The 68,823-nt window shown below is 67.5% G+C and overlaps 2 protein-coding genes across 2 annotated transcripts; one reads left to right on the plus strand and one right to left on the minus strand.

Annotated features, from left to right (window-relative positions):
* Positions 1-1,081: 1,081 nt before the first annotated feature.
* Positions 1,082-10,932, plus strand: ZNHIT1 (zinc finger HIT-type containing 1). Its single transcript, XM_062600880.1, has 5 exons — positions 1,082-1,156; positions 2,939-3,109; positions 4,212-4,291; positions 7,278-7,447; positions 9,849-10,932. The coding sequence occupies exons 1-5, from the start codon at positions 1,135-1,137 to the stop codon at positions 9,868-9,870; spliced, it is 465 nt and encodes a 154-aa protein (XP_062456864.1). The 5' UTR covers positions 1,082-1,134; the 3' UTR covers positions 9,871-10,932.
* Positions 10,843-59,625, minus strand: PFAS (phosphoribosylformylglycinamidine synthase). Its single transcript, XM_062600881.1, has 28 exons — positions 59,406-59,625; positions 58,508-58,658; positions 56,466-56,571; positions 55,318-55,504; positions 54,276-54,381; positions 53,998-54,138; positions 53,120-53,244; positions 50,665-50,793; positions 47,689-47,820; positions 45,282-45,410; positions 43,025-43,098; positions 41,624-41,780; positions 40,035-40,096; positions 39,240-39,401; positions 37,133-37,246; positions 36,295-36,426; positions 34,509-34,739; positions 30,364-30,544; positions 28,691-28,774; positions 28,294-28,449; positions 26,679-26,804; positions 23,987-24,132; positions 22,409-22,646; positions 21,189-21,280; positions 19,532-19,646; positions 16,855-17,007; positions 15,561-15,713; positions 10,843-13,737 (listed from the first exon to the last, which is right to left on the minus strand). The coding sequence occupies exons 1-28, from the start codon at positions 59,623-59,625 to the stop codon at positions 13,397-13,399; spliced, it is 4,143 nt and encodes a 1,380-aa protein (XP_062456865.1). The 3' UTR covers positions 10,843-13,396.
* Positions 59,626-68,823: the final 9,198 nt, after the last annotated feature.

Genomic DNA, 68,823 nt, shown 5'->3' on the forward strand with positions numbered 1-68,823 from the left:
CCGGACCCTCCTCCATGACCCCTGACCCCTCTCTGTGACCCCCGACCTTCCCACTCTGTGACCTCCGACCCCCCCTCCCGGTGACCCCCAACCCCTCCGTGACCCCTGATCTCTCTCTGTGACCCCTGAACCCCCTCCGTGACCCCCGACCCCCCCGTGATCTCCGACCCTCCTCCATGACCCCGGCCCCTCTCTGTGCCCCTTCACCCCCCCTCCATGACCCCTAATGCCCTCTCCGTGCCCCTTGACCTCCCCCCCTGCTCCTTGACCCCTCCCCCCGTGACCCCAGCCCCCCTCTCCGCAACCCCCGACCCTCCCGTGACCTCCGACCCTCGTCCATGACCCCCGACCCCCCCGTGACCTCCGACCCTCGTCCATGACCCCTGGCCCCTCTCCGTGCCCCTTGACCCCCCCTCCATGACCCCTGGCCCCCTCTCTGTGCCCCTTGACCTTCCCCCCCGTGGCCCTTGACCTCCTCCCGTGGCCCTTGACCCCCCTCCATGACCCCTGACCCCCTCTCCATGCTCCTTGACCCCCTCTCCAGTGCCCCTTGACCTCCCCCCGTGCCCCTTGACCCCCCCATGACCGCTGACCCCCTCTCCGTGCCCCTTGACCCTCCCCCCCGTGCCCCTTGACCCCCCCTTGACCCCCGCCCCCTCCCCGCCCTTCGGAGCTCACCAGGGCTGAGCGAGGCGGCGGCGGCGGCGGGCGGCGGCGGCGGGAGGAGGCCGAGGAGGAGCAGGAGGGCGGCGGGCAGCGCCGCGGCCATGGCGGCACCGGGCACCGGCGGCGGCGGCGGCGGCGGCCACCGCCCCGCGTCCAATCAGCGCTCTGCCCCGCCTCCCGCCCGCCGGCGGGCAGCCAATCCGCGCCGGCGGGGCGGGGCTTCGCGCGCGCCGCTGCCACGTTGCCAGGGCCGCGGGGATGGGGGGGGAAGGGGGCGTGGCCGGAGGGAAGGGGCGGGGCGGCGAGGGCCGGAAGGGCGGAAGTGACGCGCGACATGGCGGCAGCGGCGGCAGCAGGTGAGGGGCGGAAGCGGCGGCGGGTGAAGGGCGGAAGCGGCGGCGGGTGAAGGGCGGAAGCGGCGGCGGGTGAGGGCGGAAGTAGCGTCGTCCCTGAGCGCGGCGGGGCAACATGGTGGAGAAGAAGGTGTCAGGTAGCGGGGGGCCCCGGGGCGGGGGCGGCTGTTTTGGGGGGGGGGGGGTCCCCGCTTAACGCCCTGCTTTGGGGGGCCCCTTTGGGTCTGGGGGGTGCCCGGTTTGGGGGAATCTCCTGGGTTTGGGGGTCTCGTTTTGGGAGGCCCTAGTTTGGGGGCTGGTTTGGGGCCTGGTTTGGGGGTGCCCGTTTCGGGGTGCAGCTTGGGAGGGTCCCTGTTTCGGGGTGCCCATTTCGGGGTGCAGTTTAGGGGTGCCCATATCTGGGTGCAGTTTGGGCTCCCCATTTTGGGGTGCCCGTTTTGGGGTGCAGTTTGGGCTCCCCATTTCGGGGTGCCCATTTCTGGGTGCATCTTGTGAGGGTCCCTATTTTGGGGGGCCCATTTTGGGGTGCAGTTTAGAGGTGCCCATTTCTGGGTGCAATTTGGGCTCTCCATTTTGGGGTGCCCATTTTGAGGTGCAGTTTGGGCTCCCCATTTCGGGGTGCCCATGTCACGATGCATCTTGTGAGGGTCCCTATTTTGGGGGGCCCATTTTGGGGTGCAGTTTAGTGGTGCCCATTTCTGGGTGCAATTTGGGCTCTCCATTTCGGGGTGCCCGTTTCGGGGTGCATCTTGGGAGGGTCCCTATTTCAGGGTGCCCATTTCTGGGTGCAATTTGGACTCCCCATTTCGGGGTGCCGGTGTCACAGTGCATCTTGTGAGGGGTCCCTATTTCAGGGTGCCCATTTTGGGGTGCAGTTTAGGGGTGCCCATTTCTGGGTGCAATTTGGACTCCCCATTTTGGGGTGCCCATTTCGGGGTGCAGTTTAAGGGGTGCCCATATCTGGGTGCAGTTTGGGCTCCCCATTTCGGAGTGCCTGTGTCACGGTGCATCTTGGGAGGGTCCCTATTTCGGGGTGCCCATTTTGGGGTGCAGTTTAGGGGTGCCCATATCTGGGTGCAGTTTGGGTTCCCCATTTCAGGGTGCCGGAGTCAGGGTGCATCTTGGGAGGGTCCCTATTTTGGGGTGCCTGTGTCAGGGTGCAGTTTAGGGGTGCCCATATCTGGGTGCAGTTTGGGAGGGTCCCTATTTCCGGGTGCCCATTTCGGGGTGCAGTTTAGGGGGTGCCCATATCTGGGTGCAGTTTGGGTTCCCCATTTCAGGGTGCCGGAGTCAGGGTGCATCTTGGGAGGGTCCCTATTTTGGGGTGCCTGTGTCAGGGTGCAGTTTAGGGGTGCCCATATCTGGGTGCAGTTTGGGCTCCCCATTTCGAGGTGCCCATTTCGGGGTGCAATCTAGGGAGGGTCCCTATTTCAGGGTGCCCATTTCTGGATGCAATTTGGACTCCCCATTTCGAGATGCCCATTTTGGGGTGCAGTTTGGGCTCCCCATTTTGAGGTGCCCATTTTGGGCTGCATCTTGGGAGGGTCCCTATATCAGGGGTGCCCATTTTGGGGTGCAGTTTAGGGGGTGTCCATATCTGGATGCATCTTTTGAGGGTCCCCATTTCAGGGTGCCCATTTTGGGGTGCATCTTGGGAGGGTCCCTATTTTGGGGTGCCCATTTCAGGGTGCAGTTTAGGGGTGCCCATATCTGGGTGCAGTTTGGGCTCCCCATTTCAGGATGCCCATTTTGGGGTGCATCTTGGGAGGGTCCCTATTTCAGGGGTGCCCCTATTTCGGGATGCAGTTTGCCCCTCCCCGTTTCCGGCGGGGGGGCGGCGGTGGGGGGGAGCGGAGTAGGGGGCAGTTCGGGGCGCCCCGTTTCAGGCTCCCCGTTTCGGGGTGCCGCCGCTGCCGCAGGCCGGTGCCCGGAGGCGGCGCAGCGCCGGGTGCTCGACCGGGCGACGCGGCAGCGACGCCTCAACCGGCAGCTCGAAGCCCTGGAGAACGACAACTTCGGCGACGACCCCCAGGCCGGGCTGCCGCGACCCGGCAAGCGGCTGCCCCACTTCGCCGACACCGCCGAGACAGGTCCCGGACGCCTGGGCCCCTGCTGAGGAAGGGGAGGGTTTGGGGGGAGGGTCCCCGGATGCCTGGATCCCCGGTTTGGGGGAGTTTGGGGGTCCCCGGACGCCTGGATCCCCGGTTTGAGGTAGTTTGGGGGTCCATGGACATCTGGATCTCCGGTTTGGGGGAGTTTGGGGGTCCCCGGATGCCTGGATCCCCAGTTTGGGGGTCCCCAGATGCCTGGATCCCTGGTTTGGGGGAGTTTGGGGGTCCCTGGACATCTGGGTCCCTGGTTTGAGGTAGTTTGGGGGTCCCCGGATGTCTGGGTCCCCGGTTTGGGGGAGTTTGGGGGTCCCCGGACACCTGGATCCCCATTTTGGGGGGGTTGGGGGGATCCCTGGACACCTGGATCCCCAGTTAGGGGGAGTTTGGGGGTCCCCGGACGTCTGGGTCCCCGGTTTGGGGGAGTTTGGGGGTCCCCAGATGCCTGGATCCCCGGTTTGGGGGAGTTTGGGGGTCCCTGGACACCTGGATCCCTAGTTAGGGGGAGTTTGGAGGTCCCCAGACGTCTGGGTCCCCGGTTAGGGGGAGTTTGGGGGTCCCCGGACACCTGGGTACCCATTTTGGGGGGGTTGGGGGGGTCCCTGGACACCTGGTTCCCTGGTATGGGGGAGTTTGAGGGTCCCCGGTTTGGGGGAGTTTGGGGGTCCCCAGATGCCTGGATCCACAGTTTGGGGGAGTTTGGGGGTCCCCAGACGTCTGGGTCCCCGGTTAGGGGGAGTTTGGGGGTCCCCGGACGTCTGGGTCTCCAGTTAGGGGGGGTTGGGGGGTCCCTGGACACCTGGATCCCTGGTTTGGGGGAGTTTGGGGGTCCCCGGATGTCTGGATCCCCAGTTTGGGGGTCCCCGGATGCCTGGGTCCCCAGTTAGGGGGAGTTTGGGGCTCCCCGGACACCTGGGTCCCCGGTTTGAGGTAGTTTGGGGGTCCCCGGACGCCTGGGCCCCAGCTGAGGGTGGAGGTTTAGGGGTCCCCGGATGCCTGGGCCCTAGGGGGAGCGCGGAGGTTGGGGGGCAGGCTGGCCCCCCGGACGCCTGGGCCCGATCGGGGTCTCTTGCGGTGTCACCAGGGAAGAAGAAGAAGAAGACGCGGGGCGACCACTTCAAGCTGCGCTTCCGCAAGAACTTCCAGGCGCTGCTGGAGGAGCAGGTGGGGCCGGGGGGGGGCGCCGAGGGGACACTGGGGTCCCCGTGGGGACGTTGGGGGGGACCCTGAGGTCCCCGTGGGGCCGGTGGGAGGACTCTGGGGGCTGTGAACTTCCAGGAGCTGTTGGAGGAGCAGGTGGGGCCAAGGGGACAGTGGGGTCCCCATGGGGACGTTGGGGACATTGGGGGGGACCCTGAGGTCCCCGTGGGGCCGGTGGGAGGACTTTGGGGGTGTGAACTTCCAGGAGCTGTTGGAGGAGCAGGTGGGACCAAGGGGACAGTGGGGTCCCCATGGGGACGTTGGGGACATTGAGGGGGACTCTGAGGTCCCCGTGGGGCCGGTGGGAGGACTTTGGGGGTGTGAACTTCCAGGAGCTGTTGGAGGAGCAGGTGGGACCAAGGGGACAGTGGGGTCCCCATGGGGACGTTGGGGACATTGAGGGGGACCCTGAGGTCCCCGTGGGGCAGGTGGGAGGACTTTGGGTGCTGTGAACTTCCAGGAGCTGTTGGAGGAGCAGGTGGGGCCAAGGGGACAGTGGGGTCCCCATGGGGACGTTGGGGACGTTGGGGGGGACCCTGAGGTCCCCATGGGGCAGGTGGGAGGACTTTGGGGGTGTGAACTTCCAGGAGCTGTTGGAGGAGCAGGTGGGACCAAGGGGACAGTGGGGTCCCCATGGGGACGTTGGGGACATTGAGGGGGACTCTGAGGTCCCCGTGGGGCCGGTGGGAGGACTTTGGGTGCTGTGAACTTCCAGGAGCTGTTGGAGGAGCAGGTGGGGCCAAGGGGACAGTGGGGTCCCCATGGGGACGTTGGGGACATTGAGGGGGACCCTGAGGTCCCCGTGGGGCAGGTGGGAGGACTTTGGGGGTGTGAACTTCCAGGAGCTGTTGGAGGAGCAGGTGGGGCCAAGGGGACAGTGGGGTCCCCATGGGGACGTTGGGGACATTGGGGGGGACCCTAAGGTCCCCATGGGGCAGGTGGGAGGACTTTGGGGGTGTGAACTTCCAGGAGCTGTTGGAGGAGCAGGTGGGGCCAAGGGGACAGTGGGGTCCCCATGGGGACGTTGGGGACATTGAGGGGGACCCTGAGGTCCCCGTGGGGCAGGTGGGAGGACTTTGGGGGTGTGAACTTCCAGGAGCTGTTGGAGGAGCAGGTGGGGCCAAGGGGACAGTGGGGTCCCCATGGGGATGTTGGGGACATTGGGGGGGACCCTAAGGTCCCCGTGGGGCAGGTGGGAGGACTTTGGGGGTGTGAACTTCCAGGAGCTGTTGGAGGAGCAGGTGGGGCCAAGGGGACAGTGGGGTCCCCATGGGGACGTTGGGGACATTGAGGGGGACCCTGAGGTCCCCGTGGGGCCGGTGGGAGGACTTTGGGTGCTGTGAACTTCCAGGAGCTGTTGGAGGAGCAGGTGGGGCCAAGGGGACAGTGGGGTCCCCATGGGGACGTTGGGGACATTGAGGGGGACCCTGAGGTCCCCGTGGGGCCGGTGGGAGGACTTTGGGTGCTGTGAACTTCCAGGAGCTGTTGGAGGAGCAGGTGGGGCCAAGGGGACAGTGGGGTCCCCATGGGGACGTTGGGGACATTGGGGGGGACCCTGAGGTCCCCGTGGGGCAGGTGGGAGGACTTTGGGTGCTGTGAACGTCCAGGAGCTGTTGGAGGAGCAGGTGGGGCCAAGGGGACAGTGGGGTCCCCATGGGGACGTTGGGGACATTGAGGGGGACCCTGAGGTCCCCGTGGGGCCGGTGGGAGGACTTTGGGTGCTGTGAACTTCCAGGAGCTGTTGGAGGAGCAGGTGGGGCCAAGGGGACAGTGGGGTCCCCATGGGGACGTTGGGGACATTGAAGGGGACCCTGAGGTCCCCATGGGGCAGGTGGGAGGACTTTGGGTGCTGTGAACTTCCAGGAGCTGTTGGAGGAGCAGGTGGGACCAAGGGGACAGTGGGGTCCCCATGGGGACGTTGGGGACATTGGGGGGGACCCTGAGGTCCCCATGGGGCCGGTGGGAGGACTTTGGGTGCTGTGAACTTCCAGGAGCTGTTGGAGGAGCAGGTGGGGCCAAGGGGACAGTGGGGTCCCCATGGGGACGTTGCAGTCCAAGTGGACATCGAGGAGGACGTTCTGGGGTGGGTTTTTGTGTCGCCAGTGGCAGTTTTGGGGCGTCACAGTGCGGTTTTGGGGTGTCCTGGGGGGGATTTTGGGTGCTCTGGGCGCAGTTTTGGAGCTCCTGGTGCAGTTTTGGGCACTCGGGTGCAGTTTTGGGGTATCTCGAGGTGGGTTTTGGTGTCTCCCGGTGGAGTTTTTGGAGCTCCTGGTGCAATCTATGGGAATCATGATGCACTTTGGGGTATTGAGCGGTTTTGGGGTGTCCTGGGGGGGATTTGGGGTTCTTTGAGTGCAGTTTTGGAGATGCTGATACAGATTTTGGGCACCTTGCTGCAGTTTTTAGGTGTCCTGAGGTGGGTTTTGGTGTCTCGTGGTGGAGTTTTTGTGGTTCCTGGTGCAGTTTTGGGGTATCGTGGTGCAGTTTTGGGGTGTCCTGGAGGAATTTTGGGTGCTCTGGCTGCAGTTTTGAGGTCACGATTCAGATTTTGGGCACCCTGGTGCAGGTTTTGGTATCTTGAGGAGGACTTTGGTGTCTCGTGGTGGAGTTTTTGGGGCATCGTGGTGCAGTTTTGGGGCATCGTGGTGCAGTTTTGGGGTGTCCTGGAGGAATTTTGGGTGCTCTAGCTGCAGTTTTGAGGTCACGATTCAGATTTTGGGCACCCTGGTGCAGGTTTCGGTATCTTGAGGAGAATTTTGGTGTCTCCTGGTGGAGTTTTTGTGGTTCCTGGTGCAGTTTTGGGGCATCGCGCTGCAAGTTTTGGTTACCCTGAGGGAATTTTGGGTGCTCCGAGTGCGGTTTTGGGTGCTCCGGTGGGCTGAGAGGGGCGAGGGGTAACCCGGGACGACGTCGGGGGGCTCCGGGGCTGAGCGACGCCGACGTCCCCCAGAACCTGAGCGCGGCCGAGGGCCCCAACTACGTGTCGGCCTGCGCCGGCCCCTCGCGCCTGCCCCAGCGTCACTTCTGCGCCGTCTGCGGCTTCCCCTCCGCCTACACCTGCGTCTGCTGCGGCGCCCGCTACTGCTCCAGCCGCTGCCTCGGCACCCACCAGGACACCCGGTACGTGGGGGGGGGACCCCGAGGGACGTGGGAGCACCGTAGCGGGCACCCAGCAGGACACCCGGGGGCGCGGGAACGTCGGGGGGAGGTGGAGACACCGTAGGGACGTGGGGCTGGGCACCCAGCAGGACACCCGGGGGTGCAGGAACGTCGGGGGGACGTGGGGACACCGTAGGGACGTGGGGCTGGGCACCCACCAGGACACCCGGGGGTGCGGGAACGTCGGGGGGAGGTGGGGACACCGTAGGGACGTGGGGCTGGGCACCCACCAGGACACCCGTGGGTGCGGGAACGTCGGGGGGAGGTGGGGACACCGTACGGACGTGGGGCTGGGCACCCACCAGGACACCCGTGGGTGCGGGAACGTCGGGGGGACGTGGGGACACCGTAGGGACGTGGGGCTGGGCACCCACCAGGACACCTGGGGGTGCAGGAACGTCGGGGGGAGGTGGGGACACCGTAGGGACGTGGGGCTGGGCACCCACCAGGACACCCGTGGGTGCAGGAACGTCGGGGGGAGGTGGGGACACCGTACGGACGTGGGGCTGGGCACCCACCAGGACACCTGGGGATGCTGGGGAGATGTGGGGACCTCACAGGGACGTGGGGCTGGGCACCCACCAGGACACCCGGGGGTGCGGGAACGTCGGGGGGAGGTGGGGACACCGTAGGGACGTGGGGCTGGGCACCCACCAGGACACCCGGGGGTGCGGGAACGTCGGGGGGAGGTGGGGACACCGTAGGGACGTGGGGCTGGGCACCCACCAGGACACCCGTGGGTGCAGGAACGTCGGGGGGACGTGGGGACACCGTAGGGACGTGGGGCCGGGCACCCACCAGGACACCCGTGGGTGCGGGGGAGATGTGGGGACCTCACAGGAACGTGGGGCTGGGCACCCACCAGGACACCCGTGGGTGCAGGAACGTCGGGGGGAGGTGGGGACACCGTAGGGACGTGGGGCTGGGCACCCACCAGGACACCCGGGGGTGCTGGGGAGATGTGGGGACCTCACAGGGACGTGGGGCTGGGCACCCACCAGGACACCCGGTACGTGGGGGGGGGACCCCGAGGGACGTGGGAGCACCGTAGCGGGCACCCACCAGGACACCCGGGGGTGCGGGAACGTCGGGGGGAGGTGGGGACACCGTAGGGACGTGGGGCTGGGCACCCACCAGGACACCCGGGGGTGCGGGAACGTCAGGGGGAGGTGGGGACACCGTAGGGACGTGGGGCTGGGCACCCACCAGGACACCTGGGGATGCTGGGGAGATGTGGGGACCTCACAGGGACGTGGGGCTGGGCACCCACCAGGACACCCGTGGGTGCAGGAACGTCGGGGGGAGGTGGGGACACCGTAGGGACGTGGGGCTGGGCACCCACCAGGACACCCGTGGGTGCAGGAACGTCGGGGGGAGGTGGGGACACCGTAGGGACGTGGGGCTGGGCACCCACCAGGACACCCGGGGGTGCAGGAACGTCGGGGGGACGTGGGGACACCGTAGGGACGTGGGGCTGGGCACCCACCAGGACACCCGGGGGTGCGGGAACGTCGGGGGGAGGTGGGGACACCGTAGGGACGTGGGGCTGGGCACCCACCAGGACACCCGTGGGTGCAGGAACGTCGGGGGGACGTGGGGACACCGTAGGGACGTGGGGCTGGGCACCCACCAGGACACCCAGGGGTGCTGGGGAGATGTGGGGACCTCACAGGGACGTGGGGCCGGGCACCCACCAGGACACCCGGGGGTGCGGGAACGTCGGGGGGACGTGGGGACACCGTAGGGACGTGGGGCTGGGCACCCACCAGGACACCTGGGGATGCTGGGGAGATGTGGGGACCTCACAGGGACGTGGGGCCGGGCACCCACCAGGACACCCGGGGGTGCGGGAACGTCGGGGGGACGTGGGGACACCGTAGGGACGTGGGGCTGGGCACCCACCAGGACACCTGGGGATGCTGGGGAGATGTGGGGACCTCACAGGGACGTGGGGCTGGGCACCCACCAGGACACCCGTGGGTGCAGGAACGTCGGGGAGACGTGGGGACACCGTAGGGACGTGGGGCTGGGCACCCACCAGGACACCCGTGGGTGCAGGAACGTCGGGGGGAGGTGGGGACACCGTAGGGACGTGGGGCTGGGCACCCACCAGGACACCCGGGGGTGCGGGAACGTCGGGGGGAGGTGGGGACACCGTAGGGACGTGGGGCTGGGCACCCACCAGGACACCCAGGGGTGCTGGGGAGATGTGGGGACACCGTAGGGACGTGGTGGGACGGGGTCAGCGGCCCAAGGCCACGTGGGGCTGAAGGTGCAGGGTGGGGCGGGACAGACGGACGCGCGGTGGGACGGGGTCACGGGCCGAGGTCACGCCCCCCCCCCCCCCGTCCTGTCCCCACAGGTGCCTGAAGTGGACGGTGTGACGGGGCCACCGCTGCCACCGCCCGTGGGGCCACGTCCTCCCCCCCCCCCGCCCCCGCCCCATGGCTCCCTTGGGTGCCCCCCACCCACCCCCCATGTCCCCACGCGGGTCTCCGCCGCGGACGTCCCCCTGGAATCCCCACCCGTGTTCCCCCCCCCTCCACGTCCTCCCACGGGTGTCCCCACGGGTGGCCTCCCGTGTCACTCCCACGTCCCCACAGGTGTCCATCCCGTGTCCTCCCCACGGGTGTCCCCACGGGTGTCCATCCCGTGTCCCTCCCACGTCCCCACGGGTGTCCCCACGGGTGTCCCTCCCGTGTCCTTCCCGTGTCCCCACGGGTGTCCATCCCGTGTCCTTCCCGTGTCCCCACGGGTGACCTCCCGTGTCCCTCCCATGTCCCCACGGGTGTCCCCACGGGTGTCCTTCCCGTGTCCCCACTCATGTCCCTCCCGTGTCCTTCCCGTGTCCCCACGGGTGTCCCTCCCGTGTCCTTCCCGTGTCCCCACGGGTGACCTCCCGTGTCCCTCCCATGTCCCCACGGATGTCCCCACGGGTGTCCATCTCGTGTTCCCACTCATGTCCCTCCCACGTCCCCACGGGTGTCCCCACGGGTGTCCCCACGGGTGTCCCTCCCGTGTCCCCACAGGTCTCCTCCCGTGTCCCCCCCGTGTCCCCAAGGGTGTCCCCACGGGTGCCCCTCCCGTGTCCCTCCCCACGGGTGTCCCCTCCCGTGTCCCTCCCCACGGGTGTCCCCTCCCGTGTCCCCCCCGTGTCCCCACGGGTGTCCCCACGGGTGCCCCCCCGTGTCCCTCCCCACGGGTGTCCCCTCCCGTGTCCCCCCCGTGTCCCTCCCCACGGGTGTCCCCCCTCCCCGCGTGACACCCACCCGCCCCGCTGCCCGCAGGGGCCCAGGCGTCCGGGCCGCCCCCTCCCCCCCCCCCCCCCCCCAGCCACGACTCCTGCCCCCGGGGTGGCACCTCCGCAGCTGTTTAATATTAAAGGCCCCGCCCCTCGCCGCCGGGGCCTGGCTCCCCATTGGCTGGGGGAGGAGGCGTGGCTCAGCTCCTATTGGTCAGTGTGTGTGTGGGGGCGGGAGGAGGGGTGGAGCCTCCGTGGGGTGCTGAGGTGGGGAGGGGGTGAAGGTGGGGGGGGGGGAGAGGACACGGGACGGGGCACGTGGCCGTGGGTCAGGTCTGTCCGTGGGTCTGTCCGTGGGTCTGTCCGTGGGTCTGTCCGTGGTTCTTCTGTCTGTGGGTCCATGCATGTGTCACAGCTGGCTGTGGGGCAGCCCTGGCTCCGTCCGTGGGTCTGTCCGTGGGTCTGTCCGTGGTTCTTCTGTCTGTGGGTCCATGCATGTGTCACAGCTGGCTGTGGGGCAGCCCTGGCTCCGTCCGTGGGTCTGTCCGTGGGTCTGTCCGTGGTTCTTCTGTCTGTGGGTCCATGCACGTGTCACAGCTGGCTGTGGGGCAGCCCTGGCTCTGTCCGTGGGTCTGTCCGTGGGTCTGTCCATGGTTCTTCTGGCTGTGGGTCCATGCATGTGTCACAGCTGGCTGTGGGGCAGCCCTGGCTCCGTCCGTGGGTCTGTCCGTGGGTCTGTCCGTGGTTCTGTCCGTGGTTCTTCTGTCTGTGGGTCCATGCACGTGTCACAGCTGGCTGTGGGGCGGCCCTGGCTCTGTCCGTGGGTCTGTCCGTGGGTCTGTCCGTGGGTCTGTCCGTGGTTCTGTCCGTGGTTCTTCTGTCTGTGGGTCCATGCACGTGTCACAGCTGGCTGTGGGGCAGCCCTGGCTCCGTCCGTGGGTCTGTCCGTGGGTCTGTCCATGGTTCTTCTGGCTGTGGGTCCATGCACGTGTCACAGCTGGCTGTGGGGCAGCCCTGGCTCCGTCCGTGGGTCTGTCCGTGGGTCTGTCCATGGTTCTTCTGTCTGTGGGTCCATGCATGTGTCACAGCTGGCTGTGGGGTGGCCCTGGCTCTGTCCATGGGTCTGTCCGTGGGTCTGTCCATGGTTCTTCTGTCTGTGGGTCCATGCATGTGTCACAGCTGGCTGTGGGGCAGCCCTGGCTCTGTCCGTGGGTCTGTCCGTGGGTCTGTCCGTGGTTCTTCTGTCTGTGGGTCCATGCACGTGTCACAGCTGGCTGTGGGGCAGCCCTGGCTCCGTCCGTGGGTCTGTCCGTGGGTCTGTCCGTGGTTCTTCTGGCTGTGGGTCCATGCACGTGTCACAGCTGGCTGTGGGGCAGCCCTGGCTCTGTCCGTGGGTCTGTCCGTGGGTCTGTCCGTGGTTCTTCTGTCTGTGGGTCCATGCACGTGTCACAGCTGGCTGTGGGGCGGCCCTGGCTCTGTCCGTGGGTCTGTCCGTGGGTCTGTCCGTGGTTCTTCTGTCTGTGGGTCCATGCACGTGTCACAGCTGGCTGTGGGGCAGCCCTGGCTCCGTCCGTGGGTCTGTCCGTGGGTCTGTCCGTGGTTCTTCTGTCTGTGGGTCCATGCACGTGTCACAGCTGGCTGTGGGGCAGCCCTGGCTCCGTCCGTGGGTCTGTCCGTGGGTCTGTCCGTGGTTCTTCTGTCTGTGGGTCCATGCACGTGTCACAGCTGGCTGTGGGGCAGCCGTGGGTCTCTCCATGTTTCAGGTCCATCCGTGGGCCCACCTGTGGGTCTGTCCATGTGTCTGTCTCTCTGTCAATCCCCACATCCGTGGGTCAGGGCTCTCTGTGGGTCTCTCCATGGGTCAGGTCTGTCTGTGGGTCAGGGCTCCCCATGGGTCTCTCCATGGGTCTCTCCATGGGTCAGGTCTGTCTGTGGGTCAGGGCTCCCCGTGGGTCTCTCCATGGGTCTCTCCATGGGTCAGGGCTCTCCGTGGGTCTCTCCAAGGATCTCTCCGTGGGTCAGGTCTCTCCGTGGGTCAGGGCTCCCCGTGGGTCTCTCCATGGGTCTCTCCATGAGTCAGGTCTGTCTGTGGGTCAGGTCTCTCCGTGGGTCTCTCCATGGGTCTCTCCAAGGATCTCTCCGTGGGTCAGGGCTCTCCGTGGGTCAGGGCTCTCTGTGGGTCTCTCCGTGGGTCTCCCCGTGGGTCTCTCCAAGGATCTCTCCATGGGTCAGGTCTGTCTGTGGGTCAGGGCTCTCCATGGGTCTGGCCATAGTTGAGATCTATTGGCCCATCCATGTGTCCACCCCACTTCTGTGGGTCAGGTCTCTCCATGGGTCTCTCCATGGGTCAGGTCTGTCTGTGGGTCAGGGCTCCCCGTGGGTCTCTCCATGGGTCTCTCCGTGGGTCTCTCCATGGGTCAGGTCTGTCTGTGGGCCAGGTCTCTCCGTGGGTCTCTCCGTGGGTCGGGTCTCTCCGTGGGTCAGGGCTCTCCGTGGGTCAGGGCTCTCCATGGGTCTCTCCATGGGTCTCTCCAAGGATCTCTCCATGCTTCAGGTCCGTCCATGGGTCGAGGCTCTCCGTGGGTCAGGCCGTAGCTGAGGTCCGTCCGTGGGTCCGTCCGTGGGTCCGTCCGTGGGTCCGCCCCCCACCCCACCCCCAGCCCCACGGCTCAACTCTCGCCGTGGGGGAAACGCAGGCACCACTCGCAGGCGTTCTGGAACATGCGCAACCACGGCGCCGGGGGGGCTCCGCCGTCCGCCGTGGGGCTCCGGGGCCACCTCGGGGGCCACCAAGGCCACTGCCAGGGTGTCACGGCCCGTTCCGGGTGGGGCATGAGGGCCAGGTGACGCCCGCAGGGCGAGCAGAGCCCCGCCACGGCGCCCGCCGCCCCGTTGGGGTTCAGCGGGTACTCGGCCGTGGGGCGCCCCTCGTCGTCGACGTAGCGCAGGGCCGCCAGCCCCCCGGCCAGCGCCGCCGCCAGGCCCGACGCCTCCCGGAACTGGAAACGGCCTGCGGGGGGTGGGGTGGGGTGGGGGACACGGGGGGACCTCAGAGGGACTCGGGTGGCACCCGAAAACCCACCCCTGCACCCCAAAACCCGTCTTGGGACCTCAAAGTGAGCTAGGTGGCACCTAAAGGTCACCTCTGCACCCCCAAAACCCTTCTTGGGACCTCAAAGTGAGCTAGGTGGCACCTAAAGGTCACCCTAGTGCCCCAAAATCCATCTTGGGACCTCAAAGTGACCCAGGTGACACCCAAAGGTCACCTCAGCACCCCCAAAACCCTTCTTGGGACCTCAAAGTGAGCTAGGTGGCACCTAAAGGTCACCCTAGTGCCCCAAAATCCGTCTTGGGACCTCAAAGTGACCCAGGTGGCACCCAAAGGTCACCTCAGTACCCCCAAAACCCATCTTGGGACCTCAAAGTGAGCTAGGTGGCACCCAAAGGTCACCTCAGTACCCCCAAAACCCTTCTTGGGACCTCAAAGTGAGCTAGGTGGCACCTAAAGGTCATCCTGGCACCCCAAAACCCTTCTTGGGACCTCAAAGTGAGCTAGGTGGCACCTAAAGTTCACTGCAGCACCCCCAAAACCCATCTTGGGACCTCAAAGTGAGCTAGGTGGCACTTGAAGGTCATCCTGGCACCCCAAAACCCTTCTTGGGACCTCAAAGTGAGCTAGGCGGCACCTAAAGGTCATCCTGGCACCCCAAAACCCTTCTTGGGACCTCAAAGTGAGCTAGGTGGCACCTAAAGGTCACCCTAGCACCCCCAAAACCCTTCTTGGGACCTCAAAGTGAGCTAGGTGGCACCTAAAGGTCACCCCAGCACCCCAAAACCCTTCTTGGGACCTCAAAGTGAGCTAGGTGGCACCTAAAGGTCATCCTGGCACCCCAAAACCCTTCTTGGGACCTCAAAGTGACCCAGGTGGCACCTAAAGGTCACCTCAGCACCCCCAAAACCCATCTTGGGACCTCAAAGTGAGCTAGGTGGCACCTAAAGGTCACCCTAGTGCCCCAAAATCCATCTTGGGACCTCAAAGTGAGCTAGGTGGCACCTAAAGGTCATCCTGGCACCCCAAAACCCTTCTTGGGACCTCAAAGTGACCCAGGTGGCACCTAAAGGTCATCCTGGCACCCCAAAACCCTTCTTGGGACCTCAAAGTGAGCTAGGTGGCACCTAAAGGTCACATCAGCACCCCAAAACCTATCTTGGGATGCCAAAGTGACCTAGGTGGCACCCAAAGGTCACCCCAGCACCCCAAAAGTCATCTTGGGACCTCGAAGTGATCCAGGTGGCACCCAAATCCCACCCCTGCACCCCAAAACCCATCTTGGGATGCCAAAGTGACCCGGGTGGCACCCAAAGGTCACCCGAACACCCCAAAACCTGTCTTGGGACCTCAAAGTGAGCTAGGTGGCACGCTAAGGTCACCCCAGCACCCTAAAACCCATCTTGGGAAACCAAAGTGACCTGGGTGGCACCGAAAGGTCACCCCAACACCCGAAAACTCGTCTTGGGACCTCGAAGTGACCCAGGTGGCACCCAAAGGTCACTGCAGCACCCCCAAAACCCATCTTGGGACCTCAAAGTGAGCCTGGTGGCACCCAAAGGTCACCCCAGCACCCCAAAACCCATATTGGGACCTCAAAGTGAGCCTGGTGGCACCCAAAGGTCACCCCAGCACCCCAAAACCCATATTGGGACCTCAAAGTGAGCCTGGTGGCACCCAAATCCCACCCCAGCACCCCCAAAACACCCCACCTGCTCCCAGCCGGGCACCCAACGCCCGCTCCCAGCGCTCCCAGTGCTCCCAGTGCTCCCAGCGGGCCGCACCTTCGCCGTGGGCCACCCAGACGCCCAGCACGGAGCCGGCCATGTCGCGCAGCATCAGCGCCGGCCCCGGCTCCACCCGCACGGCCACGAACCGCGACTCGAAGCGCCCCGAGACGTTGGGCGCCAGCAGCACCCCGGGGCGCGGGGGGCCGTCTGGGGGGTGGGGGGGGAGGTGGTCAGGGCAGCACCTCGTCATCGGGGACCCACCACCCAGTGGACCCACCCTCAGGAGCCCCTCATGGGACCTCTCCAAGGTCCCTCCCACCCATGGAGCACCCCACCATTGGGGACCCACCACCCATTGGACCCACTCCACCCTTGGGAGCCCCCCATGGGACCCCTCCACCCATGGGACCCCTCCAAGGTCCCTCCCACCCATGGAGCACCCCACCATTGGGGACCCACCACCCATTGGACCCACTCCACCCTTGGGAGCCCCCCATGGGACCCCTCCACCCATGGGACCCCTCCAAGGTCCCTCCCACCCATGGAGCACCCCACCATTGGGGACCCACCACCCATTGGACCCACCCCACCCTCGGAGCCCCCCATGGGACCCCTCCACCCATGGGACCTCTCCAAGATCCCTCCCACCCATGGAGCACCCCACCATTGGGGACCCACCACCCATTGGACCCACCCCACCCTCGGGAGCCCCCCATGGGACCCCTCCACCCATGGGACCCCTCCAAGGTCCCTCCCACCCATGGAGCACCCCACCATTGGGGACCCACCACCCATTGGACCCACCCCACCCTCGGGAGCCCCCCATGGGACCCCTCCACCCATGGGACCCCTCCAAGGTCCCTCCCACCCATGGAGCACCCCACCATTGGGGACCCACCACCCATTGGACCCACCCCACCCTTGGGAGCCCCCCATGGGACCCCTCCACCCATGGGACCCCCCCCAAGAACAACCCCCCACCCCCCACCCATGAGACCCCCCCCCCAAGAACCACCCATTGGACCCCACCTATGGGCCCTCCCCCCCCCAAGAACCACCCCCCACCCATGGGACCCCCCCCAAGAACCACCCCCCCACCCCACACCCATGGGACCCCCCCCCGAAGAACCACCCACCCATGGGACCCCCCCCCAAGGTGACTCCAACCCCCACCCCCATGGGACACCCCATCATGGGGAACCCCCCCCCCCCACCACCACCACCACCACCCAGTGCTTCCCAGTTCCCCCAGCAACCACCGGGAGGGGAGGGGGGGGGGGGAGGCATTTCCCACGGGGCGCAGCCCTCCCAGTGCCTCCCAGTGCCTCCCAGTGCGGCCAGCACCCACCGCGGGGGGGGTCCCCGGCGGGGCCCACCCAGCCCAGCAGCGCCAGCAGCTGGCACCCGTTGCAGACGCCCAGGCTGAAGGTGTCGGGGCGCCGGCGGAAGGTCTCCAGGGCCCCCCGCGCCCGGGCGTTGAAGGTCACCGCCGCCGCCCAGCCTGCCCCAAAACCGCCCGAATTCAGCCCAAAAAAAAAAAAAAAAAAAAAAAAAAACCCGCCCCCTCCCCACACAACGAGCCGTGTCCCCTCCCCCCCAAAAAAAACCAAATCGGGCCCCGAAGCGGCTCCTGATGCGCCCAGAATTGCCCCCAAATGGGAAATGGGGGTGGGGGTGGGGGGGGGGTCAGGGACCCCCCCCCAAAACCCGCCCAGAATCACCCCCAAATGGCCCCAAAATGGGAGGAAGGGGGGGGTAGAGACCCCTCCCCCCTGCCGGAGACCCCCACCCCCAAACCCGCCCAGAATCACCCCAAATGGCCCCAGAATGGGAGGAAGGGGGGGGTAGAGACCCCTCCCCCCTGCCGGAGACCCCCACCCCCAAACCCACCCAGAATCACCCCCAAATGGCCCCAAAATGGGAGGAAGGGGGGGGTAGAGACCCCTCCCCCCTGCCGGAGACCCCCACCCCCAAACCCACCCAGAATCACCCCCAAATGGCCCCAAAATGGGAGGAAGGGGGGGGTAGAGACCCCTCCCCCCTGCCAGAGACCCCCACCCCCAAACCCACCCAGAATCACCCCCAAATGGCCCCAAAATGGGAGGAAGGGGGGGGTAGAGACCCCTCCCCCCTGCCGGAGACCCCCACCCCCAAACCCACCCAGAATCACCCCCAAATGGCCCCAAAATGGGAGGAAGGGGGGGGGTAGAGACCCCTCCCCCCTGCCGGAGACCCCCACCCCCAAACCCGCCCAGAATCACCCCCAAATGGCCCCAAAATGGGAGGAAGGGGGGGTAGAGACCCCTCCCCCCTGCCGGAGACCCCCACCCCCAAACCCACCCAGAATCACCCCCAAATGGCCCCAAAATGGGAGGAAGGGGGGGGGTAGAGACCCCTCCCCCCTGCCGGAGACCCCCACCCCCAAACCCACCCAGAATCACCCCCAAATGGCCCCAAAATGGGAGGAAGGGGGGGTAGAGACCCCTCCCCCCTGCCGGAGACCCCCACCCCCAAACCCGCCCAGAATCACCCCCAAATGGCCCCAAAATGGGAGGAAGGGGGGGGGTAGAGACCCCTCCCCCCTGCCGGAGACCCCCACCCCCAAACCCACCCAGAATCACCCCCAAATGGCCCCAAAATGGGAGGAAGGGGGGGGTAGAGACCCCTCCCCCCTGCCGGAGACCCCCACCCCCAAACCCTCCCAGAATCACCCCCAAATGGCCCCAAAATGGGAGGAAGGGGGGGTAGAGACCCCTCCCCCCTGCCGGAGACCCCCACCCCCAAACCCACCCAGAATCACCCCCAAATGGCCCCAAAATGGGAGGAAGGGGGGGGGTAGAGACCCCTCCCCCCTGCCGGAGACCCCCACCCCCAAACCCGCCCAGAATCACCCCCAAATGGCCCCAAAATGGGAGGAAGGGGGGGGTAGAGACCCCCCCCGGGGACGCCCAAAACCTACCCGAAATCACCCCAAATGGCCCCAAAATGGGAGGAAGGGGGGGGGTAGAGACCCCTCCCCCCTCCCAGAGACCCCCACCCCCAAACCCACCCAGAATCACCCCCAAATGGCCCCAAAATGGGAGGAAGGGGGGGGTAGAGACCCCTCCCCCCTGCCGGAGACCCCCACCCCCAAACCCTCCCAGAATCACCCCCAAATGGCCCCAAAATGGGAGGAAGGGGGGGTAGAGACCCCTCCCCCCTGCCGGAGACCCCCACCCCCAAACCCACCCAGAATCACCCCCAAATGGCCCCAAAATGGGAGGAGGGGGGGGGTAGAGACCCCTCCCCCCTCCCAGAGACCCCCACCCCCAAACCCGCCCAGAATCACCCCCAAATGGCCCCAAAATGGGAGGAAGGGGGGGTAGAGACCCCTCCCCCCTGCCGGAGACCCCCACCCCCAAACCCGCCCAGAATCACCCCCAAATGGCCCCAAAATGGGAGGAAGGGGGGGTAGAGACCCCTCCCCCCTGCCGGAGACCCCCACCCCCAAACCCGCCCAGAATCACCCCCAAATGGCCCCAAAATGGGAGGAAGGGGGGGGGGTAGAGACCCCTCCCCCCTGCCGGAGACCCCCACCCCCAAACCCGCCCAGAATCACCCCCAAATGGCCCCAAAATGGGAGGAAGGGGGGGGTAGAGACCCCCCCCGGGGACGCCCAAAACCTACCCGAAATCACCCCAAATGGCCCCAAAATGGGAAGAAAGGGGTCAGAGACCCCCCTGGAGACCCCCAAACTCACCCAGAATCACCCCAAATGGCCCCAAAATGGGAAGAAGGGGCTCAGGCCCCCCCCCCAGGGACCCTCAAGTCCCCACCCCGGTTGGGCGGGGGGCAGGGAAACCCCCCCGGGGACCCTCAAGCCCCCCCCCAGTTGGGCAGGGGGTCAGGGACCCCCCCGGGGACCCTCAAGCCCCCCACCCCCCAGTTGGGTGGGGGTCAGGGCGCCCCCCCCCCCGGGGACCCTCAAGCCCCCCCCCCCCCCAGTTGGGTGGGGGTCAGGGTGCCCCCCCTTCCCCCCGGCGCACCCTTGGCCGAGCCCAGGACGTCGGCGTAGCTGAAGCCCCCGACGAAGACGAGACCCCGGAAGGCGTCGAGGGCGACGGTCCCCGAGCAGAGATCCTCGGTGGTGACGTCCCACACCTGGGCGCCCGGACGCCTGGGTCCCTCCTCGTGGCCCGGACGCCTGGGCCCCTCCTCGCGGCCCGGACGCCTGGGCCCCTCCCAGCTTGGACGCCTGGGTCCCTCCTGGCCCCGGACGCCTGGGCCCCTCCTCGCGGCCCGGACGCCTGGGCCCCTCCCAGCTTGGACGCCTGGGTCCCTCACGGCCCCGGACGCCTGGGCCCCTCCTCACGGCCCGGACGCCTGGGCCCCTCCTCTAGTCCCGGATACCTGGGCCCCTCGCGGCCCGGACACCTGGGCCCCTCCCAGCTTGGACACCCGGGTCCCTCACGAACCGGACACCTGGGCCCCTCGTGGCCCGGACTCCTGGGCCCCTCCTCGCGGCCCGGACGCTTGGGCCCCTCCCAGCTTGGACGCCTGGGTCCCTCCTGTCCCCGGACGCCTGGGCCCCTCCTCGCGGCCCGGACGCCTGGGCCCCTCCCAGCTTGGACGCCTGGGTCCCTCCTGGCCCCGGATGCCTGGGTCCCTCCTCGCGGCCCGGACGCCTGGGCCCCTCCCAGCTTGGACGCCTGGGTCCCTCCTGGCCCCGGACGCCTGGGTCCCTCCTCGCGGCCCGGACGCCTGGGCCCCTCCCAGCTTGGACGCCTGGGTCCCTCCTGGCCCCGGATGCCTGGGTCCCTCCTCGCGGCCCGGACGCCTGGGCCCCTCCCAGCTTGGACGCCTGGGTCCCTCCTGGCCCCGGACGCCTGGGTCCCTCCTCGCGGCCCGGACGCCTGGGCCCCTCCCAGCTTGGACGCCTGGGTCCCTCCTGTCCCCGGACGCCTGGGCCCCTCCTCGCGGCCCGGACGCCTGGGCCCCTCCCAGCTTGGACACCCGGGTCCCTCACGAACCGGACACCTGGGCCCCTCGTGGCCCGGACTCCTGGGCCCCTCCTCGCGGCCCGGATGCCTGGGCCCCTCCCAGCTTGGACGCCTGGGTCCCTCCTGTCCCCGGACGCCTGGGCCCCTCCTCGCGGCCCGGACGCCTGGGCCCCTCCCAGCTTGGACGCCTGGGTCCCTCCTGGCCCCGGATGCCTGGGCCCCTCCCAGCTTGGACACCCGGGTCCCTCACGAACCGGACACCTGGGCCCCTCGTGGCCCGGACTCCTGGGCCCCTCCCAGCTTGGACACCTGGGTACCTCCTGGCCCCGGACGCCTGGGCCCCTCCTCGCGGCCCCGGACGCCTGGGTCCCTGGGGGGGGAGGGGATGCCCGGACGCCTGGGCCCCTCCTCGCGGCCTGGACGCCTGGGCCCCTCCCAGCTTGGACGCCTGGGTCCCTCCTGGCCCCGGACGCCTGGGCCCCTCCTCGCGGCCCAGACGCCTGGGTCCCTGGGGGGGGAGGGGATGCCCGGACGCCTGGGCCCCTCCTGCCCCCGGATGCCTGGGCCCCTCTTGATCAGGACACCTGGGCCCCTCCTGTCCCAGACACCGGAGTCCCTCCCGCGCCCGGATGCCTGGGTCCCTGGCGGGAGGGGGAGGATGGTGGTGGTGGGGGGGGGGTGCCCGGACGCCTGGGCCCCTCACCTGGAAGCCGGCCATGACGAAGGCGGCCGCCATCTCCCGGTCGCCGTTGCTGCCCTCCTCCCGCACCACGGCCACGCGGGGCCCCGGCAGCTCTGCGGGGGGGGGGCGTCACTCCGGGACCCCCACCCTGGGCTCCGCCATGACCCCTCCCCCCCCACCATGGGTCACCCAACTCTGCCATAACCCCCCCCCACCACCACCCAAGGGTCCGCCCCCCCCCCCCCAGACCAGCTCATGACACCCCCGTCCCCGGATGGGTCCCCCCACCCCCCCCCAAGTCCCCCCCCCAACTCCCTCCCCATACTCCCATGTCCCCCCCCCCAAGACCATCCCAGGACCCCCAAGACTCCCCAGGGACCCCCACAACCCCCATATCCCCCCCGGGACCCCCCATATCCCCCCAGGGACCCCCATAACCCCCATGTCTCCCCCAAGACCCCCCCATAACCCCCATATCAACCCAGGGACCCCCCATATCCCCCCAGGGACCCCCCAAAACCCCCATGTCTCCCCCAAGACCCCCCCATAACCCCCATATCCCCCCAGGGACCCCCCCCATATCCACCCCAGGGACCCCCATAACCCCCTAGGACCCCCCATAACGCCCATGTCTCCCCCAAGAGCCCCCCCAGGATCCCCATATCCCCCCCAGGGACCCCCAGGAACTTCCAAGACCCCCCCCATAACCCCCATATCCCCCCCAGGGACCCCCATAACCTCAATATCTCCCCCAAGACCCCCCCATAACCCCCCCTCAGGGACCCCCATAACCCCCATGTCTCCCCCAAGACCCCCCCCCATAACCCCCCCAGGGACCCCCATAACCCCCATGTCTCCCCCAAGACCCCCCCATAACCTCTATATCCCCCCCAGGGACCCCCAGGAACTTCCAAGACCCCCCCCATAACCCCCATATCCCCCCCAGGGACCCCCATAACCCCCATGTCTCCCCCAAGACCCCCCCCCATAACCCCCCCAGGGACCCCCATAACCCCCATGTCTCCCCAAGACCCCACCCCATAACCCCCCCAGGGACCCCCATAACCCCCATGTCTCCCCCAAGACCCCCCCCCATAACCCCCCCAGGGACCCCCATAACCCCCATGTCTCCCCCAAGACCCCCCCCCATAACCCCCCCAGGGACCCCCATAACCCCCATGTCTCCCCCAAGACCCCACCCCATATCCCTCCCATATCCCCCCCCCCCGGGACCCCCCCACCCCCCCCCCACCCCCCGGGACCCGCACCCAGGCGGCGGAGCAGGGGGGGCGGCAGCGCGGGGTCGAAGGTCAGGCGGAAGCTGGGGCCGCGGCGCCGGGCCAGGCCGGCCTCCTCCTGGGCCACGCAGCCCGGCGCCGCCTGCAGCCGCTCCAGCGCGAAGCTCGTGGCCTCCCAGAGCGCCCGCAGCTCGGCCAGCGGCTCCCGGAGCACCTCGGTGCCCCCCACGGCCACCCGCACCTGCGGCCGGCGCCGGGCGTCACGCACACGCCAAGCACACGCTAAGAGCGGGTGCCCAATATGGCGCGGGTGGGCGCCGGGGACCTGCCCAGGGGCTCCCGGAGCTGCTCGGTGCCCCCCACGGCCACCCACACCACCCATGGACACACTGGGTCACGCACACGCTAAGCACACGCTAAGCACATATGGCCAATATGGCGCGGGTGGGCACCGGGGACCTGCCCAGGGGCTCCCGGAGCTGCTCGGTGCCCCCCACGGCCACCCACACCACCCATGGACACACTGGGTCACGCACACGCTAAGCACACGCTAAGCACATATGGCCAATATGGCGCGGGTGGGCACCGGGGACCTGCCCAGGGGCTCCCGGAGCTGCTCGGTGCCCCCCACAGCCACCCACACCACCCATGGACACACTGGGTCACGCACACGCTAAGCACACGCTAAGCACATATGGCCAATATGGCACGGGTGGGCACCGGGGACCTGCCCAGGGGCTCCCGGAGCTGCTCGGTGCCCCCCACAGCCACCCACACCACCCATGGACACACTGTGTCACGCACATGCTAAGCACACGCTAAGCACATGTGACCAATATGGCACGGGTGGGCACCGGGGACCTGCCCAGGGGCTCCCGGAGCTCCTCAGTGCCCCCCACGGCCACCCACACCACCCACGGCCACACTGGGTCACGCACACGCCAAGCACACGCTAAGCACATATGGCCAATATGGCACGGGTGGGCGCCAGGGACCTGCCCAGGGGCTCCCGGAGCTCCTCAGTGCCCCCCACGGCCACCCACACCACCCATGGACACACTGGGTCACGCACACGCTAAGCACATGCTAAGCACATATGGCCAATATGGCACGGGTGGGCACCGGGGACCTGCCCAGGGGCTCCCGGAGCTGCTCGGTGCCCCCCACGGCCACCCATGGACACACTGGGTCATGCACACGCTAAGCACACGCTAAGCACATGTGACCAATACAGCCTGGGTGGGCACCGGGGACCTGCCCAGGGGCTCCCGGAGCTCCTTGGTGCCCCCCACGGCCACCCATGGACACACTGGGTCATGCACACGCTAAGCACACGCTAAGCACATGTGACCAATACAGCCTGGGTGGGCACCGGGGACCTGCCCAGGGGCTCCCGGAGCTCCTCGGTGCCCCCCAGGGCCACCCACACCACCCACGGCCACCCTGGGTCACGCACACGCCAAGCACACGCTAAGCACATGTGGCCAATACGGCACTGGGGACCTGCCCAGGGGCTCCCGGAGCTGCTCGGTGCCCCCCACGCGCCCCCCACGCGCCCCCCACGTGCCCGCGGCGGCTCACCGTGGCCTGGGGACCTTGGGGACCGCTGTGGCCCAGGGACACGCACTGGACGCCGCTGGCCCGGTAGCGCCGGGTCACGGCCACCGCGTGGCCCGCGGCCACCTCGAGCAGCAGCCCCGGCTCCTCGGCGAAGAGCACCGCCAGCGCTGCGGGGACGCCGTGGGGACGGCGTGGGGACGGCGTGGGGACGCCGTGGGGACACGGCGTGGGGACGTGGGGACACGGCATGGGGACGCGGCGCGGGGACGTGGTGGGGATGTGGGGGGCGCCATGGGGACACCATGGGGACGCGGCGGGGAGGTGGGGGGCGCCATGGGGATGCCGTGGGGACGCGGGGACCCCGTGGGGACACCATGGGGACACGGGGACGACGTGGGGACACGGCGCGGGGATGACGTGGGGACGTGGGGACGCGGCGTGGGGACACCATGGGGACACGGGGACGACGTGGGGACACGGCGCGGGGATGACGTGGGGACGTGGGGACGCGGCGTTGGGACACCATGGGGACACGGGGACCCCGTGGGGACACGGCGCGGGGATGACGTGGGGACGTGGGGACACGGCGTGGGGACACCATGGGGACACGGGGACCCCGTGGGGACACGGCGTGGGGACACCATGGGGACGTGGGGACGCGGCGTGGGGACGCGGCGTGGGGACACGGTGTGGGGACGCAGCGGGGATGTGGGGGTGCCATGGGGATGCCGTGGGGACGCGGGGACCCCGTGGGGACGTGGGGACACCGTGGGGACGCGGCGCGGACACGCAACGGGGAGGTGGGGGGTGCCATGGGGACATGGGGATGACGTGGGGACGTGGGGACCCCGTGGGGACACGGGGACCCCATGGGGGCACGGCGCGGGGACGCGGCGGGGATGTGGGGGGCGCCATGGGGACACCATGGGGATGTGGGGACGAGGTGGGGACACGGGGACCCTGTGGGGACGCGGCGGGGATGTGGGGGGTGCCATGGGGACACCATGGGGACACGGGGACGATGTGGGGACACGGCGTTGGGATGACGTGGGGACGCGGGGACACCATGGGGATGTGGGGACACGGCATGGGGATGCCACGGGGACATGGGGACAACATGTGGGGACACGGGGACACTGTAGGGACGTGGGGACACGGCGTGGGGACGCCATGGGGACGCGGGGACAACGTGTGGGGACATGAGGACACCATGGGGATGTGGAGACACCACGGGGACACGGGGACATGGCGTGGGGACGCCATGGGGATGTGGCGTGGGGACACCATGGGGACGTGGGGACACCATGGGGACACAGGGATGTGGGGACATGGTGTGGGGACACCATGGGGACATGGGGACACAGTGACATGGCATGGAGATGCCATCGGGACATGGGGACATGGCGTGGGGACACCATGGAGATGTGGGGACATGGCGTGGGGACACCATGGGGACGTGGGGACACCATGGGGACACAGGGATGTGGGGACATGGCGTGGGGACACCATGGGGACGTGGGGACACCAGGGTGGGGGTTGTCCTCAAGGCAGTGGATGTCCTCAGGGTGCCTGTCCCCGGGGCGGGGGTTGACCCCAGGCGGAGCGTCCCCATGGTGGGACGTCCCCAGGGTGGGGGTGTCCCCATGGTGGCTGTCCTCAGATGGGATGTCCCCAGGGTGGGACGGCCCCAGGGTGGGATGTTCCCAGGCTGGTGGTGTCCCCAGGTTGGTTGTCCCCACGGTGGTGTCCCCATGGTGGGATGTCCCCGTGGAGGTGTCCCCATGGAGGTGTCCCCATGGCGGGACGTCCCCACGGTGGTGCCCCCACGGCAGGACGTCCCCACAGCGGGATGTCCCCATGGAGGTGTCCACATGGTGGTGCCCCCAGGTTGGATGTCCCCGTGGAGGTGCCCCCACGGTGGTGTCCCCAGGGTGGGGACATCCCCATGGTGGGATGTCCCCAGGGTGGGGGTGTCTCCGGGTTGGATGTCCCCACGGTGGTGTCCCCATGGTGGGATGTCCCCGTGGAGGTGTCCCCATGGTGGTGCCCCCAGGTTGGATGTCCCCATGGAGGTGCCCCCACGGTGGTGTCCCCAGGTTGGATGTCCCCACGGTGGTGTCCCCAGGGTGGGGACATCCCCATGGTGGGATGTCCCCAGGGTGGGGGTGTCTCTGGGTTGGATGTCCCCACGGTGGTGTCCCCAGGTTGGATGTCCCCATGGAGGTGCCCCCATGGTGGTGTCCCCAGGTTGGATGTCCCCATGGTGGTGTCCCCACAGCGGGGTGTCCCCACGGCGGGATGTCCCCGTGGAGGTGTCCACATGGTGGTGCCCCCAGGTTGGATGTCCCCATGGTGGTGCCCCCCTGGCAGTGCCCCCAGGTTGGATGTCCCCATGGAGGTGTCCCCATGGCGGGACGTCCCCACGGTGGTGTCACCAGGGTGACAAGGGCGGTGGACAAGGGTGGACAAGACCCCCAAGGGCGGTGCCCCCCCCCCCCGGCGGGACGTCCCCAGGCTGGTTGACCCCGTGGAGGTGTCCCCATGGCGGGATGTCCCCATGGTGGTGTCCCCAGGTTGGATGTCCCCATGGCGGTGCCCCCAGGTTGGTTGTCCCCAGGGTGGTGTCCCCACGGTGGTGCCCCCATGGCGGTGCCCCCCCCCATGGCGGTGCCCCCAGGTTGGTTGTCCCCATGGTGGTGTCCCCGTCACTCACGGGTGGCGCCGGGTGGCCCGGGGGGGACGTCCAGCCGCAGCCCGCAGTTGCCGGCGAAGGCCATCTCCAGGGCGCCGCCCAGCAGCCCCCCGTCGCTGACGTCGTGGCCGGCGCTCAGCACCCGCTCTGCGCCCCGGCAGGATGGGACCCCCCGCCCCGAGCACCCAATGACGCCCCAATGCCCCACAGCACCCAATGAGCCCCCCACAGCACCCAATGACACCCTAATGCCCCATAGCACCCAATGAGCACCCCATAGCACCCAGTGACACCCCAATGCCCCACAGCACCCAATGAGCCCCCCATAGCACCCAGTGACACCCCAATGCCCCACAGCACCCAATGAGCCCCCATAGCACCCAATGACACCCTAATGCCCCACAGCACCCAATGAGCCCCCCATAGCACCCAATGACACCCCAATGCCCCATAGCACCCAATGAGTGCCCCATAGCACCCAATGATGCCCCAATCTCCCCAGAGTCCCATGAACCCCCATAGCACCCAATGAACTCCCATAGCACCCAATGAGTGCCCCATAGCACCCAATGACACCCTAATGCCCCATAGCACCCAATGAGCACCCCATAGCACCCAATGACACCCCAATGCCCCACAGCACCCAATGAGCCCCCCCAGCACCCAATGACACCCCAATACTCCCAGAGAGTCCAAAGAAACCCCACAGCACCCAATGACACCCTAATGCCCCACAGCACCCAATGAGCACCCCATAGCACCCAATTACACCCCAATGTCCCACAGCACCCAATGAGTGCCCCATAGCACCCAGTGACACCCCAATGCCCCACGGTACCCAATGAGCCCCCATAGCACCCAATGACACCCTAATGCCCCATAGCACCCAATGAGCCCCCCATAGCACCCAATGACACCCCAATGCCCCATAGCACCCAATGAGCCCCCCACAGCACCCAATGACACCCCAATACTCCCAGAGAGTCCAAAGAAACCCCACAGCACCCAATGACACCCCAATGCCCCATAGCACCCAATGAGCCCCCCACAGCACCCAATGACACCCCAATGCCCCACAGCACCCAATGAGCACCCCACAGCACCCAATTACACCCCAATGCCCCATAGCACCCAATGAGCACCCCATAGCACCCAATGATGCCCCAATCTGCCCAGAGTCCAATGAACCCCCATAGCACCTGATGAACCCCCATAGCACCTGATGAACCCCCAGAGCACCCAGTGACACCCCAATACCCACAGCACCCAATGATCCCCATAGCACCCAATGACACTCCAATGCCCCATAGCACCCAGTGAACCCCCATAGCACCCAATGAGACCCCCAATGACCCCCCCATGGCACCCAATTACATTCCAACCCCCCCCATAGACCCCTTATAACTCCCCATAGCACCCAATGACACCCCAATGCCCCCCAAGCCCCCCATAGCACCCAATGACCACCCCAGAGCACCCAACCACCCTCATCCAATGACACCTCCAACACACCCATAGCACCCAACAACCCCCCACACGACCCAAATACCCCCCCAACGGCACCCCAGTGACCCCCCCCTCCACACACACAGCACCCTCACCAGACCCCAGTCCGTGGGGCTGGGGGGGCACCCACCTTGCAGCAGCTCCTGGGTGACGCGGAAGGCGGCCGCCAGCACCTCGGGGTCCTCCAGGTCGGGGCAGGAGTCGCCCAGCTGGGCGAAGACCTGGGCCAGGGCGCTGCCCCCCAAGCGGTGCTTCCCCGGGTTCAGGGGCACCCACAGCACCGTGCCTGCACCCACAGCGCCATCAGTGGGGGTGGGGGGACCCCCCCCTGCACCCATAGCATCGTCCCTGGACCCATAGCACCATCCCTGCACCCATAGCATCATCCCTGCACCCATAGCGTCATCCCTGGACCCACAGCACCCGTCACAGAGGGGACGGGACCCACAGGACCTCAGAGCCACCCAGGGGTGCCACCCCCCGGCCATGGCACCCCAGCACCTTTGGGTGCTGCCTCCTCGCCTCACCTTGGCCATCAGGACACTTGAGGTCGGGGGTGACAGTGGCCGTGATGTCGGGGCACACAGCGTAGGCGGAGACCACCAGGGTGCCTGGGGGATGGGGGGGGGTCAGTGCCATGGGGGCACCCATGGGTGCTGCCGCTGCCCCTCCCGGGGCCACCACTGGTGGGGTGACACCCATGGGTGCTGCTTCCACCACCCCTGGGACCACCACTGGGATGGTGGCACCCACGATGGTTACCGTTGCCACCACCGGGAGGTGGCACCCGTGGGTGCTGGGACCCCCTTCTGCTCCCATAGCACCCATGGGTGCCACCTTCACACCGGTGACACCCTCCCCACACCAGTGGCACCCACAGGTGCCACCTCCATGTTGATGACACCCAGCACCAGCCTCCCCTCGGCAGCACCTCAGGTGCCCCCTCCATGCCAGAAGCACCCATAGGTGCCACCACCCAGCTGGTGAACACCCCTTGCCCAATCCAACAGCATCCCTGGGCATCCTCCAACCCCTAACACCCATGGGTGCCACAACCACATGGGTGACACCAACCAGCCCCCTCCCTGCTGGTGACATCCACACTCTGCTCCAATGCCAGCAGCACCCATGGGTGCCACCTCCATGCTGGTGACACCCACGATCAGCCTCCCCCCCAGTAGCACCCTAGGGTGCCCCCCCATGCAAGCACCTATGCATGGGGGTGCCGTTCCCACCAGTACCCATGGATGCTCCCTCTTGCAGCACACATAGGGGCCCACCCACGGCAGCAGCACCCATGGGTGAACCTCCATCACCCCCACCAGTACCCATGGGTGCCCCCCCTTGCAAGCACCTGTGGCTGGACCCCCCATCCCCACCAGCACCCATGGGTGGACCCCACCTCCACCAGCACCCATGGGTGGATCTCTCACCCCCACAGCACCCATGCCTGGACCCCCCAGCCCCTTGCAAGCATCCACAGGTGGACCCCCATCCCCACCAGCACCCATAGGTGGACCCCCACCCCCAGCTGACCCATAGGCGGACCTGCATCAGCACCCATGGGTGGACCTCCATCACCCCCACCAGCACCCATGAGTGGACTCCCAGTCCCAGCAGGGCCCATGGGTGTCCCCTTGCAAACACCCATGGGTGGACACTCATCCCCACCAGCACCCACGGTCGGACCCCCACCCCCACTAGCACCCATGGTTAGACACCCATCCCCACCAGCACCCATGGGTGGACCCTCACCCTCCAACCAGCACCCATGGGTACCCCACTTGCAGGCACCCATGGGTGAACCCCCACCCTCCCACCAGCACCCATGGGTGCCCCACTTGCAGGTGCCCATGGTTGGACACCCACCCCCACCAGCACCCATGGGTGGACCCTCACCCTCCAACCAGCACCCATGGGTGCCCCCCCTTTGCAGGCACCCATGGTTGGACACCCATCCCCACCAGCACCCACGACTGGCCCCCCACCCTCCCACCAGCACCCATGGGTGGATCCCCCCCCTTTGCAGGCACCCATGGTTGGACACCCACCCCCACCAGCACCCACGACTGGCCCCCCACCCTCCCACCAGCACCCATGGGTGCCCCCCTCCCCTTTTGCATGCACCCACAGCTGGCCCCACCCCCAGCAGCACCCGCGGGTGCCCCCGCTCCCCCGCCCCCCCCCGGCGGGTGCTCACCGGGCGCCAGGACGGTGCGGGCGCCCACGCGGGCCGCCATGCTCAGCGAGTCCTTGCCGCCGTCGAGGGCGACGCCGAGGCGGCGCAGGAGGCGGCAGAGGCCCCCGCAGGCGCCCGCCAGCGCCCCCCCCTCCGCCCCCGCCTTCCCCCCCCACATCCAGTTGCCCGAGCACTTCACGTCCTGCGGGGGGGGAGGGGGACACACGGGGACACGGGGCGTGGGGACACCAGACATGGGGGACAGGGGACACATGGACGTGGGGACAAGGGGACATGGGACATAGATGTGGGGACACCAGACATGGGGGACAGGGGACACATGGACATGGGGACACCAGACATGGGGGACATGGGGACACATGGACATGGGGACAAGGGGACAGGGGACACATGGACATGGGGACACCACACATGGGGGACATAGGGACAAGGGACACAGATGTGGGGACACCAGACATGGGGGACAGGGGACACATGGACATGGGGACAAGGGGACAGGGGACACATGGACATGGGGACACCACACATGGGGGACATAGGGACAAGGGACACAGATGTGGGGACACCAGACATGGGGGACAGGGGACACATGGACATGGGGACAAGGGGACAAGGGACACAGATGTGGGGACACCACACATGGGGGACAGGGGACACATGGACATGGGGACACCACACATGGGGGACATGGGGACACATGGACATGGGGACAAGGGGACATGGGACACAGATGTGGGGACACCAGACATGGGGGACAGGGGACACATGGACATGGGAACAAGGGGACATGGGACATAGATGTGGGGACACCAGACATGGGGGACAGGGGACACATGGACATGGGGACACCACACATGGGGGACATGGGGACACATGGACATGGGGACAAGGGGACAAGGGACACAGATGTAGGGACACCAGACATGAGGGACAGGGGACACATGGACATGGGGACACCACACATGGGGGACAGGGGACACATGGACATGGGGACAAGGAGACAAGGGACACAGATGTGGGGGCACCAGACATGGGGGACAGGGGACACATGGACATGGGGGCATGGGGACATGGGACACAGATGTGGGGACACCAGACATGGGGGACAGGGGATACATGGACATGGGGACAAGGGGACAGGGGACACATGGACATGGGGACACCACACATGGGGGACATGGGGACACATGGACATGGGGACAAGGGGACATGGGACACAGATGTGGGGACACCACACATGGGGGACAGGGGACACATGGACATGGGGGCATGGGGACATGGGACACAGATGTGGGGACACCAGACATGGGGGACAGGGGATACATGGACATGGGGACAAGGGGACAGGGGACACATGGACATGGGGACACCACACATGGGGGACATGGGGACACATGGACATGGGGACAAGGGGACATGGGACACAGATGTGGGGACACCAGACATGGGGGACAGGGGATACATGGACATGGGGACAAGGGGACAGGGGACACATGGACATGGGGACACCACACATGGGGGACATGGGGACACATGGACATGGGGACAAGGGGACATGGGACACAGATGTGGGGACACCAGACATGAGGGACAGGGGACACATGGACGTGGGGACAAGGGGACATGGGACATAGATGTGGGGACACCAGACATGGGGGACAGGGGACACATGGACATGGGGACAAGGGGACATGGGACACAGATGTGGGGACACCAGACATGAGGGACAGGGGACACATGGACGTGGGGACAAGGGGACATGGGACATAGATGTGGGGACACCAGACATGGGGGACAGGGGACACATGGACATGGGGACACCACACATGGGGGACATGGGGACACATGGACATGGGGACAAGGGGACATGGGACACAGATGTGGGGACACCAGACATGGGGGACAGGGGACACATGGACATGGGGACAAGGGGACAAGGGACACATGGACATGGGGACACCACACATGGGGGACATGGGGACACATGGACATGGGGACAAGGGGACAAGGGACACAGATGTGGGGACACCAGACACGAGGGACAGGGGACACATGGACATGGGGACAAGGGGACATGGGACACAGATGTGGGGACACCAGACATGAGGGACAGGGGACACATGGACGTGGGGACAAGGGGACAGGGGACACAAATGTGGGGACACCAGACATGAGGGACAGGGGACACATGGACATGGGGACAAGGGGACATGGGACATATGGACATGGGGACACCAGACATGGGGGACATGGGGACACATGGACATGGGGACAAGGGGACATGGGACACAGATGTGGGGACACCAGACATGGGGGACATAGGGACAAGGGACACAGATGTGGGGACACCAGACATGAGGGACAGGGGACACATGGACGTGGGGACAAGGGGACATGGGACATAGATGTGGGGACACCAGACATGGGGGACATGGGGACACATGGACATGGGGACAAGGGGACATGGGACACAGATGTGGGGACACCAGACATGAGGGACAGGGGACACATGGACGTGGGGACAAGGGGACATGGGACATAGATGTGGGACACCAGACATGGGGGACATAGGGACAAGGGACACAGATGTGGGGACACCAGACATGGGGGACAGGGGACACATGGACATGGGGACATCAGACATGAGGACAAGGGGACATAGGACACACAGATGTGGGGACACCAGATATGGGGACATGGGGGACATGGGACACATGGACGTGGGGGCACCCGGACACAGGATGTGGGGACACGGGGGGGACATGGGACACATGGGTGTGGGGACACCAGATGTGGGGACGTGGGGGACATGGGAGATGGAGACACAGGGATGTGGATGCGGGGACAGGGACACACAGACATGGGGACGCGGGGACAGGGGGACACAGGGGATGGGGATATGGGGACACACAGACACGGGGACATATGGGAAATGGGGACACAGGGACATGGAGGGGACACAGGGACACCAAAGGGGGGGGGGGACAGAGGGGACAGAGTCAGATGCATCAACCCGGTCCCCTCCTGCCCCCCGCGTGTCCCCAAATGTCCCCTTTTACCCCCCAAAACTGCCCCAAGGCATGGCCATGGCGTGTCCCCATGACCACGGCGTGTCCCCAAGACCATGGCGTGTCCCCATGGCCACGGCGTGTCCCTGTGGCCACAATGTGTCCCCATGGCCATGGCATGGCTGTGCCGTGTCCCCCATGGACACGGCGTGTCCCCATGGCCACGGTGTGTCCTCATGGCCATGGTGTGTCCCCATGGCCATGGCATGGCTGTGTCGTGTCCCCCATGACCATGGCGTGTCCCCCATGACCATGGCCTGTCCCCATGGCCACGGTGTGTCCTCATGGCCATGGTGTGTCCCCATGGCCATGGCATGGCTGTGTCGTGTCCCCCATGACCATGGCCTGTCCCCATGGCCACGGTGTGTCCTCATGGCCATGGTGTGTCCCCATGGCCATGGCATGGCTGTGTCGTGTCCCCCATGACCATGGCGTGTCCCCCATGACCATGGCCTGTCCCCATGGCCACGGTGTGTCCCCATGGCCACGGTGTGTCCTCATGGCCATGGTGTGTCCCCATGGCCATGGCATGGCTGTGCCATGTCCCCCATGACCATGGCGTGTCCCCCATGGCCACGGTGTGTCCCCATGGCCATGGTGTGTCCCCCCGACCATGCTGTGACCCCCCCCCTCCTCCAGCCATGCCATGTCCTTCATGGCCACGTTGTGACCCCGGTGGCCATGCTGTAGCTGTGCCACAACCCTCGTGGCCATGCCACGACTCCGCGGCCACGTTGTAGCCAGGCCATGACCCCCGTTGCCCTGCTGTGACCGTGCCATGACCTTCACGGCCACGTCATGACCCCGTGGCCATGCTGTGCCCATGCTGTGGCTCCCGTGGCCATGCCATAACCCTGCCATGACCTTTGTGGTCACATCCTGACCCCTCCCGCCATGGCCACGTCCTAACCACGCTATGACCCCACCCAAAAGGCTGACCACAACCATGCCCTGATCTCCACGACCATCCCACCACTATGCCTGACCCCCGCCACGGCCGTGCCATGACCCCTCGCAGCCGCGTTGGGGCCACGCTGTGGCCCCCGCGGTGGCCGTGGCCACGGCGGAGGGACTCACGCGGAGGTCGGTGATGCGGGCGAAGACGAGGTTGGTGAGGGCCTCGGTGAGGGCGAGGCGGGCGCCGGCGGCCGGGTCCAGGAGGCCCTTGATGGGCTGCTCGCCCAGCGCCGTGGCCGCCCCCACCGTGTCGAAGTGGGACAGGGCCACCACGGCCACGTCGGCCAGCGGCGTGTGCAGGGGTCCCACGCACTGCTGCTGGGCCACCAGCCCTGTCACCGAGCGGTCCACCTGCCCCCAGAGACCGGCGTCAGCAGGGGGGACGTGGACCGGGACACGGCGTGGAGGACGCGAGGTGGGAAACATCACGGGGACACGGCGTGGAGTACAAGGGCACACAGGCCAGGACATGTGGCGGGGGACACGGACTGGGGCAAGGGCGGGGGGGGAACATGGGCTGGGACATGTCAGGGACATGGGGCAGGACACGCCATGAAGGACAAGGTTGGGACACGTGGGGGTCATGGGCTAGGACGTGCCACGGGGGACATGGAGGCCACAAAGGGAAACAAGACCATGGAGGGGATCGAGGCCATGGAGGGGTTTGAGGCCACGGGGGAGATGGAGGCCATGGAAGAGATGGAGACCACAAAGGGGATCGAGACCACGGAGGAGATGGAGGCCATGGAGGAGATGGAGACCACAAAGGGGATGGAGACAACAGAGAGGATCAGAGTGACAGAGGGGACGGAGGCCATCAAGGGGATTGAGGCCACAGAGGAGACAGAGACCATGGGAGGGGAACAAGGCCACCAAGAGGACCGAGGCCACAGAGGAGAAGGAGGCTACGAAGGGAAATGAGGCCATGGAGGAGATGGAGACCACGGGCAGGGAATGAGGACACAGAGAAGATGAGGATCGCGGTGGAAATGGAGGCTGCGAGAGGAGAACGAGGCCACGAAGAGGATCAAGGCCATGGAGGACATCATGGCTAGGAAGGCCACAGAGGAGATGGAAGCCACAGCGGAGATGGAGACCATGGGAAAGGAAAGGGGCCATGGAGGGGAATGAGAACAGAGAAAACGGTGGCCATGGAGGAGATGGAGGCCACAGTAGAGGAAAAAGTCCATCAGAGGGATCGAGGCCACGGAGAACATCAGGGCCAGAAAGGGGAATGAGGCCATGGGGCAGATAGAGGCCACGGAGGCCACAGAACGGAAACGAGGCCACGAAGGGAATCGAGGCCATGGAGGACATCAAGGCCAGGAAGGGGAACCAGGCCACGGAGAAGATGATGGCCACGGTGGAGGTGGTGGCCACAATGGAGATGATGGCCACGGTGGAGATGATGGCCATGATGGACATGATGGCCACGGTGGAGGTGGTGGCCACGGTGGAGGTGGTGGCCATGATGGAGGTGATGGCCATGATGGAGGTGGTGGCTGTGGTGGAGGTGGTGGCCATAGTGGAGGTGATGGCCACGATGGAGATGATGGCCACGGTGGAGGTGGTGGCCACAATGGAGATGATGGCCACGGTGGAGATGATGGCCATGATGGACATGATGGCCATGATGGAGGTGGTGGCCATGGTGGTGGTGGTGGCCACGGTGGTGGTGGCCACGGTGGAGATGATGGCCATGATGGACATGATGGCCATGATGGAGGTGGTGGCCATGGTGGTGGTGGTGGCCACGGTGGTGGTGGTGGCCACGGATGCTTGGGAGAAAATCGAGGCCGCGGGACAGGGACTGAGGCCGGGGGAGGGGACGGAAGCCGCGAAGGGGACGCGACAGGGTGTGTGTGTGTGGGGGGGGAGCACCCAAGGGTGCCCCGGCCACGGGTACCTTGTTGGTGAGGTAGCGCTTGCTGGCCACGGCCGGCAGCCGCAGCACCCGCTCCAGCGCCTGGCGCACCGTCAGCCCCGGCGGCAGGCTCAGGGGGCGCAGGGTGGGGGGCTCCCGGTGCAGGATGAACTCCTGGGGGTGGGGGGGGCACCCACAGGCGTTGGTGGTGGTGGTGGGACACGCCCGGCCACGCGGCGGGGTCCCTCACGCCCAGGTGGGCCCCAAAATCGGGGTGCTGCAGACCAGGGTGGGCCAGCACCCAAGGTGGTGCTGGGGGGGCCACCTGGATCTGTGGGGCCCCCACCCAGAGGGGTCCCCGACTCTGGAGGTCCCTCGACCATGAGGACACCAACTATGGGGGGCACCTAAAACTGGGGGGGGGGTGTCTCCAAAATTGGGGTTCCCCCAGTCCGGGGTGTCCCCAAAATGGGGATTTCTGGGATTACGGAGGTCCCACCCTTGGGGGTCCCGGGTCCCAAGCGCCGCCGCCCCCCCCCACACCCAAAATCTAGGGGGTCCCCTGATATCACCCAAGGGTGACCCCAAACCTGGCAGTCCCCAGCTCCGTGTGGTCCCCACCACGGGGGAGTCCAAATCTGGGGGTCCCCAACCCTAGGAGCGGGTCCCCGATATCACCCGGCTGGGGGGGCGGGGTGTCCCCCAATTCAGGGGTCCCTAATCAGGAGGGAGCCCCCCACCCCGAGGGGTCATCACCTCCATTGGGGGGGGGTCCCCATGCCCCCTTGAGGTTCCTCAGCCCCTACGGGAGGTCTCCTATGGGGGGGGGTCTAATCCCTCCCCCCCACCCCCCACCCCCCACCCGTGGGTGCCCCCTCACCTTGCGGGGCATCTTGCCCAGCACCCACTCGAGCTCCAGGTCGACGGGGGTGGGGAGCCCCTCGTGGGACCCCCCCTCGGGCACGGGGGATGCCAGGTCGTCCACCAGCACGATCTGGGAAGGGTGGTGGGTGGTGGGTGGTGGGTGGTGGGGGGGGGGGCAGTGGGGACGGGCACCACCTCTGTCACCCTGGGGGGGGGGGGGGACGCAGAACCACCCCCACCCCCACCCCGGGACCTTCGGACCCAGAGGGACCCCAACCTCCCCACCCCCCAATGTCCCTGTCTCCCATGTCCCTCCGTGTCCCCCCCCTACATCCCTCCACGTCCTGGTCCTCCATGTCCTATGACCCCCACGTGCCCCCATGTCCCCGTGTCCCTCCATGCCGTGTCCACGTCCTCCACGTCTCCCGTGTCCCTCCGTGTCCCTCCGTGTCCCCGTGACCCTCCATGCCGTGTCCACGTCCTCCACGTCTCCCGTGTCCCTCCGTGTCCCCGTGTCCCTCCATGCCGTGTCCTCGTCCTCCACGTCTCCCGTGTCCCTCCGTGTCCCTCCATGTCCCCGTGTCCCTCCATGCCGTGTCCTCGTCCTCCACGTCTCCCGTGTCCCATGTCCATGTCCCTCCATCTCCCCGTGTCCCTCCATGACGTGTCCACGTCTGTCACATCTCCCGTGTCCCTCCGTGTCCCTCCATGTCCCCGTGTCCCTCCATGCCGTGTCCTCATCCTCCACGTCTCCCGTGTCCCATGTCCACGTCCTTCACGTCTCCCATGTCCCTCCGTGTCCCTCCATCTCCCCATGTCCCTCCATGCCGTGTCTATGTCCTCCACGTCTCCCGTGTCCCTCCGTGTCCCTCCATGTCCCCGTGTCCCTCCATGCCGTGTCCACGTTCTCCACGTCTCCCGTGTCCCTCCGTGTCCCCATGTCCCTCCATGCCGTGTCCTCGCCCTCCACGTCTCCCGTGTCCCATGTCCATGTCCCTCCATCTCCCCGTGTCCCTCCATGACGTGTCCACGTCCTCCACGTCTCCCGTGTCCCTCCGTGTCCCCGTGTCCCTCCATGCCGTGTCCTCGTCCTCCACGTCTCCCGTGTCCCATGTCCATGTCCCTCCATCTCCCCGTGTCCCTCCATGACGTGTCCACGTCTGTCACATCTCCCGTGTCCCTCCGTGTCCCTCCATGTCCCCGTGTCCCTCCATGCCGTGTCCTCATCCTCCACGTCTCCCGTGTCCCATGTCCACGTCCTTCATGTCTCCCATGTCCCTCCGTGTCCCTCCATCTCCCCATGTCCCTCCATGCCGTGTCTATGTCCTCCACGTCTCCCGTGTCCCTCCGTGTCCCTCCATGTCCCCGTGTCCCTCCATGCCGTGTCCATGTTCTCCACGTCTCCCGTGTCCCTCCGTGTCCCCATGTCCCTCCATGCCGTGTCCTCGCCCTCCACGTCTCCCGTGTCCCATGTCCATGTCCCTCCATCTCCCCGTGTCCCTCCATGCCATGTCCACGTCTGTCACATCTCCCGTGTCCCTCCGTGTCCCTCCATCTCCCCGTGTCCTTCCATTCCATGTCCATGTCCTTCACATCTCCCGTGTCCCTCCACGTCCCCATGTCCCTCCATCTCCCCATGTCCCTCCATGCCGTGTCTATGTCCTCCACGTCTCCCATGTCCCTCCATGTCCCTCCATCTCCCCGTGTCCCTCCATGCCGTGTCCACGTCCTCCACGTCTCCCGTGTCCCTCCATGTCCCTCCATCTCCCCGTGTCCCTCCATGCCGTGTCCACGTCCTCCACGTCTCCCGTGTCCCTCCATGTCCCTCCACCTCCCCATGTCCCTCCATGCCGTGTCCACGTCCTCCACGTCTCCCGTGTCCCTCCACGTCCCCATGTCCCTCCATCTCCCCGTGTCCCTCCATGCCATGTCCATGTCCTTCATCTCCTTCACGTCTCCCGTCCCATGTCCCTCACGCCCCCCCCCGTGTCCCCACGTCCCCCCACATCTCTCCACCTCGGCTCCCCACATCCGTGTCCTCCAACGTCCCCCAGGTCCCACACCCCTCCATACCGCCCCCACGTCCCTCCGCTCCCCCACCCCCCACCCCGGGGTCCCCGTACCCGCCCGTCGCCGGTGACGGTGCCCACGACGTGCAGGGGACAGCGCTCGCGCTGCGCCAGGCGCTGCAGCTGGGGCACCCGCGGCGGCCGCACCAGCAGCGCGTTCGACTCCTGGTACTCGGCCCCCCAGATCTCCAGCAGGCTCAGCGTGGGGTCGCCCAGCTGCGCCCACCGGTCAGCACCCACGGGTGCTCCAGTGGGAGATGAGGATGGGAGGGATGGAGGGGGGAGGGTCAGGGCACCCGTAGGTCCTCCAGGGATCGGCCTGGGGTGGTGGAGCAGGGGCCACCCAAGAGTGCTCCAGGGTGAAAGGGCCACCTGAGATCTGGGGCACCCAAGGGTGCTCCAGGGATGGGGGGGGGTGGTCTGGGTGATGGATGGGGACATGGGTGGGGGGTATCCAGGGTCAGGGCACCCAAAGATGCTCCTGGGGTTATAGGCACCTTGGGCCCCCAGGACACTCAAGGGGCCACCAAAGCTCAGGGCCACCCAAGGGGCCACTTCGACTCAGGAACACCCAAGGGTGCTCCAGGGTCAAGGGGCCACCCAGGGTCAGGGCCACCCGAGGGCATCCCAAGGTCCAGTGGCCGCCTAGATGAAGAGCACCCATGGGTGCTTCCAGATTCAAGAGGCCACCAGGGGGTTAGGGACATCCAAGGTCATCCCAAGGTCAAGGGTCCACCAGAGGTGAGGGCCACCTGGGGTGTGGGTGCCACAGGCCAGGAGGCTCCGGGAGGAGGGGGGCACCTAGAGGTGGGCCAGCACCTGGCGGGGGGCACCCATGGGTGAGGGTACCTGGAAGCGGCTGGCGTAGATGACGGCCCCGGCCGGCTCGCTGATCTCCTTCAGGACGTTGCCTGGGGACCCAGGGACGTTGGGGACACCTTGGGGACACCTCGGGGTCCTCCCCCCCCCCCCACCACCCGGCATTCATGGGGGCACCCTGACCTCTGCACTCCCCCTCCCCTCCATTGACCGCGTCCCCTGGGTGTCACCCCCATGTCCCCAAGGTCCCCCTACGGTTGCCACCAGCGCCCTGGTCGTGGATGCTGCACACGGGGTTGTCCTCACCGCCCAACCCTGTGTTCCCCCGTGTCCCCTGGTGTCCCCATATGTCCTCTGGTGTCCCCACGTCCCCCGGTGTCCCCCCATGTCCCCACGTCCCCTGGTGTCCCCAAGGTCCCACTATGGTTGCCACCAGCACCCTGGTCGTGGATGCTGCACACGGCGTTGTCCTCACCACCCAACCCCGTGTCCCCCCACGTCCCCTGGTGTCCCCACGTGTCCCCTGGTGTCCTCACATCCCCTAGTGTCCCCCTGTGTCCCCACGTCCCCTGGTGTCCCCAAGGTCCCCCTACGGTTGCCACCAGTGCCCTGGTCGTGGATGCTGCACACGGCGTTGTCCTCACCACCCAACCCTGTGACCCCCACGTCCCCTGGTGTCCCCACGTGTCCCCTGGTGTCCTCACATCCCCTAGTGTCCCCCTGTGTCCCCACGTCCCCTGGTGTCCCCAAGGTCCCACTATGGTTGCCACCAGCGCCCTGGTCGTGGATGCTGCACATGGAGTTGTCCTCACCACCCAACCCCGTGTCCCCCCATGTCCCCTGGTGTCTCCACGTGTCCCCTGGTGTCCCCACGTGTCCTCACATCCTCTAGTGTCCCCCCATGTCCCCACGTCCCCCGGTGTCCCCAAGGTCCCACTATGGTTGCCACCAGCGCCCTGGTCGTGGATGCTGCACACGGGGTTGTCCTCACCGCCCAGCCCCGTGTCCCCCCGTGTCCTTGGTGTCCCCCCGTGTCCCCCGTGTCCCCCCGTGTCCCCCCGTGTCCTTGGTGTCCCCCCGTGTCCCCCGTGTCCCCGCACCGTTGCCGCCGGCGCCCTGGTCGTGGATGCTGCACACGGGGTTGTCCTCACCGCCCAGCCCCGTGTCCCCCCGTGTCCCCCCGTGTCCCCCCGTGTCCTTGGTGTCCCCCCGTGTCCCCGCACCGTTGCCGCCGGCGCCCTGGTCGTGGATGCTGCACACGGGGTTGTCCTCACCGCCCAGCCCCGTGTCCCCCCGTGTCCCCCCGTGTCCTTGGTGTCCCCACGTGTCCCCCGTGTCCCCCCGTGTCCCCCGTGTCCCCGCACCGTTGCCGCCGGCGCCCTGGTCGTGGATGCTGCACACGGGGTTGTCCTCACCGCCCAGCCCCGTGTCCCCCCGTGTCCCCCCGTGTCCTTGGTGTCCCCCCGTGTCCCCACACCGTTGCCGCCGGCGCCCTGGTCGTGGATGCTGCACACGGGGTTGTCCTCACCGCCCAGCCCCGTGTCCCCCCGTGTCCCCCCGTGTCCTTGGTGTCCCCCCGTGTCTTTGGTGTCCCCCCGTGTCCCCCCGTGTCCCCGCACCGTTGCCGCCGGCGCCCTGGTCGTGGATGCTGCACACGGGGTTGTCCTCGGCGCCCTCCACGCAGCCCCGCAGCACCCGGTTCATCTTCTGCTCCATCTCGGCGTCGCCCCGCTGCACCGCCCCCGCGTCCCGCTCCGCCGCGTTGTCACCCTGCACCTGGGCGGCGGGGCGGGGCGGGGGGTGGGTGGGGGGAGGAGACCCCGGGGACGGGGCACCCCGGGGACGGGGGCACCCCGGGGTGGGGACACCTTGGGGATGGGGGAACCCTGGGAATGGGTCACCTTGGGGACGGGGGCACCCTGGGGACGGGGGCACCCTGGAGATGAGACACCTTGGGGATAGGACACCTTGGGGACAGGGGCACCCTGGGGATGGGGGCACCCCGGGGACGGGGGCACCCCAGGGTGGGGACACCTTGGGGATGGGGGCACCCTGGGAATGGGTCACCTTGGGGATGGGGGCACCCCGGGGACGGGGGCACCCTGGAGATGAGACACCTTGGGGATAGGACACCTTGGGGACAGGGGCACCCTGGGGATGGGGGCACCCCGGGGTGGGGACACCTTGGGGACAGGAGTGCCCTGGCGACAGGGGCACCTTGGGAATGGGGCACCCTGGGGACTTGGAGACCTTGGGGACAGGGACACCTTGGGAATGGGTCACCTTGGGGACAGGGGCACCCTGGGGACAGGGGCACCCTGGGGTAGGGACATCCTGGGGACAGGGGCACCTTGGGGAGGGGACACCTTGGGGATGGGGCACCCTGGGGTTGGGGGCACCTTGGGGACAGGGACACCCCGGGGACAGGGACATCTTGGGGAGGGGACATCCTGGGGATGGGGACACCTTGGAGATAGGACACCCTGGGGACAGGGGCACCTTGGGGATGGGTCACCTTGGGGAGGGGGCACCCTGGGGACAGGAGCACCCTGAGGATGGGGACACCCCGGGAAGGGGACACTCTGGGGACAGGGGCACCTTGGGGACAGGGCCACCCTGGGGAGGGGACACTTTGAGATGGGGACACCTTGGGGATGGGTCACCTTGGGGATGGGGCACCCTGGGGACAGGGGCACCCTGGGGATGGGGACACCCTGGGGTGGGGACACCCTGGGGATGAGACACCCTGGGGTCAGAGACACCATGGGGAGGGGGCACCTTGGGGAGGGGGCACTCTGGGGACAGGGGCACCTTGGGGACAGGGACACCATGGGGAGGGGACACTTTGGGATGGGGACACCTTGAGGATGGGTCACCTTAGGGACAGGGACCCCCCCCCCGGGTGCCAGTGACACCCCAGCACCCTCCCCCCCCCCACACACCGCACCCCACTCCTCCGGGCGGGGGGTGGGGACAGGGGGGTCCCCACGTGTCCCCCACCCCCACCCCACCCCCCTTACCTGCACGGAGGAGGCGGCGCCCCCCCCCACGCCGATGCGGTACACGGGACCCCCCACCTTCACCACCAGCATCCCTGGGGGGGGGGAGAGGGGACACAGGGGGACATTGGGGGGGGCAGGGGGGGCACCCCGGCTCCCCAGGGTCCCCAGTTGGGGGGGGAGGGTTGGGGGTCCCTAAGGGAGGGGGGATTTGGGGTCCCTTGGGGTCCTCATGGGGATTGGGTGGGTCTACAGTGGGATTTGGGGGGGTCTCTGGTGGGATTTGAGGATCTCCATAGGGGTTTGAAGGTCTCTGGTGGGATTTAGGGGGGTCTCTGGTGGGACTTGGAGGTCCCCAAGGGGATTTGAGGGTCTCTGGTGGGATTTGGGGGTCCCTGGTGGGACTTGGAGGTCCCCAAGGGGCATTTGGGGGGGTCTCTGGTGGGATTTGGGGGTCCCTGGTGGGACTTGGGGATCTCCATGGGGGTTTGAAGGTCTCTGGTGGGATTTAGGGGGGTCTTTGGTGGGACTTGGAGGTCCCCAAGGGGCATTTGGGGGGGTCTCTGGTGGGATCTGGGGGTCCCTGGTGGGATTTGAGGATCTCCATGGGGGTCTGAAGGTCTCTGGTGGGATTTGGGGGTCCCTGGTAGGATTTGGGGATCTCCATGGGGGTTTGAAGGTCTCTGGTGGGATTTGGGGGGGGTCTCTGGTGGGACTTGGAGGTCCCTAAGTGGATTTGAGGGTCTCTGGTGGGATTTGGGGGTCCCTGGTGGGATTTGAGGTTCTCCATGGGGGTTTGAAGGTCTCTGGTGGGATTTAGGGGGGTCTCCGGTGGGACTTGGAGATCCCCAAGGGGATTTGGGGGGGTCTCTGGTGGGATCTGGGGGTCCCTGGTGGGATTTGAGGATCTCCATGGGGGTTTGAAGGTCTCTGGTGGGATTTGGGGGTCCCTGGTGGGACTTGGGGATCTCCATGGGGGTTTGAAGGTCTCTGGTGGGATTTAGAGGGGTCTCTGGTGGGACTTGGAGGTCCCCAAGGGGATTTCAGGGTCTCTGGTGGGATTTGGGGGTCCCTGGTGGGATTTGAGGATCTCCATGGGGGTTTGAAGGTCTCTGGTGGGATTTAGGGGGGTCTCCGGTGGGACTTGGAGGTCCCCAAGGGGATTTGGGGGGGTCTCTGGTGGGATCTGGGGGTCCCTGGTGGGATTTGAGGATCTCCATGGGGGTTTGAAGGTCTCTGGTGGGATTTGGGGGTCCCTGGTGGGACTTGGGGATCTCCATGGGGGTTTGAAGGTCTCTGGTGGGATTTAGGGGGGTCTCTGGTGGGACTTGGAGGTCCCCAAGGGGATTTCAGGATCTCTGGTGGGATTTGCGGGTCCCTGGTGGGATTTGAGGATCTCCATGGGGGTTTGAAGGTCTCTGGTGGGATTTAGAGGGGTCTCTGGTGGGACTTGGAGGTCCCCAAGGGGATTTCAGGGTCTCTGGTGGGATTTGGGGGTCCCTGGTGGGACTTGGGGATCTCCATGGGGGTTTGAAGGTCTCTGGTGGGATTTAGGGGGGTCTTTGGTGGGACTTGGAGGTCCCCAAGGGGCATTTGGGGGGGGTCTCTGGTGGGATCTGGGGGTCCCTGGTGGGATTTGAGGATCTCCATGGGGGTTTGAAGGTCTCTGGTGGGATTTGGGGGTCCCTGGTAGGATTTGGGGATCTCCATGGGGGTTTGAAGGTCTCTGGTGGGATTTGGGGGGGGTCTCTGGTGGGACTTGGAGGTCCCTAAGTGGATTTGAGGGTCTCTGGTGGGATTTGGGGGTCCCTGGTGGGATTTGAGGTTCTCCATGGGGGTTTGAAGGTCTCTGGTGGGATTTAGGGGGGTCTCCGGTGGGACTTGGAGGTCCCCAAGGGGATTTGGGGGGGTCTCTGGTGGGATCTGGGGGTCCCTGGTGGGATTTGAGGATCTCCATGGGGGTTTGAAGGTCTCTGGTGGGATTTGGGGGTCCCTGGTGGGACTTGGGGATCTCCATGGGGGTTTGAAGGTCTCTGGTGGGATTTAGGGGGGTCTCTGGTGGGACTTGGAGGTCCCCAAGGGGATTTCAGGGTCTCTGGTGGGACTTGGAGGTCCCCAAGGGGATTTGGGGGGGTCTCTGGTGGGATCTGGGGGTCCCTGGTGGGATTTGAGGATCTCCATGGGGGTTTGAAGGTCTCTGGTGGGATTTAGGGGATCTCTGGTGGGACTTGGGGGTCCCCAGGGGGATGCTGGGGGGGAGGGTCCGGGGGCGGCTCACCGGGCTGGGGGGGCTCCTTGCGGACGTGGGCGTCCTCGATGGCGCCGATGCCACCGCTGAACATGATGGGCTTGATCCACTCGCGGCGCTCGCCGCCCGGCAGCACCTGCCCGAAGGACCGGGCGAAGCCTGGGGACGTCACCCGCGGCGTCACCCGCGGCCCCTTCCTCCCCTCCCACCCCCACCCCACCCAGCCCTGGTGCCCCACGTACCCCCAGATCCCACCCCCTGTTCAGGAGAACCCACCCAAGGAGCCCACGGTGGACCAGCACCCATGAGCTGACCCGTGGTGGCACCAACATCACCCAGGATGTCACCCATGGTGGCACCTACAGCACCCGTGTGTCCTCCTGGCACCTCATGTACCTCCAAATCCCACCCCCTGGCCAGGAGAACCCACCGAAGGAGCCCACGAAGCCATGGTGGACCAGCACCCATGAGCTGACCCGTGGTGGCACCAACATCACCCAGGATGTCACCCATGGTGGCACCTACAGCACCCGTGTGTCCTCCTGGCACCTCATGTACCTCCAAATCCCACCCCCTGGCCAGGAGAACCCACCCAAGGAGCCCACGAAGCCATGGTGGACCAGCACCCATGAGCTGACCCGTGGTGGCACCAACAACATCACCCAGGATGTCACCCATGGTGGCACCTACAGCACCCGTGTGTCCTCCTGGCACCCCATGTACCTCCAAATCCCACTCCCGGGCCAGAAGAACCCACCCAAGGAGCCCACGAGGCCATGGTGGACCAGCACCCATGAGCTCACCCGTGGTGGCACCAACATCACCCAGGATGTCACCCATGGTGGCACCTACAGCAACCGTGTCTCCTCCTGGCACCTCATGTACCCCCAAATCCCAGCCCCTGGCCAAGGAGCCCATGAGGCCATGGAGGACCAGCACCCATTGAGGTTATGGGGGGCCCCCAAGTGTCCTTAGAAGGGCCCCCAAAGCCTTTGTGGTCTCCAAGTGTCCTTAGGAAGGTCCCCAAGTTTTCCAGGTGGTCCCCAAGGTCATGCATAGGTCGCTGGGGGGGGGGGGGTCCCATATGTTCCTGGGGTCCCCACGACCATGAAGGTCCCTGGGCATCTTAGATGGGTCCCCAAAGGCTTTGTGGTCCCCAACTGTCCCTGGAGGTCCCCAAGGTCATGGGGATCCTTGAGGAGTCCCCAAACATCTGTAAGGTTCCCCAAGGTCATGAGGATCCTTGGGGGGGTCCCCACATGTCCCTGGGGGTCCCCAAGGCCGTGACGGTCCCCGGACCCCTTAGGTGGCTCCCCAAGGTCATGGGGGTTCCCAAGTGTCCTCAGGTGGGTCCCCAAAAGCTTTGTGATCCCCAAACCTCCATGAGGGTCCTCAAAGTCATGGGGGTCCTTGGGGAGTCCCTACGTGTCCCTGGGGGTCCCCAAGGCCGTGAAGGTCCCCGGACCCCTTAGGGGGGGCCCCAAGGTCATGAGGACCCTTGGGGAGTCCCCACGTGTCCCTGGGGGTCCCCAAGGCTGTGAAGGTCCCCGGACCCCTTAGGTGGCTCCCCAAGGTCATGGGGGGTCCCCAAGTGTCCTCAGGTGGGTCCCCAAAAGCTTTGTGATCCCCAAACCTCCATGAGGGTCCTCAAAGTCATGGGGGTCCTTGGGGAGTCCCTACGTGTCCCTGGGGGTCCCCAAGACCATGAAGGTCCCTGGACATCTTAGGTGGGTCCCCAAGGCCATTGGGGTCCTCGAGTGTTCTCAGGTGGGGCCCCAAAAGCTTTGTGATCCCCAAACGACCATGAGGGTCCTCCAGGTCATGGGGGTCCTTGGGGAGTCCCTACGTGTCCCTGGGGGTCCCCAAGGCCGTGAATGTCCCCAGACCCCTTAGGTGGCTCCCCAAGGTCATGGGGGTTCCCAAGTGTCCTCAGGTGGGTCCCCAAAAGCTTTGTGATCCCCAAAAGACCATGAGGGTCCTCCAGGTCATGGGGGTCCTTGGGGAGTCCCCACGTGTCCCTGGGGGTCCCCAAGGCCGTGAAGGTCCCCAGACCCCTTAGGTGGCTCCCCAAGGTCATGGGGGTTCCCAAGTGTCCTCAGGTGGGTCCCCAAAAGCTTTGTGATCCCCAAACCTCCATGAGGGTCCTCAAAGTCCCTGGGGGGTCCCTGGGGGTCCCCAAGGCCGTGAAGGTCCCCGGACCCCTTAGGTGGCTCCCCAAGGTCATGGGGGTCCCCAAGTGTCCTCAGGTGGGTCCCCAAAAGCTTTGTGATCCCCAAACCTCCATGAGGGTCCTCAAAGTCCCTGGGGGGTCCCTGGGGGTCCCCAAGGCTGTGAAGGTCCCCGGACCCCTTAGGGGGGTCCCCAAGGTCCCGGGGGTCCCCAAGGTCACCTCAGGGTGGGGTGGGGGGAGCGGGGCTGGGGGGCGCTCCCGGCTCACCGGCCAGCAGGGGCTCCCCGAATTTGTTGCCGTAGTCGCTGGCCCCGTCGCTGGCCCCGATGGCGACCTCGAGGGGGCGGGCGAAGGTTTCGGGGTACGGCTGCGCCCCGTCTTCCCAGGGCAGCTCGTAGCCTGCCGGGGGAGGGGGGGGGGGCCAAAGTGGGGGGGGGGGGGCGCGGGGTCAGGACGCCTGGGCCCCCACCCTCCCTCCCCGACCCCCCCGTGTTGGGGGTGGCGGCCCGAGATTCGGGGTGCTCTGGGGGGTGGGGGTGGGGGCTGGAGGGGTTTTGGGGGGCTCCTGGGTGGGGAGTCAAGGGGGGGGGCGGGTTTGAGGTGCTGGGGGGGTATTAGGGGGGGTCCTAGAGGTTTGGGGGGGATCTTGGGGGGTCCCAGGGGTTTGGGGGTACCAGGGGTGTTTGGGGGGGTCCCAGAGGTTTGGGGGGGCTTTGGGGGGGTCCCAGAGATTTGGGGCGGGGCTTTGGGGGGGGATCTTGGGGGGTCCCAGAGGTTTGGGGGGGCTTTGGGGGGGGATACTGGGGGGGGGTCCCAAGGGGTTGGGGGGGTTTTGGGGGGATCTTGGGGGGGTCCCAGAGGTTTGGGGGCACCAGGGGTGTTTGGGGGGGTCCCAGAGGTTTGGGGGGGCTTTGGGGGAGGATACTGGGGGGGGGTCCCAAGGGGTTGGGGGGGTTTTGGGGGGATCTTGGGGGGGTCCCAGAGGTTTGGGGGCACCAGGGGTGTTTGGGGGGGTCCCAGAGGTTTGGGGGGGCTTTAGGGGGGATCTTGGGGGGGTCCCAAGGGGTTTGGGGGGGTTTTGGGGGGGATCTTGGGGGGTCCCAGAGGTTTGGGGGCACCAGGGGTGTTTGGGGGGGTCCCAGAGGTTTGGGGGGGCTTTAGGGGGGATCTTGGGGGGGTCCCAAGGGGTTTGGGGGGGTTTTGGGGGGGATCTTGGGGGGTCCCAGAGGTTTGGGGGCACCAGGGGTGTTTGGGGGGGGGGTCCCAGAGGTTTGGGGGGGCTTTGGGGGAGGATACTGGGGGGGGGTCCCAAGGGGTTGGGGGGGTTTTGGGGGGATCTTGGGGGGGTCCCAGAGGTTTGGGGGCACCAGGGGTGTTTGGGGGGGTCCCAGAGGTTTGGGGGGGCTTTAGGGGGGATCTTGGGGGGGTCCCAAGGGGTTTGGGGGGGTTTTGGGGGGATCTTGGGGGGGTCCCAGAGGTTTGGGGGCACCAGGGGTGTTTGGGGGGGTCCCAGAGGTTTGGGGGGGCTTTAGGGGGGATCTTGGGGGGGGGTCCCAAGGGGTTTGGGGGTATTTGGGGGGATCTTGGGGGGGTCCCAGAGGTTTGGGGGCACCAGGGGTGTTTGGGGGGGTCCCAGTTATTTTGGGGGTGCCCTGCGGATTTCAGGGGTGGGGGTTTGGTTTCGGGGGGGGGTCCCAGTGAATTTTGGGGGGTCCAGGTGATTTTGGGGGGGGCATTCCCAGTGAAGTTTTTTTTGGGGGGGGGGGGGGGGGGTGTCCAGAGGATTTTGGGGGTCATTTTTTTGGGGGGCATCCCAGTGATTTTTTGGGGGGGCGGGCCTGGGGATTTTGGGGGTCGGTTTCGGGGGGCATATCAGTGATTTTTTGGGGGGGGGGACTGAGGATTTTTTTGGGGGGGGTCCCAGGGATTTTGGGGATTGGTTTCGGAGAGAGGGTCCCAGTGATTTTTGGGGGGGGCAGGTATCGCGGGGATTTTGGGGGTCGGTTTTGGGGGGGGTTCTCGGTGATTTTGGGGGGGGGTCTGGGGATTTTTTTAGGGGTGTCCCAGGGATTTTGGGGGCCGGTTTCAGGGGGGGTCCCAGTGATTTTTAGGGGGGGGTCTGGGGATTTTTGGGGGGGGTCCCGGGGATTTTGGGGGGGGGGTCCTGGGGATTTGGAGGCCGGTTTCGGGGGGTTCCCAGTGATTATTTTTTGGGGGGGGTCCCCGGGGATTTTGGGGGTCGGTTTTGGGGGGGTCTCAGTGATTTGTTTTGGGGGGGGGTTCTTGGGGATTTTGGGGCTGGTTTTTGGGGGGGTCCCAGTGATTTTTTTTGGGGGGGGGTCCCGGGGATTTTGGGAGTCGGTTTTGGGGGGGTCTCAGTGATTTTTTTTGGGGGGGGGGTCCCGGGATTTTGGGGTCGGTTTTGGGGGGGGGTCCCCATGATTTTTTTGGGGGGGGGTCCTGGGGATTTTGGGGGCTGGTTTTGGGGGGGGTCCCAGTGATTTTTTTTGGGGGGGGTCCCGGGATGGGGGGGTGGGGGAGGGTCTGGTTTCGGGGGGGGGGTCCCCGGGGTTTTTGGGGGCTGGTTTTGGAGGGGGGGTCCCAGTGATTTTTTTTGGGGGAGTCCTGGGGATTTTGGGGGCTGGTTTTGGGTGGGGGGTCCAGTGATTTTTTTTGGGGGGGGGGGGTCCCCGGGATGGGGGGTGGGGGAGAGTCTGGTTTCGGGGGGGTCCCCGGGGATTTTGGGGGTCGGTTTCGGGGGGGGTCCAGTGATTTTTTGGGGGGAGTCCTGGGGATTTTGGGGGCTGGTTTTGGGTGGGGGGTCCCAGTGATTTTTTTTGAGGGGGGGTCCCCGGGATGGGGGGGGTGGGGGATAGTCTGGTTTCGGGGGGGGGTCCCCGGGGATTTTGGGGGTCGGTTTCAGGGGGGGTCCCAGTGATTTTTTGGGGGGGGGTCCTGGGGATTTTGGGGGCTGGTTTCGGGGGGGGTCCCAATGATTTTTTTGGGGGGGAGTCCTGGGGATTTTGGGGACTGGTTTTGGGGGGGGGTTCCCAGTGATTTTTTTTGGGGGGGGTCCCGGGGATTTTGGGGGTCGGTTTTGGGGGGGGTCTCAGTGATTTGTTTTGGGGGGGGTCCCTGGGGATTTTGGGGGCTGGTTTCGGGGGGGGGTCCCAGTGATTTTTTTTGGGGGGGGGGGGGGTCCCCGGGGTGGGGGTGGAGGGGGGGGGGGGGGGGCCCTCTCACCGGGGACGAGCAGGTTGCCGAAGCTGTAGCCGGCCGTGCCGGCGATGACGTGGGCCCCGCGCCCGGTGCACTGCACGTCCCGGATGCGGCCCCCCGCGCCCGTCGTGGCCCCGCTGAAGGGCGCCACCGCTGCCCCCCCGCCGAACACCGAGGAGGGGGCGTGGCCTCGTCACGCCCCGCCCCCTCCCCTCCCTCCCCCCCTCCCGAGGCCCCGCCCCGCCCCAGGCCCTCGCCCCTTTCCGCCTCCCTCCTTGCTCCCCCCTCCCCTTCCCGTGCAGAACAGGCCGCCAGGCCACGCCCCCTCCCCCCCCCGCCAAGGCCACGCCCCCCCAGCCCCACAGGCCGCGCCCACTGCCGATTGGCCCCGCCCCTTTCCGCCTCCCTCCCTGCCGCCCCCCCCCCACCTCCGCGCAGCAGGATGCACTGCCAGGCCACGCCCACCCCCTCCTAGACACGCCCCCTCCCCAGACCACGCCCCCTCCCCACAGGCCACGCCCAGTCCCGACTGGCCCCCCCCCCCCCTTTCTGCCTCCCTCTCTGCCGCCCTCCCCCCGCCTCCACGCAGCAGGATGCACTGCCAGGCCACGCCCACCTTCTCCAAAGCCACGCCCCCAAGACCACGCCCACCACCACCAAGCCACGCCCCTCCCCGCCCAGGCCACACCCACTCCCAATTGCCCCCGCCCCTTTCCACCTCACCCACGCCCCCCCTCCAGGCAGCAGAATGCACCACCAGGCCACGCCCACCCCACAAAAAAGCCACGCCCCTCCCGCCCCCAGGCCACGCCCACCTTCCGAATGGCCCCGCCCTCCCACTCTGCCCCCCTTTCACCTCCCTCCTCGTCCCTCCCCCCCCCCAGGTGGCAGAACACACCGCCCAGGCCACGCCCCCTCCTCCAAAGCCACGCCCCCTCCCGCCCCCATTCAGGCCACGCCCCTCGCTGGACTAGACCCGGCCCCAGCCCCACATTTGCCCCCGCCCAGCCCCACACCTGTCCGCGGAGCCCCATATTCACCCCCCAGCCCCATATTCGCCCCCCAAGCCCCATATTTGCCCCCGCCCAGCCCCACATCTCTCCCCAGAGCCCCATATTCACCCCCCAGCCCCATATTCGCCCCCCAAGCCCCATATTTGCCCCCGCCCAGCCCCACATCTCTCCCCAGAGCCCCATATTCACCCCCCAGCCCCATATTCGCCCCCCAAGCCCCACATTTGCCCCCGCCCAGCCCCACAGCTGTCCCCAGAGCCCCATATTCACCCCCCAGCCCCATATTTGCCCCCACCCAGCCCCACAGCTGTCCCCGGAGCCCCTATTCACCCCCCAGCCCCATATTCGCCCCCCAAGCCCCACATTTGCCCCCGCCCAGCCCCACACCTGTCCGCGGAGCCCCATATTCACCCCAAGCCCCATATTTGCCCCCGCCCAGCCCCACATCTCTCCCCGGAGCCCCATATTCACCCCCCAGCCCCATATTCGCCCCCCCAAGCCCCATATTTGCCCCCGCCCAGCCCCACATCTCTCCCCGGAGCCCCATATTCACCCCCCAGCCCCATATTCGCCCCCCCAAGCCCCACATTTGCCCCCGCCCAGCCCCACATCTCTTCCCGGAGCCCCATATTCACCCCCCAGCCCCATATTCGCCCCCCCAAGCCCCACATTTGCCCCCGCCCAGCCCCACACCTGTCCCCGGAGCCCCATATTCACCCCCCAGCCCCATATTCGCCCCCCAAGCCCCATATTTGCCCCCGCCCAGCCCCACATCTCTCCCCAGAGCCCCATATTCACCCCCCAGCCCCATATTCGCCCCCCAAGCCCCACATTTGCCCCCGCCCAGCCCCACACCTGTCCGCGGAGCCCCATATTCACCCCCAGCCCCATATTCGCCCCCCCAAGCCCCACATTTGCCCCCACCCAGCCCCACACCTGTCCCCGGAGCCCCATATTCACCCCCCAGCCCCATATTCGCCCCCCCAAGCCCCACATTTGCCCCCGCCCAGCCCCACAGCTGTCCCCGGAGCCCCATATTCACCCCCCAGCCCCATATTCGCCCCCCCCAAGCCCCACATTTGCCCCCGCCCAGCCCCACACCTGTCCGCGGAGCCCCATATTCACCCCCCAGCCCCATATTCGCCCCCCCAAGCCCCACATTTGCCCCCGCCCCGCCCCACATCTCTCCCCAGAGCCCCATATTCACCCCCCAGCCCCATATTCGCCCCCCCAAGCCCCACATTTGCCCCCGCCCAGCCCCACAGCTGTCCCCGGAGCCCCATATTCACCCCCCAGCCCCATATTCGCCCCCCCCAAGCCCCACATTTGCCCCCGCCCAGCCCCACACCTGTCCGCGGAGCCCCATATTCACCCCCCAGCCCCATATTCGCCCCCCAAGCCCCACATTTGCCCCCGCCCCGCCCCACAGCTGCCCCCGGAGCCCCGCGCTCGCCGCGCCGGCTCACCCGTGGGGAAGTTGTGGGTCTCGGCGGTGAAGATGACGTGGCGGGTGCTGGTTCGCTTCTCGAAGGCGCTGGGTCGCGTCGGGTCCCCGGGCCACAGCGCCGCCACCGGCACCCCCCGGATGGCGCTGCGGGTCCCCCGGCGCTGCCGTCACCCTCGCCGGCGCGTGCCGGGGGGCCCGAGGGTGCCCACCACCACCACCGGGCAATGGGGACCCACCACGGAGCCACCGGCACCCGCCCACCGTGAGCCGCCCCGGCGCCCGCTCGTGGGACCCGGTGGGCACCGCCACGGAGCCCCCCGTGGGCCACCCAAGCACCAAGCTGCAGGTACCCATGGGCACCGCCTCGGAGCTAGGAGCACCTATGGGCCACTCAACACCAGCCACAGGCAGCACTATGGAGCCAGGAGCACCCATGGGCCACCCAACACCAGCAATGGGCAACCAGGTCATCACCATGGAGCCAGGAGCACCCATGGGCCACCCAACACCAGCTATGGGCAACCAGGTCATCACCATGGAGCCAGGAGCACCCATGGGCCACCCAACACCAGCCACGGGCACCACTATGGAGCCAGGAGCACCCGTGGGCCACCTAACACCAGCTATGGGCAACCAGGTCATCACCATGGAGCCAGGAGCACCCATGGGCCACTCAACACCAGCCACGGGCACCACCATGGAGCCACGAGCACCCGTGGGCCACCCAACACCAAGTCACGGCCAACCAAGATCACCATCATGGAAGCAGGAGCACCCATTTTCCACCCACCAAGCCACCTTCGCCCTTGGTCCACCCACCAGTGAGCCACGAGCGTCCCCGGGCCACGGGCCACCACCGCCACCACCCCCCGAGAGGTGACGCAGACCCCCACGAACCTGCTGTTGTCCGAGAACTTGATGACGTTGTTGGGGTTGCTGCTCTTCTGGGTGTCCATGATGCTCTCGAAGAGCGACTGGGGCAGCTCCTGCCCGTCCACCACCAAGCGCCCCTTGAAGAACCAGTGCCGGCTGTGCTCGCTGGGGACGCGGGGACACGGGGGGGGGGTGGGTCACCGGGAGCCCCTTCCACCCTTCCTCCCGTTTGGGGGATCCCGTTGGGTGGTGCTGGGATTGGGGAGGGGGTGGGGTGGGGGAGGGTCCCACGGGTGGGGGACCTGTTGGACTGGGCCAGGTCGAAGCACTCGACGGAGGTGGGGTTGCGCCCCACACGCCGGAAGAGCTGCGTGTAGTAGTCGAGGTCCCAGGCGTCGAAGGCCAGCCCTGGGGACACGGCGCGAGGTGGCACCCACGTCCCGTGGGACCCCCGGGTCCCTCCCCGACCCTCACGTCCCCTCAGGTCCTCCCTGTCCCCTCATAGCCCTCCGTGATCTTCATGTCCCTCCGTGTCCTCCTTGTCCCCGCATGTCCCCTCGTGTGGCTCCGTGGTCCTGCGTCTCCATGACCCTCAAGTTCTCCCACGTCCGTGTCCCTCCCATGTTCTCCCAGGTCCATGTCCTCCATGTCCCTCCACGTCCCCCATGTCCTTCTACGCCCTTCACGTCTCTCCATGTTCTCCCACGTCCATGTCCCCCACGTCCCTCCACGTCCCCCATGTCCTTCTACGCCCCTCACGTCCCTCCCATGTTCTCCCAGGTCCATGTCCCCCATGTCCCTCCACGTCCCCCACGTCCCTCCACGTCCCCCACGTCCCTCCATGTTCTCCCACGTCCATGTCCCCCATGTCCCTCCACGTCCCCCATGTCCCTCCACGTCCCCCATGTCCTTCTACGACCCTCACGTCCCTCCATGTTCTCCCACGTCCATGTCCCCCATGTCCCTCCACGTCCCCCATGTCCTTCTACGCCCTTCACGTCTCTCCATGTTCTCCCAGGTCCATGTCCCCCATGTCCCTCCACATCCCCCATGTCCTTCTACGACCCTCACATCTCTCTATGTTCTCCCAGGTCCATGTCCCCCATGTCCCTCCACGTCCCTCCATGTCCTTCTACGACCCTCACGTCCCTCCATGTTCTCCCAGGTCCATGTTCCCCATGTCCATCCATGGCCTTCGTGGCCCTCCATGACCCCCGTTCCTCCATGTCCATGTCCCCTCATGTCTCTCCATGTTCTTCCATGCCCATGTCCCCCACGTCCCTCATGTCCCTCCACATCCTCCCGTGTCCCCCCAGGTGCCCCGGCGTCCCCATGTCCCCGTACCCAGCTCGCGGTCGGCGCGCTCCAGGGCCTTGCGGCCGTCGCCCAGGACATCGATCGTGGTGACGGGGACGGGGCGGGTGGGGACGGCAAAGGAGGTGATGGGCTGGGGGTAGAGCTGCTCCGTCATCCGGTCGCTCAGCGCTGGCACCAGGCGCTCCACGGCCCCTGCCGGTGGTGGCCCGTCAAACTGAGCATGAGGACAAAGATGGGGACAGGTCAGCCCCGGGGGGGGTGGGGTTGGGGGGACACGGGCATGGGGACATTCCCCTGTAGGGGGACACGCCAAGGGACCCTTGGGGACGTGGGGGACACAGGGACCCATGGGGACATGGGCATGAAGACGCCTCCTGGGCATGGGGGCACCAACTTGAGGGCGCCAGGAGCATCGGGGACACGGTGAGACCAGTGTGAGGACATGAGAACCTCACGGGGACGTGGGTATGGAGACACCAGCTCCGGGACAGAGGTACCCATGGGGACATGGGGACTCATGGGGACACCAGCTCAGGGACAGAGGAACCCATGGGGAGATGAGGACACTGCCATGGGGACATGAGGACTCGTGGGGATACCAACTTGGGGACAGAGGAACCCACGGGGACATGGGGACTCATGGAGACACCAACTCGGGGACAGAGGAACCCATGGGGACATGGGGGATGGGGACACCACCATGGGGACATGGGGACTCATGGAGACACCAACGCGAGGACAGAGGAACCCATGGGGACATGAGGACTCATGGAGACACCAAAGTGAGGACAGAGGAACCCATGGGGACATGGGGACTCATGAAGACACCACCATGGGGACATGGGGACTCATGGAGACACCAACGTGAGGACAGAGGAACCCATGGGGACATGGGGACTTGTGGGGACACCACCATGGGGACATGGGGACTCATGGAGACACCAACGCGAGGACAGAGGAACCCATGGGGACATGGGGACTTGTGGGGACACCACCATGGGGACATGGGGACTCATGGAGACACCAACGTGAGGACAGAGGAACCCATTGGTCCACGGGGCCTCATGGAGACACCAGCTCGTGGACAGAGGAACCCACGGGGACATGAGGACATAGGAGGGTCCCCCCGTGCCCCGTCCCCTCCCTCCCCCACCCCCACCCCTCCCACGCGTCACCTGCAGCAGGTAGCGGCAGGAGCGCTCCAGGCGCCCCACGCCGAGCAGCCCGGCCGCCCGACACACCGACACGGCGTTGGTGGACGCCGCCGTGGAGAAGTTCAACCTGCGGCTCGCCGACCCCAACCCAAATGAGGGGGGGGGGGATTCAGCACCCCCAAAATTTCTCCATCTGTCCCCTCCCCCCACCACCACCATGGACCCCCCCCCCCTCAAATCCTCCGGGATCATCTCACCACCCCCCACCACCACCACCATCATCATCATCACCCCAGGGATCCCCAGTTTCTCTCTTCACTCCAGTGTCTCCAACCATCTGGGGCACCTAGATGTCCTCTCCCTCTGGGCATCCCCTCACCTTGGGGACCCCCAGATCCCCCTCTCAAGACCCCCAAACTGCTCAAGGACCATCAGATCCCTCAAGGGACCCCAAGGGACCCCCAAATCTCCCCCCCTGAGACCCCCACACTCCTCAAGGACCATCAGATCCCTCAAAGGACCCCAAGGGACCCCCAAAATCCCCCCCCCGAGACCCCCAAACTCCTCAAGGACCATCAGATCCCCCAAGGGACCCCCAAATCTCCCCCCCGAGACCCCCACACTCCTCAAGAATCACCAGATCCCTCAAGGGACCCCAAGGGACCCCCAAATCTCCCTCCCTGAGACCCCCAAACTCCTCAAGGACCATCAGATCCCCAAGGGACCCCCACATGCCCCTCCTGGGACCTCCAAAGCCCTTCAGGGACTCCCAGATCCCCCCAAGGGACCCCAGGAGACCCCCAAGTGCCCTCCAAGACCCCCCAAATCTCCCTGGGACCTTCAAGAAGGACCCTCCAATCCCCCCCAGGATCCCCAAATGTCCCCTGGGACTCTCAGATCCTCCCTAGGGACCCCCAAACTCCCCAGAGACCCCTCAAAAGGAGCCCAAATCCCCCCCCATTGGACCCCTATGTCCCCCCAAGGACACCCCTTGGACCCCAACTAGGAACCCCAAATCCTCCCAGGACCCCCCAATCCACCCTTAGGTCCTCCAAGGACCCCTCAAGTCCCCCCAGGACCCATAAATCTCCACTTGAGACCCCCAAGAAGGACCCCAAATCCCCCACAACCCCCCAATCCACCCCCAGAGACCCTCAAATCCCCGCTTGGGACCCCGTAGGACCCCTAAGTGCCCACAAGAACCTCCTTGGACCCCAACTAGGACCCCCAAATCCCCCCACAACCCCCCAATCTACCCCCCAGGGACCCTCAAATCCCCACTTGGGACCCTGTAGGACCCCTAAGTGCCCACAAGAACCTCCTTGGACCCCAACTAGGACCCCCAAATCCTCCCAAGACCCCCCAATCTACCCCCCAGGGACCCTCAAATCCCCGCTTGGGACCCCGTAGGACCCCTAAGTGCCCACAAGAACCTCCTTGGACCCCAACTAGGACCCCCAAATCCCCCCACAGCCCCCCAATCTACCCCCCAGGGACCCTCAAATCCCCGCTTGGGACCCCGTAGGACCCCTAAGTGCCCACAAGAACCTCCTTGGACCCCAACTAGGACCCCCAAATCCCCCCACAGCCCCCCAATCTACCCCCCAGGGACCCTCAAATCCCCGCTTGGGACCCCGTAGGACCCCTAAGTGCCCACAAGAACCTCCTTGGACCCCAACTAGGACCCCCAAATCCTCCCAAGACCCCCCCAATCTACCCCCCAGGGACCCTCAAATCCCCCCTTGGGACCCCGTAGGACCCCTAAGTGCCCACAAGAACCTCCTTGGACCCCAACTAGGACCCCCAAATCCTCCCACAACCCCTCAATCCACTCCCCAGGGACCCTCAAATCCCGCTTGGGACCCCGTAGGACCCCTAAGTGCCCACAAGAACCTCCTTGGACCCCAACTAGGACCCCCAAATCCTCCCAAGACCCCCCAATCTCCACCCCAGGGACCTTCAGATCCCTCCCCGAGACCCTCAGAAAAGGACCCCTAAATGCACCCCCCTCCCTCCCCCCCGGGACCGGGCCAGCCCCGGACGCCTGGGCCCGCCGGGCTCACCGGGGGCCGATCTCCAGGAGCAGCTGGTGGCCGTGGGGACGCAGGAAGCTCCGGGGGGCCACGTCACCCTCCTCGAAGGGGCTCCCGAAAAGCCAGTGCAGGATGCGGCTCTGCTCCGTGTCCGGGGGGGCTTCGCCTGCGCCGGAGCCGGGGAGGGGGTGGGGACGACACGACGATGATGACACATGTGGGACGTGTCACCTCCCCCAAACCACCGTCACCACCGCCCTGGCGTTGTCCCCAAGCCACTCGGGACCCCCAAAAGATCCTCTAGGTCCCCCCATGTCCCCCGGTGTCCCCCCATGTCCCTCCATGTCCCCCCATGTCCCCCCGTGTCCCCCATGTCCCCTCATGTCCCCCCATGTCCCCTGTGTCCCCCCATGTCCCTCTATGTCCCCCCATGTCCCCTGTGTCCCCCCATGTCCCTCCATGTCCCCCGTGTCCTCTCATGTCCCGCTGTGTCCCCCCCATGTCCCCCTATGTCCCCGTGTCCCCCTATGTCCCCCCATGTCCCCCGTGCCCCCTAATGTCCCCCCATGTCCCCCATGTCCCCCCATTTCCCCGTGTCCCCCCATGTCCCCTGTGCCCCCCATGTCCCCCATGTCCCTCTGTGTCCCCATGTCCCCCCATGTCCCCTGTGCCCCCCATGTCCCCGTGTCCCCCCTGTCCCTCCGTGTCCCCCCACAACCCCCGTGTCCCCCATGTCCCTCCGTGTCCCCATGTCCCCCGTGCCCCCCCAGTCCCCGCGTCCCCCCATGTCCCCTGTGCCCCCCCATGTCCCCCGTGCCCCCCATGTCCCTCCATGTCCCCCGTGCCCCCCCATGTCCCCCGCGTCCCCCCGTGTCTCTCCGTGCCCCCCCGTCCCCCCCGTCCCCAAGCCCCCCCCGCCCCCCCGTACCGTCCCAGCCCACGTTGTAGCAGAGCTCGCAGGTGACGCCGGTGACGCCCGTCCCGGTGGCCTGGGCCGCCCGCAGCGCCGCCGCTGCCTCCCGCGCCCCGGGGACCCCCGTGTCCGGGGGGTCCCCCGCGTCCTGGGGGTCCCCGGCATCCTGGGGGTCCCCCGGGCGCGTCGCCCGCGCGGGGGGGCCCGGCCGCACGTAGTAATGCAGCACCGCCATGCCTGGGGCGGGGGGGGGGGGGAATGACACAGCGTGGGCACGGGTGCCCCCCGGCCCCCTCGGGGACCCCCACGACACCTCAGGGACCCCAATATCCCTCAGGGACTCTCCTGGACCCCTCAGGGACCCCCACGACACCTCAGGGACCCCCATATCCCTCAGGGACTCTCCTGGGGGACCCCCAAGCCCCCAGGGGTTCCAGTAACCCCACTGGGATCTTCCAGGACTCCTCTGGGACGCCAGGACCCACTGGGACCCCCCCGGGGACCCCTTGGGGACACCAAGGCCCCCAAGGACCCCTTGGGACCCTTCAGGGACCCCAGGGCCCACTGGGACCCTCCCCCAGGGCCCCCTTGGGGATGCCAAGGCCCCCAAGGACCCCTTGGGACCCTTCAGGGACCCCAGGGCCCACTGGGACCCCCCCCAGGGCCCCCTTGGGGATGCCAAGGCCCCCAAGGACCCCTTGGGACCCTTCAGGGACCCCAGGGCCCCTCCCCCAGGGACCCCAGGATCTGCCCTGGGACCCCAACCGCCCCCCTCCAGGGACGCCTCTGGGACCTCTCAGGGACCCCAAGCTCCCCAGAGACCCCCTGGCACCCTGACACCCCCCCAAAGACACCCTTGGGACCCCAGGACCCCCCCGCCAACACCACCTGGACCCTCTGGGATCCCTTGGGGACACCAAGACCCCCCCCACGCGATCCCTCAGGACCCATAGGGACCCTCCAGGATCCCAACACCCCCCCCCCCAGGACCCCCGGGACACCTTGGGGACCCCCCCAGAGTCCCCAACACCCCCAGGACCCCTCCATTAGCTCCCCAGGAGCCCTTGGGGACCCCCGAGACCCCCCCCCACTCGGGGACCCTTAATGTCCCTTGGGGAGTCCTACGTCACTGGGGGGGGGGTGACCCCGACGTCACTAACGGGGACCCGCCGGGGTCAGGAGCACCTCAAAGCCGGGACCCCCCCCCCCCCGCGCATACGTCACTTGGGGACCCCCCCCTCGTGCGTCACGTCACTTGGGGACCCCCCCCTCGTGCGTCACTACGGGGGACCCCCCCCGCCCCCACGTGCCGCGGGCGCCCGGCGGGCGTCACAATGGGGAATCTCCCCCCCCCTACACGTCACAGAGGAGCCCCCGAGCCACGTGCGCCCCTGCGGGGGGGTCCCCGCGCACGTCACAATGGGGATCCCCCCCCCCACTCCCGCGTCACAGAGGGAGACCCCACGTCACAGAGGTGGGGGGGTCCCGAGCCACGTGCGCGCCTACGGGGGGGGGGGGAAGGAGGACCCGCGCGCGTCACAGAGGGAGACCCCACGTCACAGAGGGGCCCCACGTCACAGAGGGGCCCCCGACGTCACAGAGGGGCCCCCACATCACAGAGGGGTCCCCGACGTCACAGAGGGGCCCCCAAAGTCACAGAGGGGGCCCCCCGACGTCACAGAGGGCCCCCGACGTCACAGAGGTGCCCTCCCCACGTCACAGAGGGCCCCCCCCGACGTCACAGAGGCCCCCCCCCCACGTCACAACGGCCTCCCCTCCCCCCCACGCCGCCCCTACCCGTCGCTGCGCCCGCGCCGCCGCGTCTCCCCCGCGGCCGCGCGGAGCCCCGACGACACGGGGAGGGGCGGGGCGGCACCGCCCCCGGCGGGACCCAGGCGTCCGGGACCGCCCCTTCCCCCCCCCCCCCCCCACCATCACCTCCCGCCTCCCACTACGCGCCCGGGGTTGGGGGGGGGGTGGGGGGGGGGGGGGGGTGCCTGCTTCGCTCTGCACCTTCCGCAGGGACCCAGGCGTCCGGGAGCACCCCGCTCCCCCCCCCCCCACCACGGGGCCCAGGCGTCCGGGACCGCCCCTTCCCCCACCCCCCCACCATCACCTCCCGCCTCCCACTACGCGCCCGGGGTTGGGGGGGGGTGGGGGGGGGTGCCTGCTTCGCTCTGCACCTTCCGCAGGGACCCAGGCGTCCGGGAGCACCCCGCTCCCCCCCCCCCCCACCACCACGGGGCCCAGGCGTCCGGGGGCGGGGTCCATTTTCTCCCACCAGGGGCCCAGGCATCCGGGTGCCTCCCTTCCCCCCCCCCCCCCCCACACCCCGACCCACCTGGGGACCCAGGCGGCCAAGCCTGCCCCTCCCCCAGCCACCTGCAGGGACCCAGGCATCCGGGCGTGGGGGTGGGGCGCTGCTCCCTTGAGGGACCCAGGCGTCCGGGCATCTCTTCTCACCTCCCCCCCTTCCCCCCCCCAAAAAAGGGGCCCAGGCGCCCCTCTCCCCATGCCCAGTCAATAATGCCCCCCCCCCATCAGTGGGTGGGGCTGGGTGCCAGGACGCCTGGGTCCCCAGGGAGGGGGAGGGGGAAGGGAGCCCGCCGGACACCTGGGCCCCACCCCCACCCCCGGATGCCTGGGTCCCTCTCCTGCCCCCACCAGATTGCCTCATAGGTGGTGGAGGGGGCTCATTACCCAGAAGCCTTTGCGGTGCCCCCTCCCCCTCACCTCCCCCTCCGCCCCAAGGCCAGGCTGGACCCTGTGACCCTGGGGGAGGGGGGGGGGCAATGGAGCCTTGGCCGAGGGGGCGGGGAAGGGGTGGGGAAGGTCACGGGTGACATCAGGGGTGACATCACTGGCCAAGTGGCCTTGGGGCAGGACAGCTCTGAGGCGGGTGGCCCCAGGGGACCCAGGCGTCCGGGTCACCTTCTGCCTCCCCCGAGGGACCCAGGCGTCCGGGCCCCTCTGCTGTCCCCAAAGGGCCCAGGCGTCCGGGCCCATCCACCCGCGAGGGACCCAGGCGTCCGGGCCCCTCCGCTGACCACAAAGGGCCCAGGCGTCCGGGCCCATCCACCCGCGAGGGACCCAGGCGTCCGGGCCCATCCACCCCCAAAGGGCCCAGGCGTCCGGGCCCATCCACCCGCGAGGGACCCAGGCATCCGGGCCCCTCCGCTGTCCCCAAAGGGCCCAGGCGTCCGGGCCCATCCACCCGCGAGGGACCCAGGCGTCCGGGCCCCTCCGCTGTCCCCAAAGGGCCCAGGCGTCCGGGCCCCTCCGCTGTCCCCAAAGGACCCAGGCGTCCGGGCCCCTCCGCTGTCCCCAAAGGGCCCAGGCGTCCGGGCCCATCCACCCCCAAAGGACCCAGGCGTCCGGGCCCCTCCGCTGACCCCAAAGGGCCCAGGCGTCCGGGCCCATCCACCCGCGAGGGACCCAGGCGTCCGGGCCCCTCCGCTGCCCCCAAAGGGCCCAGGCGTCCGGGCCCATCCACCCGCGAGGGACCCAGGCGTCCGGGCCCCTCCGCTGACCACAAAGGGCCCAGGCGTCCGGGCCCATCCACCCGCGAGGGACCCAGGCGTCCGGGCCCCTCCGCTGCCCACAAAGGCCCAGGCGTCCGGGCCCATCCACCCCCAAAGGACCCAGGCGTCCGGGCCCCTCCGCTGACCCCAAAGGGCCCAGGCGTCCGGGCCCATCCACCCCCAAAGGACCCAGGCGTCCGGGCCCCTCCGCTGACCCCAAAGGGCCCAGGCGTCCGGGCCCATCCACCCACGAGGGACCCAGGCGTCCGGGCCCCTCCGCTGACCACAAAGGGCCCAGGCGTCCGGGCCCATCCACCCGCGAGGGACCCAGGCGTCCGGGCCCCTCCGCTGCCCCCAAAGGGCCCAGGCGTCCGGGCCCATCCACCCGCGAGGGACCCAGGCGTCCGGGCCCCTCCGCTGCCCACAAAGGGCCCAGGCGTCCGGGCCCATCCACCCGCGAGGGACCCAGGCGTCCGAGCCCCTCGCTGTCCCCAAAGGGCCCAGGCGTCCGGGCCCATCCACCCGCGAGGGACCCAGGCGTCCGGGCCCCTCCGCTGTCCCCAAAGGGCCCAGGCGTCCGGGCCCATCCACCCGCGAGGGACCCAGGCGTCCGGGCCCCTCCGCTGTCCCCAAAGGGCCCAGGCGTCCGGGCCCATCCACCCGCGAGGGACCCAGGCGTCCGGGCCCCTCCGCTGCCCACAAAGGCCCAGGCGTCCGGGCCCATCCACCCGCGAGGGACCCAGGCGTCCGGGCCCCTCCGCTGTCCCCAAAGGGCCCAGGCGTCCGGGCCCATCCACCCCCAAAGGACCCAGGCGTCCGGGCCCCTCCGCTGACCCCAAAGGGCCCAGGCGTCCGGGCCCATCCACCCACGAGGGACCCAGGCGTCCGGGCCCCTCCGCTGACCACAAAGGGCCCAGGCGTCCGGGCCCATCCACCCGCGAGGGACCCAGGCGTCCGGGCCCCTCCGCTGCCCACAAAGGGCCCAGGCGTCCGGGCCCATCCACCCCCAAAGGACCCAGGCGTCCGGGCCCCTCCGCTGCCCACAAAGGGCCCAGGCGTCCGGGCCCATCCACCCGCGAGGGACCCAGGCGTCCGGGCCCCTCCGCTGCCCCCAAAGGGCCCAGGCGTCCGGGCCCATCCACCCGCGAGGGACCCAGGCGTCCGGGCCCCTCCGCTGCCCCCAAAGGGCCCAGGCGTCCGGGCCCATCCACCCGCGAGGGACCCAGGCGTCCGGGCCCCTCCGCTGACCACAAAGGGCCCAGGCGTCCGGGCCCATCCACCCGCGAGGGACCCAGGCGTCCGGGCCCCTCCGCTGACCACAAAGGGCCCAGGCGTCCGGGCCCATCCACCCGCGAGGGACCCAGGCGTCCGGGCCCCTCCGCTGACCCCAAAGGGCCCAGGCGTCCGGGCCCATCCACCCGCGAGGGACCCAGGCGTCCGGGCCCCTCCGCTGACCCCAAAGGGCCCAGGCGTCCGGGCCCATCCACCCGCGAGGGACCCAGGCGTCCGGGCCCCTCCGCTGCCCCCAAAGGGCCCAGGCGTCCGGGCCCATCCACCCGCGAGGGACCCAGGCGTCCGGGCCCCTCCGCTGACCACAAAGGACCCAGGCGTCCGGGCCCATCCACCCGCGAGGGACCCAGGCGTCCGGGCCCCTCCGCTGACCCCAAAGGGCCCAGGCGTCCGGGCCCATCCACCCGCGAGGGACCCAGGCGTCCGGGCCCTCCGCTGCCCCCAAAGGGCCCAGGCGTCCGGGCCCATCCACCCGCGAGGGACCCAGGCGTCCGGGCCCCTCCGCTGTCCCCAAAGGGCCCAGGCGTCCGGGCCCATCCACCCGCGAGGGACCCAGGCGTCCGGGCCCCTCCGCTGCCCACAAAGGGCCCAGGCGTCCGGGCCCATCCACCCACGAGGGACCCAGGCGTCCGGGCCCCTCCGCTGACCACAAAGGGCCCAGGCGTCCGGGCCCCTCTGCTGCCCCCAAAGGGCCCAGGCGTCCGGGCCCATCCACCCGCGAGGGACCCAGGCGTCCGGGCCCCTCCGCTGTCCCCAAAGGGCCCAGGCGTCCGGGCCCATCCACCCGCGAGGGACCCAGGCGTCCGGGCCCCTCCGCTGTCCCCAAAGGGCCCAGGCGTCCGGGCCCATCCACCCGCGAGGGACCCAGGCGTCCGGGCCCCTCCGCTGACCCCAAAGGGCCCAGGCGTCCGGGCCCATCCACCCGCGAGGGACCCAGGCGTCCGGGCCCCTCCGCTGACCACAAAGGACCCAGGCGTCCGGGCCCATCCACCCGCGAGGGACCCAGGCGTCCGGGCCCATCCACCCCCAAAGGGCCCAGGCGTCCGGGCCCATCCACCCGCGAGGGACCCACGCGTCCGGGCCCCTCCGCTGTCCCCAAAGGGCCCAGGCGTCCGGGCCCATCCACCCGCGAGGGACCCAGGCGTCCGGGCCCCTCCGCTGTCCCCAAAGGGCCCAGGCGTCCGGGCCCATCCACCCACGAGGGACCCAGGCGTCCGGGCCCATCCACCCCCAAAGGGCCCAGGCGTCCGGGCCCATCCACCCGCGAGGGACCCAGGCGTCCGAGCCCCTCGCTGTCCCCAAAGGGCCCAGGCGTCCGGGCCCATCCACCCGCGAGGGACCCAGGCGTCCGGGCCCCTCCGCTGTCCCCAAAGGGCCCAGGCGTCCGGGCACATCCACCCGCGAGGGACCCAGGCGTCCGGGCCCCTCCGCTGTCCCCAAAGGGCCCAGGCGTCCGGGCCCATCCACCCACGAGGGACCCAGGCGTCCGGGCCCATCCACCCCCAAAGGGCCCAGGCGTCCGGGCCCATCCACCCACGAGGGACCCACGCGTCCGGGCCCCTCCGCTGTCCCCAAAGGGCCCAGGCGTCCGGGCCCATCCACCCGCGAGGGACCCAGGCGTCCGGGCCCCTCTGCTGCCCCCAAAGGGCCCAGGCGTCCGGGCCCCTCCGCTGACCCCAAAGGGCCCAGGCGTCCGGGCCCATCCACCCGCGAGGGACCCAGGCGTCCGGGCCCCTCCGCTGCCCCCAAAGGGCCCAGGCGTCCGGGCTCCCCCCCCCACACTTCAATCACACCGTAGAGGGGGGGGCGTGGCCATGCAAATTATCGGCCCGTGGGGGGGGCGTGGCCAGCGCGGCAGTAGGCGGGGTCGGCGCCTGGCCGGCCGGGAGGGGGCGGGGCCAGGCGGTGCTCTGCGCCGCCGGGCGGCACGGACGGCGCATGCGCACTGCCTGCCGCGAGGTGACGGCTGCGCTGTGCGCCTGCGCGCAGCCCCCACACCGCCGCCCCCCCCCCCGCGCAGCGGCGGGAGTAGCGCATGCGCACTGCTTGAGGCGGCTCCAGCGGTGCGGCGCTGTGCGCCTGCGCATCCGGCAGTGTGTGTGGGGGGGGTGGCGCATGCGCAGCGGCTTCCGCAGAGGCGGCGCATGCGCACGCTCCCTAGGCGAGCCGCGCTCGGCGCCGTGCGCCTGCGCAGCCGCCGGCGGGGCGAGAGCGGCGCATGCGCAGTGGCGGCGGGGGGGGGGTGGTGGGCGGTCGGCGCATGCGCAGTGGCGGGACCCCATGTCCCTTGTCCCCATCTCTGGGGTGGCCCCATGGCCGGGATGTCCCTTGTCCCCGTGGCCGGGATGTCTCTTGTCCCATAGGTGGGAGGTCCCCAGAGCGAAAGTGTCCCCATGGTTGGGCTGTTCCTTGTCCCCACATCTGAGGGGTCCCCATGGCCGGGATGTCCCTTGTCCCCATGGCTGCCCCGTCCCCATGGGTGGGAGATCCCCAGAGCGAAAGTGTCCCCATGGTTGGGCTGTTCCTTGTCCCCACATCTGAGGGGTCCCCATGGCCGGGATGTCCCTTGTCCCCATGACTGCCCCGTCCCCATGGGTGGGAGATCCCCAGAGCCGAGGTGTCCCCAATGTTGGGCTGTCCCTTGTCCCCGTCTCTGAGGTGGCCCCATGGCCATGATGTCCCTCGTCCCCATGGCCAGGATGTCTCTCGTCCCATGGGTGGGAGGTCCCCAGAGCCGAAGTGTCCCCACGGTTGGGCTGTTCCGTGTCCCCACCTCTGAGGTGGCCCCATGGCCAGGATGTCCCTTGGCCCCACGGCGTCCCCATGGCTACCACCTCTCCACGGCTCGGATGTCCCCGCTCTCCGGGGTCGCTCAGGACAAACCACGCGGGGGGCGAGGACAAGCTGCTGCCTTTACTCCTCTGGCCTCCGACCCCTGCGCCCTGGGGTGGGGGTGGGGCCGAGGGGAAAGCGAGGCAGAGGATTGGGGCTGAGGAGGATGAGGACGAGGACGGTCAAGGAGGATGAGGAAGAGCTGAAGAAGATCCGGATGGGTTGAGGGAGGCTGGGATTGACCGAGGAGGATGAGGAAGGGCTGAGGAGGATGAGGAAGGGCTGAGGAGGATGAAGATGGGTTGAGGGGAGGATGAGGATGGGTTGAAGGGAGGCTGGGATGGGCTGAGGAGGATGCGGATGGGTTGAAGGAGGCTGGGCTGGGCCGAGGAGATCGGACATGGACTGAGGAAGAAGGAGGGTGGTCTGAGGAGGAGGATGGGTTGAGGAAGGCCAGGATGGGCCGAAGAGGAGGAGGATGAACCATGGAGGCTGAAGATGAACCAAGGAGGATGAGGATGGGGAAAAGAAGGGGGAGGATGAAGCAAAGCGGATGAAGAATGGGCCAAGGGAGGGCGAGGAAGGGCCAAGGGAGGTTGAGATGGGCTGAGGAGGAGGAGGATGCGCCAAGGCTGGGCTGGATGAAGCTAAGGAGACCCAGCAAGGCTGGAGATGGACCAAGAAGGTCAGGAATGAGCCAGGGCTGGTCTGGAGGAAGCTGAGGAGACCCAGCAAGGCTGGAGATGGACCAAGAAGGTCAGGAATGAGCCAGGGCTGGCCTGCAGGAAGCTGAGGAGACCCAGAGAGGCAAGAGATGGGCTGAGAAGGCCAAGGATGGACAGGGAAGGTCAGGAACGGGTCTCGGCTGAGATGTAGGAGGTCGAGGAGACCCGGAGAGACCAAGGATGGAGCGAGAAGGTTGGGAATGAGCCTGGACCGGGCTGGAGGAGGAGGCTGAGGAGACCCAGAGAGACCAAGGATGGACCAAGGAGGCCAAGAACGAGCTGAGAAGGTCGGGAACGGGTCAGAACCGAGACGTAGGAGGCCGAGGAGACCCAGAGAGACCAAGGATGGACCAAGGAGGCCAAGAACAAGCTGAGAAGGTCAAGAACGGGTCAGAACTGAGACGTAGGAGGCCGAGGAGACCCAGAGAGACCAAGGATGGGCCAAGGAGGCCAAGAACGAGCTGAGAAGGTCAAGAACGGGTCAGAACCGAGACGTAGGAGGCCGAGGAGATCCAGAGAGACCAAGGATGGACCAAGAAGGCCAAGAACAAGCTGAGAAGGTCAAGAACGGGTCAGAACCGAGACGTAGGAGGCCGAGGAGACCCGGAGAGACCAAGGACGGGCCAAGGAGGCCAAGAACGAGCTGAGGTCAAGAACGGGTCAGAACCGAGACTTAGGAGGCCGAGGAGATCCGGAGAGACCAAGGATGGACCAAGGAGGCCAAGAACGAGCTGAGAAGGTCAAGAACGGGTCAGAACCGAGACTTAGGAGGCCGAGGAGACCCAGAGAGACCAAGGATGGACCAAGGAGGCCAAGAACAAGCTGAGAAGGTCAAGAACGGGTCAGAACCGAGACGTAGGAGGCCGAGGAGATCCAGAGAGACCAAGGATGGACCAAGAAGGCCAAGAACAAGCTGAGAAGGTCAAGAACGGGTCAGAACCGAGACGTAGGAGGCCGAGGAGACCCGGAGAGACCAAGGACAGACCAAGGAGGCCAAGAACGAGCTGAGAAGGTCAAGAACGGGTCAGAACCGAGACGTAGGAGGCTGAGGAGACCCGGAGCGAC

The sequence above is a fragment of the Rhea pennata genome, unplaced genomic scaffold (assembly GCF_028389875.1).
Source record: "Rhea pennata isolate bPtePen1 unplaced genomic scaffold, bPtePen1.pri scaffold_134, whole genome shotgun sequence".
NCBI classification, from domain to species: domain Eukaryota; kingdom Metazoa; phylum Chordata; class Aves; order Rheiformes; family Rheidae; genus Rhea; species Rhea pennata.

What these genes read in the sequence shown, in the direction of transcription:
- PFAS (XM_062600881.1), bottom strand. Translation starts at nt 59,625, where the DNA reads ATGGCGGTGCTGCATTACTACGTGCGGCCGGGCCCCCCCGCGCGGGCG. An exon ending in GACCCACAACTTCCCCACGG is followed by an intron (nt 50,794 to 53,119) that starts GTGAGCCGGCGC and finishes GCGGGGGGGCAG; the next exon opens with CGGTGGCGCCCTTCAGCGGG. An exon ending in CCCGCATCACCGACCTCCGC is followed by an intron (nt 30,545 to 34,508) that starts GTGAGTCCCTCC and finishes CCCCCCCCGCAG; the next exon opens with GACGTGAAGTGCTCGGGCAA.
- ZNHIT1 (XM_062600880.1), top strand. Translation starts at nt 1,135, where the DNA reads ATGGTGGAGAAGAAGGTGTCAG. An exon ending in GGTGGAGAAGAAGGTGTCAG is followed by an intron (nt 1,157 to 2,938) that starts GTAGCGGGGGGC and finishes CCGCTGCCGCAG; the next exon opens with GCCGGTGCCCGGAGGCGGCG. An exon ending in GGCACCCACCAGGACACCCG is followed by an intron (nt 7,448 to 9,848) that starts GTACGTGGGGGG and finishes CTGTCCCCACAG; the next exon opens with GTGCCTGAAGTGGACGGTGT.